The sequence below is a fragment of the Mustelus asterias genome, chromosome 13 (assembly GCF_964213995.1).
Source record: "Mustelus asterias chromosome 13, sMusAst1.hap1.1, whole genome shotgun sequence".
NCBI lineage: Eukaryota > Metazoa > Chordata > Chondrichthyes > Carcharhiniformes > Triakidae > Mustelus > Mustelus asterias.
In genome coordinates, this window is record NC_135813.1 from 61,012,056 (window position 1) to 61,083,852 (window position 71,797).

The following is a 71,797-nucleotide window of genomic DNA, read 5'->3' on the forward strand; positions in this document are numbered from 1 at the left end:
CAGTGTGAAAACCTAAATCCAGCACTCCAGATGTGATCTGATCAAGGCTGTAGACAACAGAAAGCATTACTTCCCCACTTTTTAGTTTCAATGACCTTGTGATAAAGGCAGGCATTCGGTTTGATTTCTAATTTAACTTGTGTCCATGAAGTTTTTAGTGACTTATGTCCAGGAACACCTAAATCCCTTTGTTCATTCAAAGCATCTCGCCGCGTAGCTTTAGGTAAATATTTCGAGCTACTCGCTATCATATTTTGGTCACAGAATCACAGAATTCACTGGTCCATTCACTTAGTTTATCTATGAAGAGTCAGCCAACTTGCGATACCTCCTTATCTTAAGCTGATCTACCGATGTGTTTATGAAACTCTCTAACCCTCAATTTGAACGAAACTGCATTTGTCACATCCAGCCAATGAAGGAACAAATCCTTGATTGGCACTTTCTCTCTCCTACCCATAACCAATTCCCTACCAATATGTTCAAATAAATTATTTATTCCTTCTGCCACTGGATCTATTTTATGTCTCCCCGTTTCGGACTCACTCACGGTGGAAAATCTTTCTCTGTGTTCCCGTATCACACCTTTTCCGAACATTAAAGCCGCCTATTACTCCTCCGCATCCTCTCCTCAGAGAAAAGAGCCCAACATATTCATTTTCCTGATAGGCACATCGTCCCAATCCCAGTAAATATCTGGCAAATAATTTCTGCACATTCTCATGTCCTACAAGATCATTTTTGAGGTATGTAGACTATAGATGAGGAAAACTCCATAAAACGCTAATAAATCCCCGGGTGTTTTGTTTTGTTCTTCTGGAAGTGCACCAGCACCTTGTTTGCACTTTTTATCAACTGCGCAACTTCTTGCTACATATAGCAATTTATGTCTTGCAAGCCCAAATCTAACTGAAGAAATAAAACAATAACGTATCAAAGGGATGTCCTGTCGACTTTGTGATTCGTGTGACGATGAAGTTTAAAAAAACAGACTTTGTTCGGAGCTGGTTTGAGTCAATGCCTCACTGAAAATGCATCTGGGGAAGTTGACATGTTAGTAAAGCGCCTGCTTCAGTATGATCATTATTGGCCAATAAAAGCAATCGTATAGTTTGTTTAAAAAATGATTTGCAGTACCAGAACCTGCATTGTATCGGGTGTATTAAAAAATGTGGCAGTGACGGAGTTTGCCCTGAATATTGGTAATCAGGTGGTGTAGAAATGACTGCCCGTTTAATGTATTTTTGTAAATCTCGAGACGCAGTTCAGCCCTTTCAGTATAATGGCAGAGTGTAACGAGGTCCATTTTAAAAAAAAATGTTGCAATATTACTTCATGGTGCTAATTTAATGTCACCGATCGTTTCCTTGTTGCGCCTGGATGTCATTGGCTTGAAATAAAATGTGCAGAGTATCACAATGATAGAATCTCACTATTTAATTCCCCTTGGAATGCTGCCATTAATTGTTTATGAGGGAAAGAGAGAGAATAACAGAACGTCGGTCGAGATAACGCTATAATGATTTTATTACACAGCTGTATCAATGACATTACAGTGAAGCTTTGATCCATTCAGGGTGAACACAGTTAATTTGAAACTAAGGGAGTCAGCCGATCTGCTACAAACTGTGATGAAATGTTTGAAATGTTCCACTATTTGCGGAATTTATTTTGAAATGACACTTTACCAACGGCAGAATACAAGAATGCATTAGATGCGTGAATCAGATACAGTTGGATCTGGAGATGCTTGTTTGAAGTGGGTTTGCTTGAGTCTCGTGTTTAACCACACAGGCGTAAAGCTCGTGTGAGTTCCACTCTGAGGCTAACAGAGTCAGATAACTGCTCACACTGAACGTGTTGTCCGCCTCTTGCTGGATCCGACTGGTCTCAACCCCATTCCTTCTGACGCTGCCATCTACAGTCCATTCAATCTCCGCAGCTCCTGGGTTAAAACCGCTCACCAAACACACCAGGGTCGCCATGTTCTTCGCTGTGATTTGATCTGCTGAAGGCGGAAGGACAGACACAATGGGGCTCCGTGGATCTGGAAAGTAGAGACAAATGATTGTACATCCATTAAGAATCGGCATAAATGACTGAATCGTTGTTTCACCTTCTTCAAATTGTTTTTTAAAATCGGTATTATTCTACGGAATGTATAGATTTTACATTGTGGAGTCATATTGTTGCCAAATGCAAAAAGGCCATGACTCTCGTTTCTGGAACACATACAACGTGAGAAGGTTTTCCTTTTTTCCCTGATTGGACAGGAACATGCAAACAAAATCTGATCTAAAGGAAATAGTGGAGTTTGAAATATTAAAGAGAAAAATAAGACGGGAGGTTTATTGCATCCAGATGTGATCTGAGGCAAAGCTGTCCGACCAAAGAGAATTTCAGAACAACGTCAATCACTCAGAATTTGGGCTCAATGTTGGAACTTATGCTGACCGCAACATTTCTATATTTTGGAACTCAAAAAACTCGATTCAAAACAATGAAATCGATTGTTTGCTTTTGTCACCATTTACACTTCTCTGACGCAAGTCCGACATACTGGACTGATGTTTGGATTTGTGTACATTCTTGCCACGGCTTCACACGGTGTCGCGCCCAGACCAACAGTGACGATGTAGCGTAAATCTTAACAAATAACTCCCTGTCGCAATGGAAATGTTTGGAGACATTTTTTGCGAGTGGAGTGTCACAAAAGATTTGTTACAGCAAAGAGGAAGAGTTTTTAACAAATATTGTAAACAATTCTAGTATATTAGAACATAACGTAACGACACCCTCAAAAGGCCATTAATAAACCAAACATGTCCTCATAATTATTCATCTCTCACACCTTTTCGCCGAAGCAGAAGGACTGTGAGATCTTACTGTGCTTAGATAGGGAGCCATGATTCTGACATTTGAAGAATGATTCTACTTCACAAGCACATAATTGTGAGGATGTTCTGAGGTCGTGGTCGGCGCCAAATGAATGCAGGTTTGCATTTTCTTTCCTTTGTCATGAGTAGATATTCGCAAAGCTGAAAGGGCGTTGTCTCAGAATCTTGTCTCTTTAAGTCACCATTTATCACTTAAGTTACCATCTATCACAGTCAATGGAGAAACGCTCAGTAAATAGGTTGAGGCGTCGTAAGGCATCGAAGAAAGGGTTCAAATATGAAAAGCCATTACTAACTAAAAGGATAAGGCTGACGTTTTACAATTCTCCCTGACATTGAGGTATTATGTCGGCTACAACAACAGTATGAGGTTTGTCGCTGTCGGTGTAAAAATCGATTGTCTTTGGAGCTGCAAATTCGTCTTGTTTTTTTTTGGAATGTAATTTGAATGTTGAAACTGAGTCGGCAGACAAATGCCGCCAGCCCTTATTTCAATGTCGGTATCGTCTTCCTGCGCAACTGAGAGTTTCGCTGAATAATCTCAAATGTCTGCACCGATGAGCAGGTGTGACGATCAACTTCTATTTAAACGGAAGCGTACTTAAGTGAATTATTTTTACACCGGCATTTTCTCCAGATATGATTTCTCAAAGTAACAACTAAAATATTCAAGAGCATTTTTCTCCTTTTTGCCTCATGCTGGTCCATTTCACCGTAACATAGTCCAATAAACATATGACTTGAAGAAGAAAATAAAAAATAAAGGAAAGGAAGATTGAGAAGGGAAGAGACCCTGACCATAATTTTCCAATCGTGCCTGGAGCAGGCTTGGCTCTCAGAGACAGGAGGACAGATGAAATTGTGAAAGGGCGAAAGGGGGGTAACATAGTTTTAGACCAGTGAACCAAACCTCACTAAAGGGAGAACAATTGGAATAAGCGCGGTTTAATCAAATACAGCAGTCACGGCTTTGCTGGCGGAATATCTTACCTCACAGCGTGAATTGGTATTTTTGAGCAGGTAGCATGAGCGGTGAATGACGGCAATATTTTTAGTATCGTCTACATGGATTTTAGCAAGGCTCTTGTTAAGTTCACACATAGGTATGAACAGGTTGGATGCGAAATTGGTTCAGAGGCAGGAAGTAAAGGGTCCGTATATCAATGAGTGCCTCTATGATTGTTGTCAGATAATACAAATTTGACAATGTGTTTGCTAACGAAGAAAGCTGGATAATGCAGGAAGACAACAATGGACTAGTCAGATAAGTTCAACAGCGGCAAATGGAATTAAATGCGGAAAAGTATGAGGAACTATATTTTTCAGGAAGGCCAATAAAACAAGCGAGTACACTTTATAAATGGGACAATGCCGAGAAATGTAGAGAAACTGAGTGAACTGAAAATGCATTTCCGCAGATCCCGAAGGCGGCTGAGCAAGTGGATATGGTAGCAAAGAAGGCATGTGAGGCAGTTACATTTATAAGCCGAGGTATAGATTGTTAGAACTTGAAGGTTATGCTGAAACTGCTGGAAAGGTGCGTAGGAAACATGTAATTGTATGAGAGCGAGTACAGGGGAGATCGAGAGGGATGTCGGCTGAAATGGAATATTTAGTTATAAGTGTTGAATTGGCCAGCGTTCATTTCTTTGGAACAGACGAGGCTGAAGGGAGATCTAATGGAAGGCATTATATTCAGAGGTGTCTGGACAGAATGGATAGGAAAACAGTTTTGCCAATGTTTGACGGGTCGATAAGAACGGCACTTGGATTTAGCGTTAGAAGTAGAAGGTTTAGCGGAGATTCGAAGGGAATAGTTTCACCCAGAGGGTTTTGGGGGATGTGGAACCTACTGCCGGGAAGGCTGTTAGTGGCAAATTAATGGACACTTAAACGCACATACAATGTGTAATCGAAAGGCTCATGAATAAATGTTAGATTGTTCCTTGTGAACCAGTGCAGACGCGATTGACCAAGTAGGTTGTAACAATGTTGCAAAGATGTATCATTCTATGATTCTGCGAATATATTATATTGCTTTCCTCCCTCACTGACGCACAGGGGCTACAGTGTGCATATTTCTGAGGCACCCTGCCGCAACTCCGACAAGAGCTTCCAAACCAGCCATGTTTTCCACTGGACGAACACACGGGCAGCAGATGCACGGTAGCACCACCAGTTGGTAAATTCCCATCAATCCACACAGCATACCAAAGTAGAACTGTACCGCCTTTCCTTCACTGTCGCTTGGCCAAAAACTCTTAACCCTCTCCCTAAGAGCTCTGCGATGCATCTCTGACACATGGACGACATCGGTTTGAGAATGCGGCTCACTATCACTTTATCCATGGATATTAGGCGGGGTGCAATGAATGTTAGCTTTCTGGTCACATCCCATGAATCAATGAAAATGGCAGTAATCCCCATGTTTTGTTGTATTACTACTCACTGACAATCACAGAACCAGCAGCAGAGCTGAACGAGTCCACAACAATACTCAAAAACCTGACAACCTATTCCGAGACATTCCAAAGCAACCGATTGGATAGGAAGAAAATGGAACGTAATTTCCGAGTGAAGCAAACATTCTGCGCATCGATTATGTTTCTTACTACGTTATCCAGTAACACTCAGGATCGATTAGTACTGGCGGAATTCTCGCAACAATATGGTTATTTTGGTCACCTGTGATTAATGCGAAATGTTTGGCTGAGAATCTTGTACCGAACTGTTTTCGGTGAGTTTGGGGACCAGTGGGAATGGGTCCCACCCAGGTACCACACTATCCTTCCGCAGGCTGAATGCAAGAAAGATCTTAAAACACAATGTTGCTTCAAGTGGAACAAAGCAGCCTGATGTGAACGTTTTGAATGTAATTCCAGCGTTTTAAACCAGACTACAAGGGCAGCATGTGAAACAGCCTGAACCACTATATTGCTTTCATACAATCATGGAATTATAGAGCACACAACGGGGCCCATCGGAGCTTGTAAAAAACCTGCCCACTCAGATCATTTTCATGCCTGTTTTCTTCACTTTTGAAATGTTTATCGTCTTGCTAATTATAGTTCCGCTCGCGGTGTTCATATAGCGAGGGTACTCCACTCCTAACACTGGCTGAGCGAATAAAAACATCCCATCCTTCCAGCGATTGCATTCAAATAATGTCCTCGCACTGCCGACTGGATCAGATGGCTCAAACGTCTGGAGAGCCGCAGCAGATCAGACCGTAAGCTTCCAGTGAAATGAATTTCACTCGAAATTAAATTGCCCCTTTACCCGATCCCATAATTGGACACAATCTAGAAAATCACCAAAGTTCTGAGCCCAGCTATCACTGCAATGTCTTGGCTGCTGACTCAAGGATCCCCCATAAAAATATTTTCGCAGCAACCATTTTGATTTGAACTCATTCAATCCACCGATCCGACCGTTTCGAAGTACATTTTGTTATTTAGATAGCGTCACAAATGCTAGAGGACATTTAAGTGATTTACTTACTGTTCAGATTCAACTTCGTTCCTCTCCCGAAAATGAATCTATATGGACTGCTGAGCTGAGCAGCACAGTAATAATCTGCCGCGTCCTCCGATTGCACGTTGGTGATGGTTAAATGCATCTTGTTACTCGATGAGTCCACAGACCCGGTGAATCGATCTGGAATACCCGAAGCTGTATCAAAGCTCTCATCCCAAACAAGCACAGGGGCGCTGCCGGGTTTCTGCCAGTACCAGCTCGTGTAGTAGCTGCTAATGCTGCCTCCGGACATGGTGCAAGTGATGGTGACGGTCTCTCCCGTCGAGGACGAAATGGATCCTGGTTGGGTCAGGACAGGATCCGCAATTGTACCTGGTGAAATGCAAAGTATTGTCAGTCACACACTGTGAAATGTTGAATATAGCTTACAATTCAGATTCGTTAAATCACAAGCGCAAAAGCAGATAATGTGAAAAAAATGAGCGTTACTTCAGGTTGACGCCCGTACTTACTGTGGAAACAGAGTATCAGTGCGGCGAGAACTCCAATCGATTGTGTCATGGTGAAGGTTTGGGGAGAGGAAGAAGGAGAATAAATCCTGACACGAATGTGCTTCTGAGTCCATTCCAAACTCCTTAAAAAGATTCAGACACCGCAGGGCGAATGAATATTAATTACGTATGCAAATTGCCTGTCACGTGATATTAGGCCAAAGATCTCCATTTCGGTATTGTCTGATATTTGGAGAATGCGCACGTCAGCCATTTTGGAACAGAAGAAAAATAAATCTCCCAAGCCACAGAATAGCATGCAAAATGGCTCAATAACCTCCCCCCAAAAAATAAACGGTGCGGTGAAACACAAAGAGATTAAATGGATCGTGTCTTGATCTCTGGAAGCCTGCCGATTACAATAAATAAATATTGCGGACAGAAAGCTGTTTAATAGGTGCATCGTTTTTGGTGAATAAATTAGAGACGAAACGTGCGAGTTGAGATTTCATGTGCACACAGAGAGGTGTAAGGGAATTGACCACCGTCCGTATTGGCTTCTCGGGATAGATAGATAGACAGACAGATAGATCAATAGGTAGATAGATAGATAGATAGATAGATAGATAGATAGATAGATAGATAGATAGATAGATAGATAGATAGATAGAGACAGCGGTGGATCGATCGATCGATAGATAGATAGATAGATAGATAGATAGATAGATAGATAGATAGATAGATAGATAGATAGATAGATAGATAGATATCTGAAGTGAGTAAATGATCGCCAAGCCCCGAGGAACATTTTATTACCTACCTGGAATGTGATTGAGGTCCCAAAACTCTCCACTCAGCACTATTCAAGTGTTGGAAACCCACGGCATTCACAGTGAGTTAAGCCTTGGCAAAATGAAATGCTCCAGGAAACAGAGCTTTTCGCATGATTTTCGTTATTGGATTTGAGGGGTACATTTGCTGTCATTTGAAAGGATGAGTTTGAGAATGTCAATGCACTGGCCGACGTCGGAATGAGCTGAAAGTAGCAATTTTTTCAAATCAGATTTCTGATGGCAGGTGACCCTACCCCCAACACTACCCTCGCTTCCCGCCGCACAACAGTATTGCAGAAGTCATCGTACAATGTTCCATTGCTCACTCATTTGAAAAGTTAAACAAAATCAGGCAAGCCAATTAAATGCTGATAACGTTAGCTTATCACACACCTTCACCCCATGTGTCCTTGAACAATTGTGAGAAGTAACCTTTTGATTATGCAGCTGAGGCGCACAGAGGAGAACGAGAAGAAATGAATTAATTACTTCGCCTGGAGAGCTGACGATCGCGGCTACAGGTGCAGTTGCGTCAGTGTAAAGAATTCGAGAAGCTTCATCGCAGAAGGAGAGCAATCAGTCAATCGCATCCATGTCGGTTCTGTAAAGGAGCGATCGAAGTGGAATTTCTGTCTTGATCTTACTCCAATTTTCGACACATTTTCCACCTTTTTGAGAGTGATTGTTGAATCTTCTTCCGCCAGCCTTTGATCCAATTGACTCCAGATCATTAAGAGTCGGAACACATTTAACCACCACCACCCCTGTTCCCGGGTTATTTCAAATGTTTGCCTTCTGGTGATCAAACATCCCGACATTTGAATCAGCTTCTACTTTCTTTATCCAACACCTTTAAGAACATCTTTATCAAATCTACTGTGCGGCTTTAAGGAGAACAACCCCAGGGTTCTCTCGTCTTTACATCTAACTGAGGGCCTTTATCGCTGAAAACATGCGAATACACCTTCTTGCACTCTCTCCACGGCCTTGAAAGACATTCGAAGAATATTGTCAAGAACTGGACTCAATATTCTAGCTAGGGTCTAACAAAGATAAAAGGGTTAACATATTTGCTTGCATTTGTACCCGGTTGTTGGAATTTTACTGACTCCCGTGCCGACAGAATGAAGGGTGGGGAAGGAATATTAAAATTTCTCCACCACTGGGAAAATTTCCAACCGGCGGTCAGGTAGAGGGATCAGGAACAGATAATTAAAGTTGTTCGGCTGAAAGATATCGCAGGATATTTACTGAAAGATATGTCTCAGGTCCACGTCATGCAGTGCAGTCAGTACCCGGGGAGTGAGAGGCTTAAGGCCTTGCCTGTGGGTGGAATGTACAGAGTTGACATCTGCAGTGTAGAGAGAGGGAGAGAGACAGATACTAGTTCAGTTTAATGCAACAAGACAGCAGGAGCGAGAGAAGAACCACCCTGATGGCGTGCCAGCGGAATCGGAAAACGATTCGCATCGGGCCAGGAATGCAGGTTAAATTTGACTGAAGACGGTACGCAGCTGAAATAACAGACAGAAAGTGGGCCTACTTCATGGAGATGTTGAAGTCCCAATAGAACCAATGATTGCGTCCGATTGGAAGCAAAAGAGTAAAACTCTGCGAATCGTGGCAGAGCTGAAGATTGGGAAGATTATAATAACCGAGAGGGAATGGCTAATAAAGTAATGACGAAGGAGAATTTAGAGTATGAGAGAATGTTAGCTAGACATATTAAAATAATGTAGGAATTTCTATATGCTTTTAAAAAAGAAAATGCTCACTAAAATAAGTGTGGTTCCTCTGGAGAAGGAGTATCGGAAATTCATAATACGAAATGAGGAAATGGCGACAGACTTGATACATTTTCAGTGCCTCGCTGTGGAATACATAAATAATATCCCAGAAATACTTGCAGGTGAAGAGGTGGAAGGGAGCGAGGAACATAAAGCAATTACAACCACCAGATCAATGCTACTGAGAAAACGATCAGAACTAAAGGCTGTCAAGTCGTTAGGGCATCATGGAGCTTGGTAAGATACCCTTAAGGAGAGTGGATGCAGAGGCGATGGGCCAATTGGCCTCACTCTGCATTGTAGTGATTTTATAATTCCATGAGATTGGGAAATAGCACATCTAACTCCTGTATTCAAGAAAGGAAAGAGACAGAATACATGTAACTACAAGCCAATTAGCCTAACATCTGTCAAAAGTTAAATGTTAGAATCTATTATTAGAAGGTTATCGCAGGGCACTTGCAATTATGAAGAGCCAACATGGTTTTGTATAATTGAAGCGATACTTTACTACTTTGTTATCCTTACTTGAGCAACTTATTAGTGACGTGCATAAAGAGGAACCTGTGGAGTTGGATTTCCAAAACGTATTTCATAAGATGCCGCTTCAAAGATACATTATGAAAAGCCAAATAGGAGCTCATCATGCATGGGGTAATATTTATCACGAATCGAGGGCTGATTGGCTTACAGAAACAGAGAGGTGGGATAACTGAGCCATTTTGGGGGGGGGGGGGGTCGGGGGGGGGGGGGGGGGTGGTGGTGGTGGGGCGGGGGGGGGGGGGTAAACTGCAGCCGATGGTGTATCACACGGATTACATCTCGGGCCTCAACTATTTTCAATTTACAGTAATGACATGGATGATGGGACGGACTGATTGCAATTTTTTTCTCACGACATTAATACGGGGAGAAAAGTAAATTGTGAGGTGCGCATAAATAGCATATAAAGGTATTGAGATAGACTACGTGAGTGGTAAAAAGAAACAGGTGGAGTGCAATGTGGTGAAATGCGAACTCGTCCACTTTGGCAGGAAGAACGGAAAGCAGCAAATTATTCACACGGGGATGAGAGTGCAAAGGCCCGCAGCGCTGGGGCATCTGGCTGCCTGGAATGTGATTCACAAAACTTTAGCATGAAGCTGCAAGTGATTAGGAAAGCAACTGCAATGTTGTCACTTATTGCAAGTGGGATGGAATGTAAGAGTAGAGAAGATTCGCTACAAAGAGCTCATCTGAAGTACTTTCCTGTTGGCACGTGTACCTCAGAACGGATACAATAGCACCAGCGACAGTTCGGAGAAAGGTTCACCCATCAGATGAAAGGGATATCATATAGGGAAAGGTTGGACAGGTTGGACCTGTAGCCATTAGAGTTTAGAAGAACTCGAGGTGATCCTGCTGAAACGCCTACGATCCGGAGGGGAATTGAGATGGTGAACGCTGAGGAAGTGCCTTCCCTCGAAAGAGACGAGAAGGAGGGGACATGAATTAAAATAAGAGGTTTTCCACTTGAGATGGAGATAAAGAGCATTTCATTCTCTGTGAGAACCATTAGCCTATGGAACTCTCTTTACCAGAGATATCCCATCGTGAATGGTGGTGGATAATTAAACAACTGACTGGAGGAGAAGACATCACAAATTTCTCCATCCTCAATGAGCAGTGAAAAAGATAAGGCTAAAGCATTCGCAAAAATCGTCTGTCACATGTGCCAAGTGGATGATCCATCTTGGGCTTCTACAAAAATGGTCAGTATCACGGATCTCAATCTTCAGTCAATTCAATTCGCTCCACGTGATATCAAGAAGTGCCCGAATGCGTTGGATACTGCAAAGGCTTTGGGCTCCAACAATATTCTATCGACAGTCCTGAAGACTTGTGCTCCAAACGATGCGGCCCCGCCAGTCAAGTTGTTTCAGTACATCTACAACACTGGCATCTACCCGGCATTGTAGAAAATTGCCCATTTATGTCCTCTACGCAAAAAGAAAGGTAACACCAACTTTATTCGTTCGCCATCAGGCCACTCCAGATCATCAGTAAATTGATGGAAGAGTTCATTAACAGCGCAATGAAACGGCAGGAACATAGCAGGAACCTACTCTCTGGCACATAGTTTGGATTCCGCTAGTCACTCAGCGCCTCACTTCATTACAGCCTTGGGTCAAACATGGACAAGAGTAGTTGAATGCCAGATGTGAAGTGACTGCGTTTGACGTCAAGGCAGCACATGTGGAATTAAGGAGCCCGAGCAAGACTGGGGTCAATTAGAATCAGAGGGAAAACTACGCTGGTTGGAGTCATACCTGGCACAGAGGAAGAGTGTTGTGGTGGTTAGAGTTCAATCATCTAATTTGCAAACTTCACTGCAGGAGTTTCTCAAGATGGTGTCCAAGGCCCAACCATCTTCAGCTGCTCTATCAATGACCTTCCTTGCATCATAATGTCAGCAATGATCGCACAGTGCACAGTACCATACCCGCATCCTCAGAGGCTGAAGCCGTCCGTGTCCAAGTGCAGTAAGCCCTGGACAATATCCAAGTTTGTGTTGACAAGTGGCAAGTAGTGCCAGGAAATGACCATCTCCAACAACAGAGAATCTAACCATTGTCCCTTGACATTCAATGGTATTGCCATCAATGTCGACATCCTGAGGGCGACCATTGACCAGAAACTGAAGTGGTCTTGACATTTAAATATGGTGGCTACAACAGCAGGTCAGAGGTTATGAATCCTGTAGCAAGTATCTCACTTCCTGACTAGCCAAACCTATCCACCATCTGCGAGGCACAAGTCAAGAGTGTGATGGAATACTTTGCACGAGCCAGGAGAATGCAGCTTCTATAACTTTCAGGAAGCTCACACCATCCAGGACAACACTTGACTGGCACCGCTTCCACAAACTCCCTCCGCCACGATGAACAGTGGCAGCAGTGTGCACCATCTGCAAGATGCACTGCATAAACCCATCCAGGCTCCATTGGCAGCATCTTACAAAGTCACATCGCAACCGTCCAGAAGGACAAAGGCAGCAGACACATGGGGACACAACTACCTTCGCGCTTTCCTCCAAGTCATTCGCAATCTGACATGGGGAAGTATTGCTTTCCTAGACCACAGGGACTGCGCTGATTCAGCAAAGCAGTTCACCACCATCATCTCGAGGGCAATTAGCGGTGAGGAATAAATGCTGGTCTAGTCAGCGATGCCCACATCACGTAACAAAATGCAGAATTCGATAGATTCCTGATTGAAAAGGGATCCAAAGAGTATAGGGGTGAACAAGAATGTCGGGCCGAGCCCACGATCACATCAGCCACGACCTTAGGCCTAATCTTCGTTCCAATTCATATGATCGTATGATTCGTATTTGCGCCCTTTTTGACTCCTTTTATCCTATTAAATTTCTGAACCTTCGGATCCATTAATGTGGCACTGGCAGCATTATCTTTAGTGAATGAGGCAGGAAAGGAAGTGATAGTAAAACATTTTGTGACACTGGGTTCTTACTGCTTCTAATCATTCGGATTCCCTGATATTATGGACATTCACCACTGAAAAGGGGAACTCATTAAACATCCGAATTAATTGACAATACCTGAAGAGAATATTCTGAAAACGACTTTCATGTCCGAATGCCTATTTTCCAAGTGTCCACGTATTTTGCCAGGAATTGATATTTTGAGATATTTTAACCGCAAATACACTTCATGTAATAACACGGTCCTTGGTATACCAAGTCCAATATTGCCATCTGCTGGTTCAGCCGCAAAAAGCGCGCAGTTTCATTGGGATGCGTTCTGGACTTTTTTCATCTATTGTACGTCGTCCAATAGAAAGCAGGGGGAATGAAATGACAATTATAAAATAAAATTCTGGATAAAGTCAGGAGATCTGGTCGCACTTGTGAGGAGCGAAACACAATTTCTGTATAAGGGTAATTCGCACTGCCGTGTTCGGTGAAACAGTGTTCAGTCTCTAATAAATTAAGCGTAAATCTCATCAGTACTTTTATCATGCATTTCAAACGTTTCGAAGACAGGTGCAGGCGCAGCCTCAAACTAGGGAGCAGGAACCTACACTGTAAAGCATGGCGGACGCTGTAGTCCGGCGACGAATGATCGAATTAGCATTGCAGAGTCCTGGAACAAGCAATGATTCTAAATCCCACCATGGTATCTGGCAATAAGCCTTGAACAAATTAGTTGTCTTAATGTTAACCACGAAACTACTGAATTGCTGAAAAAAAACATTCGCTTCATTAACATCATTCCGGGCAGGAAATCTGCCATCTTTACTGAGTACATACGTGACTCCACGTTTTCCGTCGCGAAATAGATACAGAAGTCTGAGGACACGTACCAACCAACTTAAGAACAGCTTCTTCACTGCTGCCCTCAGACTTTTGAATGGACCTGCCTCGCATTAAGTTGATGTTGCTCTGCACCCGAGCTATGACTGCAACACTACATTCTGCACTCTCTCCTTTCCTTCTCTGTGAACGGTACGCTTTGTCGGTATAGCATGTAAGAAACAACACTTGTCACTGTATACGAATATACAAGACAATAATAAATCAAATCAAATAAAATCAAATCAAAAACATTTGTGCTATTAGGGAAACATTTGCACAATACATGGCCAGCCATGCTGGTAACACGCTGTTAGCAGTGGTGTTGATGATGAACCTCCTGATCAGATTGCTTTACCTGTTACAGAAAGAGCCCGTTCACCTGAGATGATTCTAAAAATAACAGCAAAGGCCAAAGCGGCAGTGGCGCAAAGTTTGTTTTCAATTATGGAGGTAGTTACAGATGAAAATTAGAAGCCAGGAGTGAATGAGTTTGGGGGAGGGAGAGGCGAACATCAGAGCGCATGTACAACCTAGCAGAAAGCAAGAACACAATTGGTGCCATGCTGAAAACATACTATTATTTATATAAATTGGAACGAGTTGAGGCCACAGCACTGATCATTGTGGCACACCACCCCTTACATCTTGCCAATCACAAAATTGTCCCTTTTGCCCACCCTCTGTCTCCTGTTCGCTCGCAGATTTTCTGTCCATGACCCCACACGATAAACTCTCCTTTTCCGCAATACCCTTTGCTTTGACATCTTATTAAATGCTTACTGAAAATTACAGTACATCCACCTGCTCACCTTTATCCACAGCACGCTACTTCTTCAAATCACTCCAGTAAATTGGCTGAACATGAATTCCCTTTCACAAAACTGTGTTGGCTCTATCTGATGACCGTGATTTTACTTCTGTGCCCTGCTATCAAATCTTTAATAACCGCTGCTACCATTTTCCTTATATGTCATACGGTGAGCTAACTGGCGTTGTTCAGCTGACATGTATTGTTCCCTGCTATAGGTCTCTTTTTCCTATTGCATTAAAGTGCGACATTCGCTGTTTTCCAATCTAATGCACACTTCCCAGAAACTGGGGAATTTTGGAAAATTAAAACCAACCCATCAATTGTCCCTTTAGAGACCTTCGGGTGAAATCCATCGGGACCTGAGGACTCATCAGCCCACATCTTCAACAACTTCTGAATGTCGTTTCCCTGACGATTCTAATTTTCTTGAGTCCTTCTCTTCCATTTCCTGCTCTACAGCTATTTCTGTGATAGAACTTGTATCCGCTACAGTGAAGACTGAAAGCAAAATGCCTGTTCTAGTCATCTGCAATCTTTTTGTTTGCGACAAATTCCCCAGACTCAATTTCTATCGAACTGTCGCCCACTCTATGAACGGTTTTCTTTTTTTTATCGTTTACCTTCACAATTTTAAGTTGATTTATTAGTGTCACGAGCAGGCGTACATTAACATTGCAATAATTGACTATGAAATCCCCCAATCGCCACACTCCGGCACCTGTTCGGGTACACTGAGGGAGAATTAGCAATGCTAAGCACGTGCCACAGTGCCAAAGGCAAGAAATAACTGACAAAACCCCAGAGTATTCGGGAAATAAATGAACTGGTTTGGAAGCATCTATGGAGACAGAAACAGAGGGAAAATTGCGCCTCCAAATGTGCCAGATGTAAATACATAAAATTCATGTGATGAGTTTTGTTGATCTGAAATTCACTTAAAGAGTACAGGAAACCGATCCAATTAAAACTTCAAGATGAAAATTGGATAGATTCATGAAACCGATGTCTGCATGAAATGCCCATCGTGCACTGGAGTGCGATTACTTGGATAGCTCTTTCAAAGAGTACAGTGGGTCAATGGCATTTTTGTGTTGTACTCTTCAGTGAAATGGTTGGGAACTGAGCTCAATATAAGGGTACTAAGTCATTTTTCAGTTGTGTTTCCCTTTGGAGGGAACCAGATGTTTATCCATTCTATGTACACGTACTTTTCGTTAGCTGGTGACATAAAGTTGCATAGCCAGTTGTAATGATCAGGAATGCAAGAACTTAAATGATGACGGAGCAGATTCCGAAGTCTCTTGTAAAAGTCAATAGAACTTACATGTGAAACGAATAACAATTGAAAGATTATGGCGAGAGAATGTCTTGGATTAACTGGCCATCGTCACTTCTCTTTGCTCCTATTCTAAACAATGGTCCACTGATCCTGAGTCTAAGCCCCCATGTTCTGGATTTCACAGCCAGGGCAAACATCCGGCTGTACTCTTCAGTTGCAAGGACAGGGTCTTCGGATAGTCGGTTTGCCTGCGCCGCCAACTCACCTCCCCGCTCATGCTGTCCGCTTTGCAGCCATTGGACATGTGGTGGAGACAGAAATCGGGCAAAGGCAAGACATGCACATCCTTCTGCGGAGGAGTTACCACCTGAGAGGACTGATGGCCAACCGTTTGTGCAGCAACTCTGTAGGTTCGAGTACTGGCGACAGTTCGGATTACAACCGGTCTCCAATGACGAAATCTAATGTCGGCCAAATGAGGAAGATCCTTGGAGCTTTGGTGGGGCCGAGGGAAGTGAGGGGAGGGGGGTGTTCCCCTTGCCAACACCAACACTCAGCTCCGGCTGTTAGATTAGTGTCTTGACATAGTCCGGTCCCAGCCAGGGGAATAATTGTAGTGCGGACAGGATGAAGCCCCTGAGTGACTCTTAATAGGTCACTTAAGGGCCTCAATAGGCTCAAAGATGCGCGTGCCACAGAACGAATTTGTTCTTCCCAATAGTTGGAGGAGATTTCCAATCATTACTGTAGAACAGTTCAGTGAGGCGATGGTGAGATAGAGCTTCGTGCTTTTCGAGTGCATAAAGAGCCTGATGTGCTTTCAGATGATGCCTACAAGGGGGAGCATGCGGATGGGAAAAAGAATGGGGGCCAGGGACATATTGTTGAGTTGCTAGCATGGGAGCAGGAAGAGAAGCCATTGCAGACAAATCTGTGGATATTATTTGATAAATAATGATGGAGCCAGATCACGAGAATAGGCCCAAGCAACTGACAAACGGTGGAGATTTTTTGGATCGTGTGTTGAATCGTGTCAAAGACCGACGCCAGTCCGAAAACAGCGAGCCGTCGGGCGGCACGGTGGCACAGTGGTTAGCACTGCTCCCTGACAGCGCCAGGGACCCGGTTTCACTTTGCAGCTTGAGCCACTGTCTGAGCGGAGTCTGCACGTTCTCCCCGTGTCTGCGTGGGCTTTCTCCGCGTACTTCGGTTTTCACCCGAAGTCCGAAAGTCGTAATGATTAGGTGCATTGGTCATGCTAAATTTTCTCTCAGTGTACCCGTACAGGCGCCGGAGTGTGGCGACTAGAAGATTTTCACAGTAACTTCATTGCAGTATTTGCAGTTTGGATTACATCCGGTAATTGTAAGCCTGCTTGTGACTAAAAATAAAGAAATTGTAAAAAACTTAAAAACTTTAAAAAACAGGAATAGTTTGCTATCGTTATAATTGAATAGAATGTAACTTTGATAAGGGTCGTATCAGTATTGTGGCAGAAGCAGAAACGCGATTCTGGGAATTCAATGCTGGAGTTGTTGGAACGATTGTATGGATTTGGGGTTGGCAATTTCTTCAAGTGGTTTAGAGAGGAAATGTTAACTGAAGATCGGCAGTAGTTCACAAGGACAGAGGAACAAGGCTGTTTGCAAAGAGAAGTTTGATGGTAATCGGTGTGAAAATATAACAGTACCTGAGGAGAGATAGCAACTAATGACATCAACGAAAGTGGAGACAAGAAAAGAAAGTTGGATGGTCAGTAATTTAGCTGAAACATGGTCAACATGGGTCTAATGGAAAAACTGAGTTGCGAAAGCGAATGAGGGGATATATGAGAAAAAAAATCCGATTCAACTATGATGCATGCGAAGTAGTGCTTCCTCATTTCACTCCTAAATAGCTTCGCTCTAATGAAAGAGTGTGCCCTATTTTGCTGGATTGTGTTATTCGTGGAAATGATTTCTCTGGACTCGCTGATCATTTTAAATACGTCGATTAGGTATAGAGTGCAGGGGAAGACAGACAGTGAGTTGCCTTGAGTGATTTAGCACAAAAATCTTGCTATTCCAATCTACATACGCATTAAGGGTTTTAACTCTCTTCACTATAAGCACTTGGTTTAGCAAAGCCACACAAATTGTTGCTTCAGCCACAGCCTCATATCAATCAAGAAACAAGAGATCCTGAAACATTTTCAACCACTTTTGTGCAAAATACCAGTGTTGGAAAGTCATGCCTTCTCAAATAGAAAGTGCCTCTGGCCGTCTGTATATAAGGCAGTTCCAAGTAAGGATAAAGTTCAACATTTCTTGCTGAGCCAGTGTTCCCGCACGTTATATTGGTGTTCAGTATGCTTCCATGATGCAGCATGGTCCAAATTGTCAAAACATGCTCTTGACTGCATCTATTCTTAGGTGCACTATTTTAAGATACTGCTTCCGCAACCCTTGCTGATATAAAAGTGTTTATCTTTTTATTACTGGATTGTAACTCTGGAAATATCTGAGTCTCTTTTAGTGTCTGAGGTGAGGCACTCTCACAGGAGATTCCCCTGAATGCTGTCTGGGCTGTGGTTATTTTTCGTAGAACAGAGTAAGCTGAGGTGTTAACTCATCAAGGTGCAAATAATTATGAACGATACAGATAGGAAGAAACCTTTCACCTCAGTAGAGAGGTCAATAATCGGGGGGCATAGATTTAAGGTCAGGAGCAGGAGATTTAGAGGAAATTTGAAGAAATTCTTCTTCAGCCAGAGGGTGCTGGGAATCTGGAACTCAGTGTCTGCAAGAGTGGTGGAGGAAGGAACCCTCACGACATTTAAGAAGCATTTTGATGAGCAATTGAAAAGTCACTGCATACAGGGTTACGGGCCAAGTGCTGGTAATTGAATAGATTAGATAAGTTTTTTGGTGGTCGGCACAGACGCGAAGGGCCTCATTCTGAGCTGGATTCCCCCCTCCAGCTTTAAAGGGTAATACATAGTACGTTTCAGCAATCGGTCTTAAAAATTGAACCCTTCAGCAATTACTTCACCCTGACGAATCAGTCCTGTACCCATTCATCATACCAATATATCCGCGGCAATTGTACCGCCCCGCCCACCACGGAATCAGAGCGGACGAGGGTGGACAACGGAAATGTCCCTTGACCTCTGGCGCGAATTTCGGGTCTCGATCGAGCGAGGACGTAAAAGTCCCGTAGCTCAGTGTGAAAACCTAAATCCAGCACTCCAGATGTGATCTGATCAAGGCTGTAGACAACAGAAAGCATTACTTCCCCACTTTTTAGTTTCAATGCCCTTGTGATGAAGGCAGGCATTCGGTTTGATTTCTAATTTACCTTGTGTTCATGAAGTTTTTAATGACTTATGTCCAGGAACACCTAAATCCCTTTGTTCACTCAAAGCATCTCGCCGCGTAGCTTTAGGTAAATATTTCGAGCTACTCGCTATCATATTTTGGTCACAGAATCACAGAATTCACTGGTCCATTCACTTAGTTTATCTATGAAGAGTCAGCCAACTTGCGATACCTCCTTATCTTAAGCTGATCTACCGATGTGTTTATGAAACTCTCTAACCCTCAATTTGAACGGCAAAATGATCTCGTTCCAGAAATGATCCTCAGGAAACTGCATTTGTCACATCCAGCCAATGAAGGAACAAATCCTTGATTGGCACTTTCTCTCTCCTACCCATAAACAATTCCCTACCTATATGTTCAAATAAATTATTTATTCCTTCTGCCACTGGGTCTATTTTATGTTTCCCTGTTTCGGACTCACTCACGGTGGAAAATCTTTCTCTGCGTTCCCGTATCACACCTTTTCCGAACATTAAAGCCGCCTATTACTCCTCCGCATCCTCTCCTCAGAGAAAAGAGCCCAACATATTCATTTTCCTGATAGGTACATTGTCCCAATCGCAGTAAATATCTGGCAAATAATTTTTGCACATTCTCATGTCCTACAAGATCATTTTTGAGGTATGTAGACTATAGATGAGGAAAACTCTATAAAACGCTAATAAATCCCCGGGTGTTTTGTTTTGTTCTTCTGGAAGTGCACCAGCACCTTGTTTGCACTTTTTATCAACTGCGCAACTTCTTGCTACATATAGCAATTTATGTCTTGCAAGCCCAAATCTAACTGAAGAAATAAAACAATAACGTATCAAAGGGATGTCCTGTCGACTTTGTGATTCGTGTGAAGATGAAGTTTAAAAAACAGACTTTGTTCGGAGCTGGTTTGAGTCAATGCCTCACTGAAAATGCATCTGGGGAAGTTGACAGTTAGTAAAGCGCCTGCTTCAGTATGATCATTATTGGCCAATTAAAGCAATCGGATAGTTTATTTAAAAAATGATTTGCAGTCCCAGATCCTGCATTGTATCGGGTGTATTAAAAAATGAGGCAGTGACAGAGTTTGCCCTGAATATTGGTAATCAGGTGGTATAGAAATGTCTGCCCGTTTAATGTATTTTTGTAAATCTCGAGACGCAGTTCAGCCCTTTCATTATAATGGCAGAATGTAACGAGGTCCATTAAAAAAAAAAGTTGCAATATTACTTCATGGTGCTAATTTAATGTCACCGATCGTCTCCTTGTTGCGCCTGGATATCATTGGCTTTAAATAAAATGTGCAGAATATCACAATGATAGAATCTCACTATTTAATTCCCCTTGGAATGCTGCCATTAATTGTTTTTAAGGGAAAGAGAGAGAATAACAGAACGTCGGTCGAGATAACGCTATAATGATTTTATTACACAGCTGTATCAATGACATTACAGTGAAGCTTTGATCCATTCAGGGTGAACACAGTTAATTTGAAACTAAGGGAGTCAGCCGATCTGCTACAAACTGTGATGAAATGTTTGAAATGTTCCACTATTGCGGAATTTATATTGAAATGACACTTTACCAACGGCAGAATACAAGAATGCATTAGATGCGTGAATCAGATACAGTTGGATCTGGAGATGCTTGTTTGAAGTGGGATTGCTTGAGTCTCGTGTTTAACCACACAGGCGTAAAGCTCGTGTGAGTTCCACTCTGAGGCTAACAGAGTCAGATAACTGCTCACACTAAACGTGTTGTCCGCCTCTTGCTGGATCCGACTGGTCTCAACCCCATTCCTTCTGACGCTGCCATCTACAGTCCATTCAATCTCCGCAGCTCCTGGGTTAAAACCGCTCACCAAACACACCAGGGTCGCCATGTTCTTCGCTGTGATTTGATCCGCTGAAGGCGGAAGGAGAGAAACAATGGGGCTCCGTGGATCTGGAAAGTAGAGACAAATGATTGCACATCCATTAAGAATCGGCATAAATCACTGAATCGTTGTTTCACCTTCTTCAAATTGTTTTTTAAAATCGGTATTATTCTACAAGAATGTATAGATTTTACATTGTGGAGTCTTATTGTTGCCAAATGCAAAAAGGCCATGACTCTCGTTTCTGGAACACATACAACCTGAGAAGGTTTTCCTTTTTTCCCTGCATGGACAGGAACATGCAAACAAAATCTGATCTAAAGGAAATAGTGGAGTTTGAAATATTAAAGAGAAAAATAAGACGGGAGGTTTATTGCATCCAGATGTGTTCTGAGGCAACGCTGTCCGAACCAGCGTCACGACCAAAGAGAATTTCAGAACAACGTCAATCACTCAGAATTTGGGGTCAATATTGGAACTTATGCTGACCGCAACATTCCTATATTTTGCAACTCAAAAAACTCGATTCTGAAAAATGAAATCGATTGTTTGCTTTTGTCACCATTTACACTTCTCTGACGCAAGTCCTACATACTGAGACTGATGTTGGGATTTGTGTACATTCTTTGCCACGGCCTCACACGGTGTCCCGCCCAGACCAACAGTGACGATGCAGCGTAAATCTTAACAAATAACTCCCTTTTGCAATGGAAATGTTTGGAGACATTTTTTGCGAGTGGAGTGTCACAAAAGATTTGTTACAGCAAAGAGGAAGAGTTTCGAACAAATATTGTAAACAATTCTAGTATATTAGAACATAACGTGACGACACCCTCAAAAGGCCAGTAATAAACCAAACATGTCCTCATAATTATTTATCTCTCACACCTTTTCGCCGAAGCAGACGGACTGTGAGATCTTACTGTGCTTAGATAGGGAGCCATGATTCTGACATTTGAAGAATGATTCTACTTCACAAGCACTTAATTGTGAGGATGTTCTGAGGCCGTGGTCGGCGCTAAATCAGTGCAGGTTTGCATTTTCTTTCCTTTGTCATTAGTAGATATTCGCAAAGCTGAAAGGGCGTTGTCTCAGAACCTTGTCTCTTTAAGTCACCATTTACCACTTAAGTTACCATCTATCACAGTCAATGGAGAAACGCTCAGTAAATAGGTTGAGGTGTTGTAAGGCATCGAAGAAAGGGTTCAAATATGAATATCCATTTCTAACTAAAAGGATAAGTCTGACCTTTTACAGTTCGCCCTGACATTGAGGTATTATGTCGGCTACAACAACAATATGAGGGTTGTCGCTGTCGGTGTAAAAATCGAGTGTCTTTGGAGCTACAAATTCGTCTTGTTTTTTTTTGGAATGTAATTTGGATGCTGAAACTGAGTCGGCAGACAAATGCCGCCAGCCCTTATTTCAATGTTGGTATCGTCTTCCTGCGCCACCGAGAGTTTCGCTGAATAATCTCAAATGTCTGCACCGATGAGCAGGTGTGACGATCAACTTCTATTTAAACGGAAGCGTACTTAAGTGAATTATTTTTACACCGGCATTTTCTCCAGATATGATTTCTCAAAGTATCAACTAAAACATTCAAGAGCATTTTTCTCCTTTTTGCCTCATGCTGGTCCATTTCACCGTAACATAGTCCAATAAACATATGACTTGAAGAAGAAAATAAAAAATAAAGAAAAGGAAGATTGAGAAGGGAAGAGACCCTGACCATAATTTTCCAATCGTGTCTGGAGCAGGCTTGGCTCTCAGAGACAGGAGGACAGATGAAATTGTGAAAGGGCGAAAGGGGGGTAACATAGTTTTAGACCAGTGAACCAAACCTCACTAAAGGGAGAACAATTGAAATAAGCGCGGTTTAATCAAATGCAGCAGTCACGGCTTTGCTGGCGGAATATCTTACCTCACAGCGTGAATTGGTATTTTTGAGCAGGTAGCATGAGCGGTGAATGACGGCAATATTTTTAGTATCGTCTACATGGATTTTAGCAAGGCTCTTGTTAAGTTCACACATAGGTATGAACAGGTTGGATGCGAAATTGGTTCAGAGGCAGGAAGTAAAGGGTCCGTATATCAATGAGTGCCTCTATGATTGTTGTCAGATAATACAAATTTGACAATGTGTTTGCTAACGAAGAAAGCTGGATAATGCAGGAAGACAACAATGGACTAGTCAGATAAGTTCAACAGCGGCAAATGGAATTAAATGCGGAAAAGTATGAGGAACTGTATTTTTCAGGAAGGCCAATAAAACAAGCGAGTACACTATATAAATGGGACAATGCCGAGAAATGAAGAGAAACTGAGTGAACTGAAAATGCATTTCCGCAGATCTCGAAGGCGGCTGAGCAAGTGGGTATGGTAGCAAAGAAGGCATGTGAGGCAGTTACATTTATAAGCCGAGGTATAGATTGTTAGAACTTGATGGTTATGCTGAAACTGCTGGAAAGGTGCGTAGGAAACATGTAATTGTATGAGAGCGAGTACAGGGGAGATCGAGAGGGATGTCGGCTGCAATGGAATATTTAGTTATAAGTGTTGAATTGGCCAGCGTTCTTTCCTTTGGAACAGACGAGGCTGGAAGGAGATCTAATGGAAGGCATTATATTCAGAGGTGTCTGGACAGAATGGATAGGAAAACAGTATTGCCAATGGTTGACGGGTCGATAAGAACGGCACTTGGATTTAGCGTCAGAAGTAGAAGGTTTAGCGGAGATTCGAAGGGAATAGTTTCACCCAGAGGGTTTTGGGGGATGTGGAACCTACTGCCGGGAAGGCTGTTAGTGGCAAATTAATGGACACTTAAACGCACATACAATGTGTAATCGAAAGGCTCATGAATAAATGTTAGATTGTTCCTTGTGAACCAGTGCAGACACGATTGACCAAGCAGGTTGTAACAATGTTGCAAAGATATATCATTCTATGATTCTGCGAATATATTATATTGCTTTCCTCCCTCACTGACGCACAGTGTGCATATTTATGAGGTACCCTGCCGCAACGCCGACAAGAGCTTCCAAACCAGCCATGTTTTCGACTGGACGAACACACGGGCAGCAGATGCACGGTAGCACCACCAGTTGGTAAATCCCCATCAATCCACACAGCATACCAAAGTAGAACTGTACCGCCTTTCCTTCACTGTCGCTTGGCCAAAAACTCTTAACCCCCTCCCTAAGAGCTCTGCGATGCATCTCTGACACATGGACGACATCGGTTTGAGAATGCGGCTCACTATCACTTTATCCATGGATATCAGGCGGGGGACAATGAATGTTAGCTTTCTGGTCACATCCCATGAATCAATGAAACTGGCAGTAATCCCCATGTTTTGTTGTATTACTACTCACTGACAATCACAGAACCAGCAGCAGAGCTGAACGAGTCCACAACAATACTCAAAAACCTGACAACCTATTCCGAGACATTCCAAAGCAACTGATTGGATAGGAAGAAAATGAACCGTAATTTCCGAGGGAAGCAAACATTCTGCGCATCGATTATGTTTGTTACAACGTTATGATGTGGAGATGCCGGCGTTGGACTGGGGTAAACACAGTAAGAAGTTTAACAACACCAGGTTAAAGATTTAACCTGGTGTTGTTAAACTTCTTACTGTGTTTACCCCAGTCCAACGCCGGCATCTCCACATCATGACTACCATCGACACCGCAAACTGCCGGCTCCAAGTGGAGAGGATCGCCAAGAAGATCGCGCATATCGACACAGACATCAAGTGAAGGGGCTTAGAGCTCCGAAAGCTTGTGTGGCTTTTGCTACCAAATAAACCTGTTGGACTTTAACCTGGTGTTGTTAAACTTCTTACTGTGTTACTACGTTATCCAGTAACACTCAGGATCGATTAGTACTGGCGGAATTCTCGCACCAATATGGTTATTTTGGTCACCTGTGATTAATGCGAAATGTTAGGCTGAGAATCTTGTACCGAACTGTTTTCGGTGAGTTTGGGGACCAGTGGGAATGGGTCCCACCCAGGTACCACACTATCCTTCCGCAGGCTGAATGCAAGAAAGATCTTAAAACACAATGTTGCTTCAAGTGGAACAAAGCAGCCTGATGTGAACGTTTTGAATGTAATTCCAGCGTTTTAAACCAGACTACAAGGGCAGCATGTGAAACAGCCTGAACCACTATATTGCTTTCATACAATCATGGAATTATAGAGCACACAACGGGGCCCATCGTAGCTTGTAAAAACCCTGCCCACTCAGATCATTTTCATGCCTGTTTTCTTCACTTTTGAAATGTTTATCGTCTTGCTAATTATAGTTCCGCTCGCGGTGTTCATATAGCGAGGGTACTCCACTCCTAACACTGGCTGAGCGAATAAAAACATCCCATCCTTCCAGCGATTGCATTCAAATAATGTCCTCGCACTGCCGACTGGATCAGATGGCTCAAACGTCTGGAGAGCCGCAGCAGATCAGACCGTAAGCTTCCAGTGAAATGAATTTCACTCGAAATTAAATTGCCCCTTTACCCGATCCCATAATTGGACACAATCTAGAAAATCACCAAAGTTCTGAGCCCAGCTATCACTGCAATGTCTTTGGCTGCTGACTCAAGGATCCCCCATAAAAATATTTTCGCAGCAACCATTTTGATTTGCACTCATTCAATCCACCGATCCGACCGTTTCGAAGTACATTTTGTTATTTAGATAGCGTCACAAATGCTAGAGGACATTTAAGTGATTTACTTACTGTTCAGATTCAACTTCGTTCCTCTCCCGAAAATGAATCTATCTGGACTGCTGAGCTCAGTGCCACAGTAATAATCTGCAGCGTCCTCCGATTGCACGTTGGTGATGGTTAAATGCATCTTGTTACTCGATGAGTCCACAGACCCGGTGAATCGATCTGGAATACCCGAAGCTGTATCAGCGCTCTCATCCCAAACAAGCACAGGGGCGCTGCCGGGTTTCTGCCAGTACCAGCTCGTGTAGTAGCTGCTAATGCTGCCTCCGGACATGGTGCAAGTGATGCTGACGGTCTCTCCCGTTGAGGCCGAAATGGATCCTGGTTGGGTCAGGACAGGATCCGCAATTGTACCTGGTGAAATGCAAAGTATTGTCAGTCACACACTGTGAAATGTTGAATATAGCTTACAATTCAGATTCGTTAAATCACAAGCGCAAAAGCAGATAATGTGAAAAAAATGAGCGTTACTTCAGGTTGACGCCCGTACTTACTGTGGAAACAGAGTATCAGTGCGGCGAGAACTCCAATCGATTGTGTCATGGTGAAGGTTTGGGGAGAGGAAGAAGGAAAATAAATCCTGACACGAATGTGCTTCTGAGTCCATTCCAAACTCTCCTTAAAAAGATTCAGACACCGCAGGGCGAATGAATATTAATTACGTATGCAAATTGCCTGTCACGTGATATTAGGCCAAAGATCTCCATTTCGGTATTGTCTGATATTTGGAGAATGCGCACGTCAGCCATTTTGGAACAGAAGAAAAATAAATCTCCCAAGCCACAGAATAGCATGCAAAATGGCTCAATAACCTCCCCCCCAAAAAATAAACGGTGCGGTGAAACACAAAGAGATTAAATGGATCGTGTCTTGATCTCTGGAAGCCTGCCGATTACAATCAATAAATATTGCGGACAGAAAGCTGTTTAATAGGTGCATCGTTTTTGGTGAATAAATTAGAGACGAAACGTGCGAGTTGAGATTTCATGTGCACACAGAGAGGTGTAAGGGAATTGACCACCGTCCTTATTGGCTTCTCGGGATAGATAGATAGACAGACAGACAGATAGATAGATAGATAGATAGATAGATAGATAGATAGATAGATAGATAGATAGATAGATAGATAGATAGATAGATAGATAGATAGATAGATAGAGACAGTGGTGGATAAATAGATAGATAGATAGATAGATAGATAGATAGATAGATAGATAGATAGATAGATAGATAGATAGATAGATAGATAGATATCTGAAGTGAGTGAATGATCGCCAAGCCCCGAGGAACATTATATTACCTACCTGGAATGTGATTGAGGTCCCAAAACTCTCCACTCAGCACTATTCAAGTGTTGGAAACCCACGGCATTCACAGTGAATTAAGCCTTGGCAAAATGAAATGCTCTCGGAAACAGAGCTTTTCGCATGATTTTCGTTCTTGGATTTGAGGGGTACATTTGCTGTCATTTGAAAGGATGAGTTTGAGAATGTCAATGCACTGGCCGACGTCGGAATGAGCTGAAAGTAGCAGTTTTTTCAAATCAGATTTCTGATGGCAGGTGACCCTACCCCCAACACTACCCTCGCTTCCCGCCGCACAACAGTATTGCAGAAGTCATAGTACAATGTTCCATTGGTCACTCATTTGAAAAGTTAAACAAAATCAGGCAAGCCAATTAAATGCTGATAACGTTAGCTTATCACACACCTTCACCCCATGTGTCCTTGAACAATTGTGAGAAGTAACCTTTTGATTATGCAGCTGAGGCGCACAGAGGAGAACGAGAAGAAATGAATTAATTACTTCGCCTGGAGAGCTGACGATCGCGGCTACAGGTGCAGTTGCGTCAGTGTAAAGAATTCGAGAAGCTTCATCGCAGAAGGAGAGCAATCAGTCAATCGCATCCATGTCGGTTCTGTAAAGGAGCGATCGAAGTGGAATTTCTGTCTTGATCTTACTCCAATTTTCGACACATTTTCCACCTTTTTGAGAGTGATTGTTGAATCTTCTTCCGCCAGTCTTTGATCCAATTGACTCCAGCTCATTAAGAGTCGGAACATATTTAACCACCACCACCCCTGTTCCCGGGTTATTTCAAATGTTTGCCTTCTGGTGATCAAACATCCCGACATTTGAATCAGCTTCTACTTTCTTTATCCAACACCTTTAAGAACATCTTTATCAAATCTACTGTGCGGCATTAAGGAGAACAACCCCAGGTTCTCTCGTCTTTACATCTAACTGAGCGCCTTTATCGCTGAAAACATGCGAATACACCTTCTTGCACCCTCTCCACGGCCTTGAAAGACATTCGAAGAATATTGTCCAGAACTGGACTCAATATTCTAGCTAGGGTCTAACAAAGATAAAAGGGTTAACATATTTGCTTGCATTTGTACCCGGTTGTTGGAATTTTACTGACTCCCGTGTCGACAGAATGAAGGGTGGGGAAGGAATATTAAAATTTCTCCACCACTGGGAAAATTTCCAACCGGCGGTCAGGTAGAGGGATCAGGAACAGATAATTAAAGTTGTTCGGCTGAAAGATATCGCAGGATATTTACTGAAAGATATGTCTCAGGTCCACGTCATGCAGTGCAGTCAGTACCCGGGGAGTGAGAGGCTTAAGGCCTTGCTTCTGGGTGGAATGTACAGAGTTGACATCTGCAGTGTGGAGAGAGGGAGAGAGACAGATACTAGTTCAGTTTAATGCAACAAGACAGCAGGAGCGAGAGAAGAACCACCCTCATGGCGTGCCAGCGGAATCGGAAAACGATTCGCATCGGGCCAGGAATGCAGGTTAAATTTGACTGAAGACGGTACGCAGCTGAAATAACAGACAGAAAGTGGGCCTACTTCATGGAGATGTTGAAGTCCCAATAGAACCAATGATTGCGTCCGATTGGAAGCAAAAGAGTTAAACTCTGCGATTCGTGGCAGAGCTGAAGATTGGGAAGATTAGAATAACCGAGAGGCAATGGCGAATAAAGTAATGACGAAGGAGAATTTAGAGTATGAGAGAATGTTAGCTAGACATATTAAAATAATGTAGGAATTTCTATATGCTTTTAAAAAAGAAAATGCTCACTAAAATATGTGTGGTTACTCTGGAGAAGGAGTATCGGAAATTCATAATACGAAATGAGGAAATGGCGACAGACTTGATACATGTTCACTGCCACGCTGTGGAATACATAAATAATATCCCAGAAATACTTGCAGGTGAAGAGGTGGAAGGGAGCGAGGAACATAAAGCAATTACAACCACCAGATCAATGCTACTGAGAAAACGATCAGAACTAAAGGCTGTCAAGTCGTTAGGGCATCATGGAGCTGTGTAAGATACCCTGACGGAGAGTGGATGCAGAGGCGATGGGCCGATTGGCCTCATTCTGCATTGTAGTGATTTTATAATTCCATGAGATCGGGAAATAGCACATCTAACTCCTGTATTCAAGAAAGGAAAGAGACAGAAAACATGTAACTCCAAGCCAATTAGCCTAACATCTGTCAAAAGTTAAATGTTAGAATCCATTATTAGAAGGTTATCTCAGGGCACTTGCAATTATGCAGAGCCAACATGGTTTTATATAATTGAAGCGATACTTTACTACTTTGTTATCCTTACTTGAGCAACTTATTAGTGACGTACATAAAGGGAACCTGTAGAGTTGGATTTCCAAAACGTATTTCATAAGATGCCGCTTCAAAGATACATTATGAAAAGCCAAATAGGAGCTCATTATGCATGGGGTAATATTTATCACGAATCGAGGACTGAATGGCTTACAGAAACAGAAGAGGTGGGATAACTGAGCCATTTTGGGGGGGGGGGGGTCGGGGGGTGGGGATGGTGGTGGTGGTGGTGGGGGGGGGGGGGGGGGTAAACTGCAGCCGGTGGTGTATCACACGGATTACATCTCGGGCCTCAACTATTTTCAATTTACAGTAATGACATGGATGATGGGACGGACTGATTGCAATTTTTTCTCACGACATTAATACGGGGAGAAAAGTAAATTGTGAGGTGCGCATAAATAGCATACAAATGTATTGAGATAGACTACGTGAGTGGTAAAAAGAAACAGGTGGAGTGCAATGTGGTGAAGTCCACTTTGGCAGGAAGAACGGAAAGCAGCAAATTATTCACACGGGGATGAGAGTGCAAAGGCCCGCAGCGCTGGGGCATCTGGCTGCCTGGAATGTGATTCACAAAACTTTAGCATGAAGCTGCAAGTGATAAGGAAAGCAACTGCAATGTTGTCACTTATTGCAAGTGGGATGGAATGTAAGAGTAGAGAAGATTCGCTACAAAGAGCTCATCTGAAGTACTTTCCTGTTGGCCCGTGTACCTCAGAACGGATACAATAGCACCAGCGACAGTTCGGAGAAAGGTTCACCCATCAGATGAAAGGGATATCACATAGGGAAAGGTTGGACAGGTTGGACCTGTAGCCATTAGAGTTTAGAAGCACTAGAGGTGATCCTGCTGAAACGCCTACGATCCGGAGGGGAATTGAGATGGTGAACGCTGAGGAAGTGCCTTCCCTCGAAAGAGACTAGAAGGAGGGGACATGAATTAGAATAAGAGGTTTTCCACTTGAGATGGAGATAAAGAGCATTTCATTCTCTGTGAGAACCATTAGCCTATGGAACTCTCTTTACCAGAGATATCCCATCGTGAATGGTGGTGGATAATTAAACAACTGACTGGAGGAGAAGACATCACAAATTTCTCCATCCTCAATAAGCAGTGAAAAAGATAAGGCTAAAGCATTCGCAAAAATCGTCTGTCACATGTGCCAAGTGGATGATCCATCTTGGGCTTCTACAAAAATGGTCAGTATCACGGATCTCAATCTTCAGTCAATTCAATTCGCTCCACGTGATATCAAGAAGTGCCCGAATACGTTGGATACTGCAAAGGCTTTGGGCTCCAACAATATTCTATCGACAGTCCTGAAGACTTGTGTTCCAAACGATGCGACCCCGCCAGTCAAGTTGTTTCAGTACATCTACAACACTGGCATCTACCCGGCATTGTAGAAAATTGCCCATTCATGTCCTCTACGCAAAAAGAAAGGCAACACCAACTTTATTCGTTAGCCATCAGGCCACCCCAGATCATCAGTAAATTGATGGAAGAGTTCATTAACAGCGCAATGAAACGGCAGGAACTTAGCAGGAACCTACTCTCTGGCACATAGTTTGGATTCCGCTAGTCACTCAGCGCCTCACTTCATTACAGCCTTGGGTCAAACATGGACAAGAGTAGTTGAATGCCAGATGTGAAATGACTGCGTTTGACGTCAAGGCAGCACATGTGGAATTAAGGAGCCCGAGCAAGACTGGGGTCAATTAGAATCAGAGGGAAAACTACGCTGGTTGGAGTCATACCTGGCACAGAGGAAGAGTGTTGCGGTGGTTGGAGTTCAATCATCTAATTTGCAAACTTCACTGCAGGAGTTTCTCAAGATGGTGTCCAAGGCCCAACCATCTTCAGCTGCTCTATCAATGACCTTCCTTGCATCATAATGTCAGCAATGATCGCACAGTGCACAGTACCATACCCGCATCCTCAGAGGCTGAAGCCGTCCGTGTCCAAGTGCAGTAAGCCCTGGACAATATCCAAGTTTGTGTTGACAAGTGGCAAGTAGTGCCAGGAAATGACCATCTCCAACAACAGAGAATCTAACCATTGTCCCTTGACATTCAATGGTATTGCCATCAATGTCGACATCCTGAGGGCGACCATTGACCAGAAACTGAAGTGGTCTTGACATTTAAATATGGTGGCTACAACAGCAGGTCAGAGGTTATGAATCCTGTAGCAAGTATCTCACTTCCTGACTAGCCAAACCTATCCACCATCTGCGAGGCACAAGTCAAGAGTGTGATGGAATACTTTGCACGAGCCAGGAGAATGCAGCTTCTATAACTTTCAGGAAGCTCACACCATCCAGGACAACACTTGACTGGCACCGCTTCCACAAACTCCCTCCGCCACGATGAACAGTGGCAGCAGTGTGCACCATCTGCAAGATGCACTGCATAAACCCATCCAGGCTCCATTGGCAGCATCTTACAAAGTCACATCGCAACCGTCCAGAAGGACAAAGGCAGCAGACAAATGGGGACACAACTACCTTCGCGCTTTCCTCCAAGTCATTCGCAATCTGACATGGGGATGTATTGCTTACCTAGACCACAGGGACTGCGCTGATTCAGCAAAGCAGTTCACCACCATCATCTCGAGGGCAATTAGCGGTGAGGAATAAATGCTGGTCTAGTCAGCGATGCCCACATCACGTAACAAAATGCAGAATTCGATAGATTCCTGATTGAAAAGGGATCCAAAGAGTATAGGGGTGGACAAGAATGTGGGGTCGAGCCCACGATCACATCAGCCACGACCTTAGGCCTAATCTTCGTTCCAATTCATATGATCGTATGATTCGTATTTGCGCCCTTTTTGACTCCTTTTATCCTATTAAATTTCTGAACCTTCGTATCCATTAATGTGGCACTGACAGCATTATCTTTAGTGAATGAGGCAGGAAAGGAAGTGATAGTGAAACATTTTGTGACACTGGGTTCTTACTGCTTCGAATCATTCGGATTCCCTGATATTATGGACATTCAGCACTGAAAAGGGGAACTCATTAAACATCCGAATTAATTGACAATACCTGAAGAGAATATTCTGAAAACGACTTTCATGTCCGAATGCCTATTTTCCAAGTGTCCACGTATTTTGCCAGGAATTGATATTTTGAGATATTTTAACCACAAATACACTTCATGTAATAACACGGTCCTTGGTATACCAAGTCCAATATTGCCATCTGCTGGTTCAGCCGCAAAAAGCGCGCAGTTTCATTGGGATGCGTTCTGGACTTTTTTCATCTATTGTGCGTAGTGCAATAGAAAGCAGGGGGAATGAAATGACAATTATAAAATAAAATTCTGGATAAAGTCAGGAGATCTGGTCGCACTTGTGAGGAGCGAAACACAATTTCTGTATAAGGGTAATTCGCACTGCCGTGTTCGGTGAAACAGTGTTCAGTCTCTAATAAATTAAGCGTAAATCTCATCAGTACTTTTATCATGCATTTCAAACGTTTCGAAGACAGGTGCAGGCGCAGCCTCAAACTAGGGAGCAGGAACCTACACTGTAAAGCATGGCGGACGCTGTAGTCCGGCGACGAATGATCGAATTAGCATTGCAGAGTCCTGGAACAAGCAATGATTCTAAATCCCACCATGGTATCTGGCAATAAGCCTTGAACAAATTAGTTGTCTTAATGTTAACCACGAAACTACTGAATTGCTGAAAAAAAACATTCGCTTCATTAACATCATTCCGGGCAGGAAATCTGCCATCTTTACTGAGTACATACGTGACTCCACGTTTTCCGTCGCGAAATAGATACAGAAGTCTGAGGACACGTACCAACCAACTTCAGAACAGCTTCTTCACTGCTGCCCTCAGACTTTTGAATGGACCTGCCTCGCATTAAGTTGATGTTGCTCTGCACCCTAGCTATGACTGCAACACTACATTCTGCACTCTCTCCTTTCCTTCTCTGTGAACGGTACGCTTTGTCGGTATAGCATGTAAGAAACAACACTTGTCACTGTATACGAATATACAAGACAATAATAAATCAAATCAAATAAAATCAAATCAAAAACATTTGTGCTATTAGGGAAACATTTGCACAATACATGGCCAGCCATGTTGGTAACACGCTGTTAGCAGTGGTGTTGATGATGAACCTCCTGATCAGATTGCTTTACCTGTTACAGAAAGAGCCCGTTCACCTGAGATGATTCTAAAAATAACAGCAAAGGCCAAAGCGGCAGTGGCGCAAGGTTTGTTTTCAATTATGGAGGTAGTTACAGATGAAAATTAGAGGCCAGGAGTGAATGAGTTTGGGGGAGGGAGAGGCGAACATCAGAGCGCATGTACAACCTAGCAGAAAGCAAGAACACAATTGGTGCCATGCTGAAAACATACTATTATTTATATAAATTGGAACGAGTTGAGGCCACAGCACTGATCATTGTGGCACACCACCCCTTATACCTTGCCAATCACAAAATTGTCCCTTTTGCCCACCCTCTGTCTCCTGTTCGCTCGCAGATTTTCTGTCCATGACCCCACACGATAAACTCTCCTTTTCCGCAATACCCTTTGCTTTGACATCTTATTAAATGCTTATTGAAAATCACAGTACATCCACCTGCTCATCTTTATCCACAGCACGCTACTTCTTCAAATCACTCCAGTAAATTGGCTGAACATGAATTCCCTTTCACAAAACTGTGTTGGCTCTATCTGATGACCGTGATTTTACTTCTGTGCCCTGCTATCAAATTTTTAATAACCGCTGCTACCATTTTCCTTATATGTCATACGGTGAGCTAACTGGTGTTGTTCAGCTGACATGTGTTGTTCCCTGCTATAGGTCTCTTTTTCCTATTGCATTAAAGTGCGACATTCGCTGTTTTCCAATCTAATGCACACTTCCCAGAAACTGGGGAATTTTGGAAAATTGAAACCAACCCATCAATTGTCCCTTTAGAGACCTTCGGGTGAAATCCATCAGGACCTGAGGACTCATCAGCCCACATCTTCAACAACTTCTTAATGTCATTTCCCTGACGATTCTAATTTTCTTGAGTCCTTCTCTTCCATTTCCTGCTCTACAGCTATTTCTGTGATAGAACTTGTATCCGCGACAGTGAAGACTGAAAGCAAAATGCCTGTTCTAGTCATCTGCAATCTTTTTGTTTGCGATAAATTCGCCAGACTCAATTTCTATAGAACTGTCGCCCACTATATGAACGGTTTTCTTTTTTTTATCGTTTACCTTCATAATGTTAAGTTGATTTATTAGTGTCACGAGCAGGCGTACATGAACATTGCAATAATTGACTATGAAATCCCCCAATCGCCACACTCCGGCACCTGTTCGGGTACACTGAGGGAGAATTAGCAATGCTAAGCACGTGCCACAGTGCCAAAGGCAAGAAATAACTGACAAAACCCCAGAGTATTCGGGAAATAAATGAACTGGTTTGGAAGCATCTATGGAGACAGAAACAGAGGGAAAATTGCGCCTCCAAATGTGCCAGATGTAAATACATAAAATTCATGTGATGAGTTTTGTTGATCTGAAATTCACTTAAAGAGTACAGGAAACCGATCCAATTAAAACTTCAAGATGAAAATTGGATAGATTCATGAAACCGATGTCTGCATGAAATGCCCATCGTGCACTGGAGTGCGATTACTTGGATAGCTCTTTCAAAGAGTACAGTGTGTCAATGGCATTTTTGTGTTGTACTCTTCAGTGAAATGGTTGGGAACTGAGCTCAATATAAGGGTACTAAGTCATTTTTCAGTTGTGTTTCCCTTTGGAGGGAACCAGATGTTTATCCATTCTATGTACACGTATTTTTCGTTAGCTGGTGACATAAAGTTGCATAGCCAGTTGTAATGATCAGGAATGCAAGAACTTAAATGATGACGGAGCAGATTCCGAAGTCTCTTGTAAAAGTCAATAGAACTTCCATGTGAAACGAATAACAATTGAAAGATTATGGCGAGAGAATGTCTTGGATTAACTGGCCATCGTCACTTCTCTTTGCTTCTATTCTAAACAATGGTCCACTGATCCTGAGTCTAAGCCCCCATGTTCTGGATTTCACAGCCAGGGCAAACATCCGGCTGTACTCTTCAGTTGCAAGGACAGGGTCTTCGGATAGTCAGTTTGCCTGCGCCGCCAACTCACCTCCCCGCTCATGCTGTCCGCTTTGCAGCCATTGGACATGTGGTGGAGACAGAAATCGGGCAAATGCAAGACATGCACATCCTTCTGCGGAGGAGTTACCACCTGAGAGGACTGACGGCCAACCGTTTGTGCAGCAACTCTGTAGGTTCGAGTACTGGCGACAGTTCGGATTACAACCGGTCTCCAATGACGATATCTAATGTCGGCCAAATGAGGAAGATCCTTGGAGCTTTGGTGGGGCCGAGGGAAGTGAGGGGAGGGGGGTGTTCCCCTTGCCAACACCAACACTCAGCTCCGGCTGTTAGATTAGTGTCTTGACATAGTCCGGTCCCAGCCAGGGGAATAATTGTAGTGCGGACAGGATGAAGCCCCTGAGTGACTCTTAATAGGTCACTTAAGGGCCTCAATAGGCTCAAAGGTGCGCGTGCCACAGAACGAATTTGTTCTTCCCAATAGTTGGAGGAGATTTCCAATCATCACTGTAGAACAGTTCAGTGAGGCGATGTGAGATAGAGCTTCGTGCTTTTCGAGTGCATAAAGAGCCTGATGTGCTTTCAGATGATGCCTACAAGGGGGAGCATGCGGATGGGAAAAAGAATGGGGGCCAGGGACATATTGTTGAGTTGCTAGCATGGGAGCAGGAAGAGAAGCCATTGCAGACAAATCTGTGGATATTATTTGATAAATAATGATGGAGCCAGATCACGAGAATAGGCCCAAGCAACTGACAAACGGTGGAGATTTTTTGGATCGTGTGTTGAATCGTGTCAAAGACCGACGCCAGTCCGAAAACAATGAGCCGTCGGGCGGCACGGTGGCACAGTGGTTAGCGCTGCTCCCTGACAGCGCCAGGGACCCGGTTTCACTTTGCAGCTTGAGCCACTGTCTGAGCGGAGTCTGCACGTTCTCCCCGTGTCTGCGTGGGCTTTCTCCGCGTGTTTCGGTTTTCACTCGAAGTCCGAAAGTCGTAATGATTAGGTGCATTGGTCATGCTAAATTTTCTCTCAGTGTACCCGTACAGGCGCCGGAGTGTGGCGACTAGAAGATTTTCACAGTAACTTCATTGCAGTATTTGCAGTTTGGATTACATCCGGTAATTGTAAGCCTGCTTGTGACTAAAAATAAATAAATTGTAAAAAACTTTAAAACTTTAAAAAACAGGAATAGTTTGCTATCGTTATAATTGAATAGAATGTAACTTCGATAAGGGTCGTATCAGTATTGTGGCAGAAGCAGAAACGCGATTCTGGGAATTCAATGCTGGAGTTGTTGGAACGATTGTATAGATTTGGGGTTGGCAATTTCTTCAAGTGGTTTAGAGAGGAAATGTTAACTGAAGATCGGCAGTAGTTCACAAGGACAGAGGAACAAGGCTGTTTGCAAAGAGAAGTTTGATGGTAATCGGTGTGAAAATATAACAGTACCTGAGGAGAGATAGCAACTAATGATATCAACGAAAGTGGAGACAAGAAAAGAAAGTTGGATGGTCAGTAATTTAGCGGAAACATGGTCAACATGGGCCTAATGGAAAAACTGAGTTGCGAAAGCGAATGAGGGGATATATGGGGAAAAAAATCCGATTCAACTATGATGCATGCGAAGTAGTGCTTCCTCATTTCACTCCTAAATAGCTTCGCTCTAATGAAAGAGTGTGCCCTATTTTGCTGGATTGTGTTATTAGTGGAAATGATTTCTCTGGACCTATCCTTTCACACCCGCTGACCATTTTAAATACGTCGAATACGTATAGAGTGCAGGGGAGGACAGACAGTGAGTTGCCTTGAGTGATTTAGCACAAAAATCTTGCTATTCCAATCTATATACTCATTAAGGGTTTTAACTCTCTTCACTATAAGCACTTGGTTTAGCAAAGCCACACAAATTGTTGCTTCAGCGATAGCCTCATATCAATCAAGAAACAAGACTTCCTGAAACATTTTCAACCACTTTTGTGCAAAATACCAGTGTTGGAAAGTCATGCCTTCTCAAATAGAAAGTGCCTCTGGCTGTCTGTATATAAGGCAGTTCCAAGTAAGGATAAAGTTCAACATTTCTTGCTGAGCCAGTGTTCCCGCACGTTATATTGGTGTTCAGTATGCTTCCATGATGCAGCATGGTCCAAATTGTCAAAACATGCTCTTGACTGCATCTATTCTTAGGTGCACTATTTTAAGATACTGCTTCTGCAATCCTTGCTGATATAAAAGTGTTTATCTTTTTATTACTGGATTGTAACTCTGGAAATATCTGAGTCTCTTTTAGTGTCTGAGGTGAGGCACTCTCACAGGAGATTCCCCTGGATGCTGTCTGGGCTGTGGTTATTTTTCGTAGAACAGAGTAAGCTGAGGTGTAACTCATCAAGGTGCAAATAATTATGAACGATACAGATAGGAAGAAACCTTTCACCTCAGTCGAGGGGTCAATAATCGGGGGGCATAGATTTAAGGTCAGGAGCAGGAGATTTAGAGGAGGTTTGAAGAAATTCTTCTTCAGCCAGAGGGTGCTGGGAATCTGGAACTCAATGTCTGCAAGAGTGGCGGAGGAAGGAACCCTCACGACACTTAAGAAACATTTTGATGAGCAATTGAAAAGTCATTGCATACACCGATACGGGCCGAGTGCTGGTAATTGAATTAGAATAGATAAGTTTTTTGGTGGTCGGCACAGACGCGAAGGGCCTCATTCTGAGCTGGATTCCCACCTCCAGCTTTAAAGGGTAATACATAGTACGTTTCAGCAATCGGTCTTAAAAATCAGCAATTACTTCACCCTGACGAATCAGTCCTGTACCCATTCATCATACCAATATATCCGCGGCAATTGTACCGCCCCGCCCACCACGGAATCAGAGCGGACGAGGGCGGACAACGGAAATGTCCCTTGACCTCTGGCGGGAATTTCGGGTCTCGATCGAGCGAGGACGTACAAATCCCGTAGCTCAGTGTGAAAACCTAAGTCCAGCGCTCCAGATGTGATCTGATCAAGGCTGTAGACAACAGAAAGCATTACTTCCCCACTTTTTAGTTTCAATGCCCTTGTGATGAAGGCAGGCATTCGGTTTGATTTCTAATTTACCTTGTGTTCATGAAGTTTTTAATGACTTATGTCCAGGAACACCTAAATCCCTTTGTTCATTCAAAGCATCTCGCCGCGTAGCTTTAGGTAAATATTTCGAGCTACTCGCTATCATGTTTTGGTCACAGAATCACAGAATTCACTGGTCCATTCACTTAGTTTATCTATGAAGAGTCAGCCAACTTGCGATACCTCCTTATCTTAAGCTGATCTACCGATGTGTTTATGAAACTCTCTAACCCTCAATTTGAACGGCAAAATGATCTCGTTCCAGAAATGATCCTCAGGAAACTGCATTTGTCACATCCAGCCAATGAAGGAACAAATCCTTGATTGGCACTTTCTCTCTCCTACCCATAAACAATTCCCTACCTATATGTTCAAATAAATTATTTATTCCTTCTGCCACTGGGTCTATTTTATGTTTCCCTGTTTCGGACTCACTCACGGTGGAAAATCTTTCTCTGTGTTCCCGTATCACACCTTTTCCGAACATTAAAGCCGCCTATTACTCCTCCGCATCCTCTCCTCAGAGGAAAGAGCCCAACATATTCATTTTCCTGATAGGTACATTGTCCCAATCGCAGTAAATATCTGGCAAATAATTTTTGCACATTCTCGTGCCCTACAAGATCATTTTTGAGGTATGTAGACCATAGATGAGGAAAACTCTATAAAACGCTAATAAATCCCCGGGTGTTTTGTTTTGTTCTTCTGGAAGTGCACCAGCACCTTGTTTGCACTTTTTATCAACTGCACAACTTCTTGCTACATATAGCAATTTATGTCTTGCAAGCCCAAATCTAACTGAAGAAATAAAACAATAACGTATCAAAGGGATGTCCTGTCGACTTTGTGATTCGTGTGAAGATGAAGTTTAAAAAAACAGACTATGTTCGGAGCTGGTTTGAGTCAATGCCTCACTGAAAATGCATCTGGGGAAGTTGACATGTTAGTAAAGCGCCTGCTTCAGTATGATCATTATTGGCCAATTAAAGCAATCGGATAGTTTATTTAAAAAATGATTTGCAGTCCCAGATCCTGCATTGTATCGGGTGTATTAAAAAATGAGGCAGTGACAGAGTTTGCCCTGAATATTGGTAATCAGGTGGTGTAGAAATGTCTGCCCGTTTAATGTATTTTTGTAAATCTCGAGACGCAGTTCAGCCCTTTCAGTATAATGGCAGAATGTAACGAGGTCCATTAAAAAAAAAAGTTGCAATATTACTTCATGGTGCTAATTTAATGTCACCGATCGTCTCCTTGTTGCGCCTGGATATCATTGGCTTTAAATAAAATGTGCAGAATATCACAATGATAGAATCTCACTATTTAATTCCCCTTGGAATGCTGCCATTAATTGTTTTTAAGGGAAAGAGAGAGAATAACAGAACGTCGGTCGAGATAACGCTATAATGATTTTATTACACAGCTGTATCAATGACATTACAGTGAAGCTTTGATCCATTCAGGGTGAACACAGTTAATTTGAAACTAAGGGAGTCAGCCGATCTGCTACAAACTGTGATGAAATGTTTGAAATGTTCCACTATTGCGGAATTTATTTTGAAATGACACTTTACCAACGGCAGAATACAAGAATGCATTAGATGCGTGAATCAGATACAGTTGGATCTGGAGATGCTTGTTTGAAGTGGGTTTGCTTGAGTCTCGTGTTTAACCACACAGGCGTAAAGCTCGTGTGAGTTCCACTCTGAGGCTAACAGAGTCAGATAACTGCTCACACTGAACGTGTTGTCCGCCTCTTGCTGGATCCGACTGGTCTCAACCCCATTCCTTCTGACGCTGCCATCTACAGTCCATTCAATCTCCGCAGCTCCTGGGTTAAAACCGCTCACCAAACACACCAGGGTCGCCATGTTCTTCGCTGTGATTTGATCCGCTGAAGGCGGAAGGAGAGACACAATGGGGCTCCGTGGATCTGGAAAGTAGAGACAAATGATTGCACATCCATTAAGAATCGGCATAAATCACTGAATCGTTGTTTCACCTTCAAATTGTTTTTTAAAATCGGTATTATTCTACAAGAATGTATATATTTTACATTGCGGAGTCTTATTGTTGCCAAATGCAAGAAGGCCATGACTCTCGTTTCTGGAACACATACAACCTGAGAAGGTTTTCCTTTTTTCCCTGCATGGACAGGAACATGCAAACAAAATCTGATCTAAAGGAAATAGTGGAGTTTGAAATATTAAAGAGAAAAATAAGACGGGAGGTTTATTGCATCCAGATGTGATCTGAGGCAACGCTGTCCGAACCAGCGTCACGACCAAAGAGAATTTCAGAACAACGCCAATCACTCAGAATTTGGGGTCAATATCGGAACTTCTGCTGACCGCAACATTTCTATATTTTGCAACTCAAAAATCTCGATTCTAAACAATGAAATTGATTGTTTGCTTTTGTCACCATTTACACTTCTCTGACGCAAGTCCTACATACTGAGACTGATGTTGGGATTTGTGTACATTCTTTGCCACGGCCTCACAAGGTGTCCCGCCCAGACCAACAGTGACGACGGAGCGTAAATCTTAACAAATAACTCCCTTTTGCAATGGAAATGTTTGGAGACATTTTTGCGGGTGGAGTGTCACAAAAGATTTGTTACAGCAAAGAGGAAGAGATTCGAACAAATATTGTAAACAATTCTAGTATATTAGAACATAACGTAACGACACCCTCAAAAGGCCAGTAATAAACCAAACATGTCCTCATAATTATTTATCTCTCACACCTTTTCGCCAAAGCAGACGGACTGTGAGATCTTACTGTGCTTAGATAGGGAGTCATGATTCTGACATTTGAAGAATGATTCTACTTCACAAGCACTTAATTGTGAGGATGTTCTGAGGCCGTGGTCGGCGCCAAATCAATGCAGGTTTGCATTTTCTTTCCTTTGTCATTAGTAGATATTCGCAAAGCTGAAAGGGCGTTGTCTCAGAATCTTGTCTCTTTAAGTCACCATTTACCATTTAAGTTACCATCTATCACAGTCAATGGAGAAACGCTCAGTAAATAGGTTGAGGCGTTGTAAGGCATCGAAGAAAGGGTTCAAATATGAATATCCATTTCTAACTAAAAGGATAAGTCTGACCTTTTACAGTTCGCCCTGACATTGAGGTATTATGTCGGCTACAACAACAATATGAGGGTTGTCGCTGTCGGTGTAAAAATCGAGTGTCTTTGGAGCTACAAATTCGTCTTGTTTTTTTTTGGAATGTAATTTGGATGTTGAAACTGAGTCGGCAGACAAATGCCGCCAGCCCTTATTTCAATGTTGGTATCGTCTTCCTGCGCCACCGAGAGTTTCGCTGAATAATCTCAAATGTCTGCACCGATGGGCAGGTGTGACGATCAACTTCTATTTAAACGGAAGCGTACTTAAGTGAATTATTTTTACACCGGCATTTTCTCCAGATATGATTTCTCAAAGTAACAACTAAAATATTCAAGAGCATTTTTCTCCTTTTTGCCTCATGCTGGTCCATTTCACCGTAAAATAGTCCAATAAACATATGACTTGAAGAAGAAAATAAAAAATAAAGAAAAGGAAGATTGAGAAGGGAAGAGACCCTGACCATAATTTTCCAATCGTGTCTGGAGCAGGCTTGGCTCTCAGAGACAGCAGGACAGATGAAATTGTGAAAGGGCGAAAAGGGGGTAACATAGTTTTAGACCAGTGAACCAAACCTCACTAAAGGGAGAACAATTGGAAGAAGCGCTGTTTAATCAAATGCAGCAGACACGGCTTTGCTGGCGGAATATCTTACCTCACAGCGTGAATTGGTATTTTTGAGCAGGTAGCATGAGCGGTGAATGACGGCAATATTTTTAGTATCGTCTACATGGATTTTAGCAAGGCTCTTGTTAAGTTCACACATAGGTATGAACAGGTTGGATGCGAAATTGGTTCAGAGGCAGGAAGTAAAGGGTCCGTATATCAATGAGTGCCTCTATGATTGTTGTCAGATAATACAAATTTGACAATGTGTTTGCTAACGAAGAAAGCTGGATAATGCAGGAAGACAACAATGGACTAGTCAGATAAGTTCAACAGCGGCAAATGGAATTAAATGCGGAAAAGTATGAGGAACTGTATTTTTCAGGAAGGCCAATAAAACAAGCGAGTACACTATATAAATGGGACAATGCCGAGAAATGTAGAGAAACTGAGTGAACTGAAAATGCATTTCCGCAGATCCCGAAGGCGGCTGAGCAAGTGGATATGGTAGCAAAGAAGGCATGTGAGGCAGTTACATTTATAAGCCGAGGTATAGATTGTTAGAACTTGATGGTTATGCTGAAACTGCTGGAAAGGTGCGTAGGAAACATGTAATTGTATGAGAGCGAGTACAGGGGAGATCGAGAGGGATGTCGGCTGAAATGGAATATTTAGTTATAAGTGTTGAATTGGCCAGCGTTCTTTTCTTTGGAACAGACGAGGCTGGAAGGAGATCTAATGGAAGGCATCATATTCAGAGGTGTCTGGACAGAATGGATAGGAAAACAGTATTGCCAATATTTGACGGGTCGATAAGAACGGCACTTGGATTTAGCGTTAGAAGTAGAAGGTTTAGCGGAGATTCGAAGGGAATAGTTTCACCCAGAGGGTTTTGGGGGATGTGGAACCTACTGCCGGGAAGGCTGTTAGTGGCAAATTAATGGACACTTAAACGCACATACAATGTGTAATCGAAAGGCTCATGAATAAATGTTAGATTGTTCCTTGTGAACCAGTGCAGACACGATTGACCAAGCAGGTTGTAACAATGTTGCAAAGATATATCATTCTATGATTCTGCGAATATATTATATTGCTTTCCTCCCTCACTGACGCACAGTGTGCATATTTATGAGGTACCCTGCCGCAACGCCGACAAGAGCTTCCAAACCAGCCATGTTTTCGACTGGACGAACACACGGGCAGCAGATGCACGGTAGCACCACCAGTTGGTAAATCCCCATCAATCCACACAGCATACCAAAGTAGAACTGTACCGCCTTTCCTTCACCGTCGCTTGGCCAAAAACTCTTAACCCCCTCCCTAAGAGCTCTGCGATGCATCTCTGACACATGGACGACATCGGTTTGAGAATGCGGCTCACTATCACTTTATCCATGGATATCAGGCGGGGAACAATGAATGTTAGCTTTCTGGTCACATCCCATGAATCAATGAAACTGGCAGTAATCCCCATGTTTTGTTGTATTACTACTCACTGACAATCACAGAACCAGCAGCAGAGCTGAACGAGTCCACAACAATACTCAAAAACCTGACAACCTATTCCGAGACATTCCAAAGCAACTGATTGGATAGGAAGAAAATGAACCGTAATTTCCGAGGGAAGCAAACATTCTGCGCATCGATTATGTTTGTTACAACGTTATGATGTGGAGATGCCGGCGTTGGACTGGGGTAAACACAGTAAGAAGTTTAACAACACCAGGTTAAAGATTTAACCTGGTGTTGTTAAACTTCTTACTGTGTTTACCCCAGTCCAACGCCGGCATCTCCACATCATGACTCCCATCGACACCGCAAACTGCCGGCTCCAAGTGGAGAGGATCGCCAAGAAGATCGCGCATATCGACACAGACATCAAGTGAAGGGGCTTAGAGCTCCGAAAGCTTGTGTGGCTTTTGCTACCAAATAAACCTGTTGGACTTTAACCTGGTGTTGTTAAACTTCTTACTGTGTTACTACGTTATCCAGTAACACTCAGGATCGATTAGTACTGGCGGAATTCTCGCAACAATATGGTTATTTTGGTCACCTGTGATTAATGCGAAATGTTAGGCTGAGAATCTTGTACCGAACTGTTTTCGGTGAGTTTGGGGACCAGTGGGAATGGGTCCCACCCAGGTACCACACTATCCTTCCGCAGGCTGAATGCAAGTAAGGTCTTAAAACACAATGTTGCTTCAAGTGGAACAAAGCAGCCTGATGTGAACGTTTTGAATGTAATTCCAGCGTTTTAAACCAGACTACAAGGGCAGCATGTGAAACAGCCTGAACCACTATATTGCTTTCATACAATCATGGAATTATAGAGCACACAACGGGGCCCATCGTAGCTTGTAAAAAACCTGCCCACTCAGATCATTTTCTTGCCTGTTTTCTTCACTTTTGAAATGTTTATCGTCTTGCGAATTATAGTTCCGCTCGCGGTGTTCATATAGCGAGGGTACTCCACTCCTAACACTGGCTGAGCGAATAAAAACATCCCATCCTTCCAGCGATTGCATTCAAATAATGTCCTCGCACTGCCGACTGGATCAGATGGCTCAAACGTCTGGAGAGCCGCAGCAGATCAGACCGTAAGCTTCCAGTGAAATGAATTTCACTCGAAATTAAATTGCCCCTTTACCCGATCCCATAATTGGACACAATCTAGAAAATCACCAAAGTTCTGAGCCCAGCTATCACTGCAATGTCTTTGGCTGCTGACTCAAGGATCCCCCATAAAAATATTTTCGCAGCAACCATTTTGATTTGCACTCATTCAATCCACCTATCCGACCGTTTCGAAGTACATTTTGTTATTTAGATAGCGTCACAAATGTTAGAGGACATTTAAGTGATTTACTTACTGTTCAGATTCAACTTCGTTCCTCTCCCGAAAATGAATCTATCTGGACTGCTGAGCTCAGTGCCACAGTAATAATCTGCAGCGTCCTCCGATTGCACGTTGGTGATGGTTAAATGCATCTTGTTACTCGATGAGTCCACAGACCCGGTGAATCGATCTGGAATACCCGAAGCTGGATCAGCGCTCTCATCCCAAACAAGCACAGGGGCGCTGCCGGGTTTCTGCCAGTACCAGCTCGTGTAGTAGCTGCTAATGCTGCCTCCGGACATGGTGCAAGTGATGCTGACGGTCTCTCCCGTTGAGGCCGAAATGGATCCTGGTTGGGTAAGGACAGGATCCGCAATTGTACCTGGTGAAATGCAAAGTATTGTCAGTCACACACTGTGAAATGTTGAATATAGCTTACAATTCAGGTTCGTTAAATCACAAGCGCAAAAGCAGATAATGTGAAAAAAATGAGCGTTACTTCAGGTTGACGCCCGTACTTACTGTGGAAACAGAGTATCAGTGCGGCGAGAACTCCAATCGATTGTGCCATGGTGAAGGTTTGGGGAGAGGAAGAAGGAAAATAAATCCTGACACGAATGTGCTTCTGAGTCCATTCCAAACTCTCCTTAAAAAGATTCAGACACCGCAGGGCGAATGAATATTAATTACGTATGCAAATTGCCTGTCACGTGGTATTAGGCCAAAGATCTCCATTTCGGTATTGTCTGATATTTGGAGAATGCGCACGTCAGCCATTTTGGAACAGAAGAAAAATAAATCTCCCAAGCCACAGAATAGCATGCAAAATGGCTCAATAACCTCCCCCCCAAAAAATAAACGGTGCGGTGAAACACAAAGAGATTAAATGGATCGTGTCTTGATCTCTGGAAGCCTGCCGATTACAATCAATAAATATTGCGGACAGAAAGCTGTTTAATAGGTGCATCGTTTTTGGTGAATAAATTAGAGACGAAACGTGCGAGTTGAGCTTTCATGTGCACACAGAGAGGTGTAAGGGAATTGACCACCGTCCGTATTGGCTTCTCGGGATAGATAGATGGACAGACAGATAGATCGATAGGTAGATAGATAGATAGATAGATAGATAGATAGATAGATAGATAGATAGATAGATAGATAGATAGATAGAGACAGTGGTGGATAGATAGATAGATAGATAGATAGATAGATAGATAGATAGATAGATAGATAGATAGATAGATAGATAGATAGATAGATAGATAGATAGATAGATATCTGAAGTGAGTGAATGATCGCCAAGCCCCGAGGAACATTATATTACCAACCTGGAATGTGATTGAGGTCCCAAAACTCTCCACTCAGCACTATTCAAGTGTTGGAAACCCACGGCATTCACAGTGAATTAAGCCTTGGCAAAATGAAATGCTCTCGGAAACAGAGCTTTTCGCATGATTTTCGTTCTTGGATTTGAGGGGTACATTTGCTGTCATTTGAAAGGATGAGTTTGAGAATGTCAATGCACTGGCCGACGTCGGAATGAGCTGAAAGTAGCAGTTTTTTCAAATCAGATTTCTGATGGCAGGTGACCCTACCCCCAACACTACCCTCGCTTCCCGCCGCACAACAGTATTGCAGAAGTCATAGTACAATGTTCCATTGGTCACTCATTTGAAAAGTTAAACAAAATCAGGCAAGCCAATTAAATGCTGATAACGTTAGCTTATCACACACCTTCACCCCATGTGTCCTTGAACAATTGTGAGAAGTAACCTTTTGATTATGCAGCTGAGGCGCACAGAGGAGAACGAGAAGAAATGAATTAATTACTTCGCCTGGAGAGCTGACGATCGCGGCTACAGGTGCAGTTGCGTCAGTGTAAAGAATTCGAGAAGCTTCATCGCAGAAGGAGAGCAATCAGTCAATCGCATCCATGTCGGTTCTGTAAAGGAGCGATCGAAGTGGAATTTCTGTCTTGATCTTACTCCAATTTTCGACACATTTTCCACCTTTTTGAGAGTGATTGTTGAATCTTCTTCCGCCAGTCTTTGATCCAATTGACTCCAGCTCATTAAGAGTCGGAACATATTTAACCACCACCACCCCTGTTCCCGGGTTATTTCAAATGTTTGCCTTCTGGTGATCAAACATCCCGACATTTGAATCAGCTTCTACTTTCTTTATCCAACACCTTTAAGAACATCTTTATCAAATCTACTGTGCGGCATTAAGGAGAACAACCCCAGGTTCTCTCGTCTTTACATCTAACTGAGCGCCTTTATCGCTGAAAACATGCGAATACACCTTCTTGCACCCTCTCCACGGCCTTGAAAGACATTCGAAGAATATTGTCCAGAACTGGACTCAATATTCTAGCTAGGGTCTAACAAAGATAAAAGGGTTAACATATTTGCTTGCATTTGTACCCGGTTGTTGGAATTTTACTGACTCCCGTGTCGACAGAATGAAGGGTGGAGAAGGAATATTAAAATTTCTCCACCACTGGGAAAATTTCCAACCGGCGGTCAGGTAGAGGGATCAGGAACAGATAATTAAAGTTGTTCGGCTGAAAGATATCGCAGGATATTTACTGAAAGATATGTCTCAGGTCCACGTCATGCAGTGCAGTCAGTACCCGGGGAGTGAGAGGCTTAAGGCCTTGCTTCTGGGTGGAATGTACAGAGTTGACATCTGCAGTGTGGAGAGAGGGAGAGAGACAGATACTAGTTCAGTTTAATGCAACAAGACAGCAGGAGCGAGAGAAGAACCACCCTCATGGCGTGCCAGCGGAATCGGAAAACGATTCGCATCGGGCCAGGAATGCAGGTTAAATTTGACTGAAGACGGTACGCAGCTGAAATAACAGACAGAAAGTGGGCCTACTTCATGGAGATGTTGAAGTCCCAATAGAACCAATGATTGCGTCCGATTGGAAGCAAAAGAGTTAAACTCTGCGATTCGTGGCAGAGCTGAAGATTGGGAAGATTAGAATAACCGAGAGGCAATGGCGAATAAAGTAATGACGAAGGAGAATTTAGAGTATGAGAGAATGTTAGCTAGACATATTAAAATAATGTAGGAATTTCTATATGCTTTTAAAAAAGAAAATGCTCACTAAAATATGTGTGGTTACTCTGGAGAAGGAGTATCGGAAATTCATAATACGAAATGAGGAAATGGCGACAGACTTGATACATGTTCACTGCCACGCTGTGGAATACATAAATAATATCCCAGAAATACTTGCAGGTGAAGAGGTGGAAGGGAGCGAGGAACATAAAGCAATTACAACCACCAGATCAATGCTACTGAGAAAACGATCAGAACTAAAGGCTGTCAAGTCGTTAGGGCATCATGGAGCTGTGTAAGATACCCTGACGGAGAGTGGATGCAGAGGCGATGGGCCGATTGGCCTCATTCTGCATTGTAGTGATTTTATAATTCCATGAGATCGGGAAATAGCACATCTAACTCCTGTATTCAAGAAAGGAAAGAGACAGAAAACATGTAACTCCAAGCCAATTAGCCTAACATCTGTCAAAAGTTAAATGTTAGAATCCATTATTAGAAGGTTATCTCAGGGCACTTGCAATTATGCAGAGCCAACATGGTTTTATATAATTGAAGCGATACTTTACTACTTTGTTATCCTTACTTGAGCAACTTATTAGTGACGTGCATAAAGGGAACCTGTAGAGTTGGATTTCCAAAACGTATTTCATAAGATGCCGCTTCAAAGATACATTATGAAAAGCCAAATAGGAGCTCATTATGCATGGGGTAATATTTATCACGAATCGAGGACTGATTGGCTTACAGAAACAGAGAGGTGGGATAACTGAGCCATTTGGGGGGGGGGGGGGGGTCGGGGGGTGGGGATGGTGGTGGTGGTGGTGGTGGTGGTGGGGGGGGGGGGGGGGGGTAAACTGCAGCCGGTGGTGTATCACACGGATTACATCTCGGGCCTCAACTATTTTCAATTTACAGTAATGACATGGGTGATGGGACGGACTGATTGCAATTTTTTCTCACGGCATTAATACGGGGAGAAAAGTAAATTGTGAGGTGCGCATAAATAGCATATAAAGGTATTGAGATGGACTACGTGAGTGGTAAAAAGAAACAGGTGGAGTGCAATGTGGTGAAGTCCACTTTGGCAGGAAGAACGGAAAGCAGCAAATTATTCACACGGGGATGAGAGTGCAAAGGCCCGCAGCGCTGGGGCATCTGGCTGCCTGGAATGTGATTCACAAAACTTTAGCATGAAGCTGCAAGTGATTAGGAAAACAACTGCAATGTTGTCACTTATTGCAAGTGGGATGGAATGTAAGAGTAGAGAAGATTCGCTACAAAGAGCTCATCTGAAGTACTTTCCTGTTGGCACGTGTACCTCAGAACGGATACAATAGCACCAGCGACAGTTCGGAGAAAGGTTCACCCATCAGATGAAAGGGATATCATATAGGGAAAGGTTGGACAGGTTGGACCTGTAGCCATTAGAGTTTAGAAGAACTCGAGGTGATCCTGCTGAAACGCCTCCGATCCGGAGGGGAATTGAGATGGTGAACGCTGAGGAAGTGCCTTCCCTCGAAAGAGACTAGAAGGAGGGGACATGAATTAAAATAAGAGGTTTTCCACTTGAGATGGAGATAAAGAGCATTTCATTCTCTGTGAGAACCATTAGCCTATGGAACTCTCTTTACCAGAGATATCCCATCGTGAATGGTGGTGGATAATTAAACAACTGACTGGAGGAGAAGACATCACAAATTTCTCCATCCTCAATAAGCAGTGAAAAAGATAAGGCTAAAGCATTCGCAAAAATCGTCTGTCACATGTGCCAAGTGGATGATCCATCTTGGGCTTCTACAAAAATGGTCAGTATCACGGATCTCAATCTTCAGTCAATTCAATTCGCTCCACGTGATATCAAGAAGTGCCCGAATACGTTGGATACTGCAAAGGCTTTGGGCTCCAACAATATTCTATCGACAGTCCTGAAGACTTGTGCTCCAAACGATGCGACCCCGCCAGTCAAGTTGTTTCAGTACATCTACAACACTGGCATCTACCCGGCATTGTAGAAAATTGCCCATTCATGTCCTCTACGCAAAAAGAAAGGCAACACCAACTTTATTCGTTAGCCATCAGGCCACCCCAGATCATCAGTAAATTGATGGAAGAGCTCATTAACAGCGCAATGAAACGGCAGGAACTTAGCAGGAACCTACTCTCTGGCACATAGTTTGGATTCCGCTAGTCACTCAGCGCCTCACTTCATTACAGCCTTGGGTCAAACATGGACAAGAGTAGTTGAATGCCAGATGTGAAGTGACTGCGTTTGACGTCAAGGCAGCACATGTGGAATTAAGGAGCCCGAGCAAGACTGGGGTCAATTAGAATCAGAGGGAAAACTACGCTGGTTGGAGTCATACCTGGCACAGAGGAAGAGTGTTGCGGTGGTTGGAGTTCAATCATCTAATTTGCAAACTTCACTGCAGGAGTTTCTCAAGATGGTGTCCAAGGCCCAACCATCTTCAGCTGCTCTATCAATGACCTTCCTTGCATCATAATGTCAGCAATGATCGCACAGTGCACAGTACCATACCCGCATCCTCAGAGGCTGAAGCCGTCCGTGTCCAAGTGCAGTAAGCCCTGGACAATATCCAAGTTTGTGTTGACAAGTGGCAAGTAGTGCCAGGAAATGACCATCTCCAACAACAGAGAATCTAACCATTGTCCCTTGACATTCAATGGTATTGCCATCAATGTCGACATCCTGAGGGCGACCATTGACCAGAAACTGAAGTGGTCTTGACATTTAAATATGGTGGCTACAACAGCAGGTCAGAGGTTATGAATCCTGTAGCAAGTATCTCACTTCCTGACTAGCCAAACCTATCCACCATCTGCGAGGCACAAGTCAAGAGTGTGATGGAATACTTTGCACGAGCCAGGAGAATGCAGCTTCTATAACTTTCAGGAAGTTCACACCATCCAGGACAACACTTGACTGGCACCGCTTCCACAAACTCCCTCCGCCACGATGAACAGTGGCAGCAGTGTGCACCATCTGCAAGATGCACTGCATAAACCCATCCAGGCTCCATTGGCAGCATCTTACAAAGTCACATCGCAACCGTCCAGAAGGACAAAGGCAGCAGACACATGGGGACACAACTACCTTCGCGCTTTCCTCCAAGTCATTCGCAATCTGACATGGGGATGTATTGCTTACCTAGACCACAGGGACTGCGCTGATTCAGCAAAGCAGTTCACCACCATCATCTCGAGGGCAATTAGCGGTGAGGAATAAATGCTGGTCTAGTCAGCGATGCCCACATCACGTAACAAAATGCAGAATTCGATAGATTCCTGATTGAAAAGGGATCCAAAGAGTATAGGGGTGGACAAGAATGTGGGGTCGAGCCCACGATCACATCAGCCACGACCTTAGGCCTAATCTTCGTTCCAATTCATATGATCGTATGATTCGTATTTGCGCCCTTTTTGACTCCTTTTATCCTATTAAATTTCTGAACCTTCGTATCCATTAATGTGGCACTGACAGCATTATCTTTAGTGAATGAGGCAGGAAAGGAAGTGATAGTGAAACATTTTGTGACACTGGGTTCTTACTGCTTCGAATCATTCGGATTCCCTGATATTATGGACATTCACCACTGAAAAGGGGAACTCATTAAACATCCGAATTAACTGACAATACCTGAAGAGAATATTCTGAAAACGACTTTCATGTCCGAATGCCTATTTTCCAAGTGTCCACGTATTTTGCCAGGAATTGATATTTTGAGATATTTTAACCGCAAATACACTTCATGTAATAACACGGTCCTTGGTATACCAAGTCCAATATTGCCATCTGCTGGTTCAGCCGCAAAAAGCGCGCAGTTTCATTGGGATGCGTTCTGGACTTTTTTCATCTATTGTGCGTAGTGCAATAGAAAGCAGGGGGAATGAAATGACAATTATAAAATAAAATTCTGGATAAAGTCAGGAGATCTGGTCGCACTTGTGAGGAGCGAAACACAATTTCTGTATAAGGGTAATTCGCACTGCCGTGTTCGATGAAACAGTGTTCAGTCTCTAATAAATTAAGCGTAAATCTCATCAGTACTTTTATCATGCATTTCAAACGTTTCGAAGACAGGTGCAGGCGCAGCCTCAAACTAGGGAGCAGGAACCTACACTGTAAAGCATGGCGGACGCTGTCGTCCGGCGACGAATGATCGAATTAGCATTGCAGAGTCCTGGAACAAGCAATGATTCTAAATCCCACCATGGTATCTGGCAATAAGCCTTGAACAAATTAGTTGTCTTAATGTTAACCACGAAACTACTGAATTGCTGAAAAAAAACATTCGCTTCATTAACATCATTCCGGGCAGGAAATCTGCCATCTTTACTGAGTACATACGTGACTCCACGTTTTCCGTCGCGAAATAGATACAGAAGTCTGAGGACACGTACCAACCAACTTCAGAACAGCTTCTTCACTGCTGCCCTCAGACTTTTGAATGGACCTGCCTCGCATTAAGTTGATGTTTCTCTGCACCCGAGCTATGACTGCAACACTACATTCTGCACTCTCTCCTTTCCTTCTCTGTGAACGGTACGCTTTGTCGGTATAGCATGTAAGAAACAACACTTGTCACTGTATACGAATATACAAGACAATAATAAATCAAATCAAATCAAATCAAAAACATTTGTGCTATTAGGGAAACATTTGCACAATACATGGCCAGCCATGTTGGTAACACGCTGTTAGCAGTGGTGTTGATGATGAACCTCCTGATCAGATTGCTTTACCTGTTACAGAAAGAGCCCGATCACCTGAGATGATTCTAAAAATAACAGCAAAGGCCAAAGCGGCAGTGGCGCAAGGTTTGTTTTCAATTATGGAGGTAGTTACAGATGAAAATTAGAAGCCAGGAGTGAATGAGTTTGGGGGAGGGAGAGGCGAACATCAGAGCGCATGTACAACCTAGCAGAAAGCAAGAACACAATTGGTGCCATGCTGAAAACATACTATTATTTATATAAATTGGAACGAGTTGAGGCCACAGCACTGATCATTGTGGCACACCACCCCTTACATCTTGCCAATCACAAAATTGTCCCTTTTGCCCACCCTCTGTCTCCTGTTCGCTCGCAGATTTTCTGTCCATGACCCCACACGATAAACTCTCCTTTTCCGCAATACCCTTTGCTTTGACATCTTATTAAATGCTGACTGAAAATCACAGTACATCCACCTGCTCACCTTTATCCACAGCACGCTACTTCTTCAAATCACTCCAGTAAATTGGCTGAACATGAATTCCCTTTCACAAAACTGTGTTGGCTCTATCTGATGACCGTGATTTGACTTCTGTGCCCTGCTATCAAATCTTTAATAACCGCTGCTACCATTTTCCTTATATGTCATACGGTGAGCTAACTGGTGTTGTTCAGCTGACATGTGTTGTTCCCTGCTATAGGTCTCTTTTTCCTATTGCATTAAAGTGCGACATTCGCTGTTTTCCAATCTAATGCACACTTCCCAGAAACTGGGGAATTTTGGAAAATTGAAACCAACCCATCAATTGTCCCTTTAGAGACCTTCGGGTGAAATCCATCAGGACCTGAGGACTCATCAGCCCACATCTTCAACAACTTCTTAATGTCATTTCCCTGACGATTCTAATTTTCTTGAGTCCTTCTCTTCCATTTCCTGCTCTATAGCTATTTCTGTGATAGAACTTGTATCCGCTACAGTGAAGACTGAAAGCAAAATGCCTGTTCTAGTCATCTGCAATCTTTTTGTTTGCGATAAATTCGCCAGACTCAATTTCTATCGAACTGTCGCCCACTCTATGAACGGTTTTCTTTTTTTTATCGTTTACCTTCACAATTTTAAGTTGATTTATTAGTGTCACGAGCAGGCGTACATTAACATTGCAATAATTGACTATGAAATCCCCCAATCGCCACACTCCGGCACCTGTTCGGGTACACTGAGGGAGAATTAGCAATGCTAAGCACGTGCCACAGTGCCAAAGGCAAGAAATAACTGACAAAACCCCAGAGTATTCGGGAAATAAATGAACTGGTTTGGAAGCATCTATGGAGACAGAAACAGAGGGAAAATTGCGCCTCCAAATGTGCCAGATGTAAATACATAAAATACATGTGATGAGTTTTGTTGATCTGAAATTCACTTAAAGAGTACAGGAAACCGATCCAATTAAAACTTCAAGATGAAAATTGGATAGATTCATGAAACCGATGTCTGCATGAAATGCCCATCGTGCACTGGAGTGCGATTACTTGGATAGCTCTTTCAAAGAGTACAGTGGGTCAATGGCATTTTTGTGTTGTACTCTTCAGTGAAATGGTTGGGAACTGAGCTCAATATAAGGGTACTAAGTCATTTTTCAGTTGTGTTTCCCTTTGCAGGGAACCAGATGTTTATCCATTCTATGTACAAGTATTTTTCTTTAGCTGGTGACATAAAGTTGCATAGCCAGTTGTAATGATCAGGAATGCAAGAACTTAAATGATGACGGAGCAGATTCCGAAGTCTCTTGTAAAAGTCAATAGAACTTACATGTGAAACGAATAACAATTGAAAGATTATGGCGAGAGAATGTCTTGGATTAACTGGCCATCGTCACTTCTCTTTGCTTCTATTCTAAACAATGGTCCACTGATCCTGAGTCTAAGCCCCCATGTTCTGGATTTCACAGCCAGGGCAAACATCCGGCTGTACTCTTCAGTTGCAAGGACAGGGTCTTCGGATAGTCGGTTTGCCTGCGCCGCCAACTCACCTCCCCGCTTATGCTGTCCGCTTTGCAGCCATTGGACATATGGTGGAGACAGAAATCGGGCAAAGGCAAGACATGCACATCCTTCTGCGGAGGAGTTACCACCTGAGAGGACTGATGGCCAACCGTTTGTGCAGCAACTCTGTAGGTTCGAGTCCTGGCGACAGTTCGGATTACAACCGGTCTCCAATGACGATATCTAATGTCGGCCAAATGAGGAAGACCCTTGGAGCTTTGGTGGGGCCGAGGGAAGTGAGGGGAGGGGGGTGTTCCCCTTGCCAACACCAACACTCAGCTCCGGCTGTTAGATTAGTGTCTTGACATAGTCCGGTCCCAGCCAGGGGAATAATTGTAGTGCGGACAGGATGAAGCCCCTGAGTGACTCTTAATAGGTCACTTAAGGGCCTCAATAGGCTCAAAGGTGCGCGTGCCACAGAACGAATTTGTTCTTCCCAATAGTTGGAGGAGATTTCCAATCATCACTGTAGAACAGTTCAGTGAGGCGATGTGAGATAGAGCGTCGTGCTTTTCGAGTGCATAAAGAGCCTGATGTGCTTTCAGATGATGCCTACAATGGGGAGCATGCGGATGGGAAAAAGAATGGGGGCCAGAGACATATTGTTGAGTTGCTAGCATGGGAGCAGGAAGAGAAGCCATTGCAGACAAATCTGTGGATATTATTTGATAAATAATGATGGAGCCAGATCACGAGAATAGGCCCAAGCAACTGACAAACGGTGGAGATTTTTTGGATCGTGTGTTGAATCGTGTCAAAGACCGACGCCAGTCCGAAAACAATGAGCCGTCGGGCGGCACGGTGGCACAGTGGTTAGCGCTGCTCCCTGACAGCGCCAGGGACCCGGTTTCACTTTGCAGCTTGAGCCACTGTCTGAGCGGAGTCTGCACGTTCTCCCCGTGTCTGCGTGGGCTTTCTCCGCGTGCTTCGGTTTTCACCCGAAGTCCGAAAGTCGTAATGATTAGGTGCATTGGTCATGCTAAATTTTCTCTCAGTGTACCCGTACAGGCGCCGGAGTGTGGCGACTAGAAGATTTTCACAGTAACTTCATTGCAGTATTTGCAGTTTGGATTACAACCGGTAATTGTAAGCCTGCTTGTGACTAAAAATAAATAAATTGTAAAAAACTTTAAAACTTTAAAAAACAGGAATAGTTTGCTATCTTTATAATTGAATAGAATGTAACTTTGATAAGGGTCGTATCAGTATTGTGGCAGAAGCAGAAACGCGATTCTGGGAATTCAATGCTGGAGTTGTTGGAACGATAGTATGGATTTGGGGTTGGCAATTTCTTCAAGTGGTTTAGAGAGGAAATGTTAACTGAAGATCGGCAGTAGTTCACAAGGACAGAGGAACAAGGCTGTTTGCAAAGAGAAGTTTGATGGTAATCGGTGTGAAAATATAACAGTACCTGAGGAGAGATAGCAACTAATGATATCAACAAAAGTGGAGACAAGAAAAGAAAGTTGGATGGTCAGTAATTTAGCGGAAACATGGTCAACATGGGCCTAATGGAAAAACTGAGTTGCGAAAGCGAATGAGGGGATATATGGGAAAAAAAATCCGATTCAACTATGATGCATGCGAAGTAGTGCTTCCTCATTTCACTCCTAAATAGCTTCGCTCTAATGAAAGAGTGTGCCCTATTTTGCTGGATTGTGTTATTAGTGGAAATGATTTCTCTGGACCTATCCTTTCACACCCGCTGACCATTTTAAATACGTCGAATACGTATAGAGTGCAGGGGAAGACAGACAGTGAGTTGCCTTGAGTGATTTAGCACAAAAATCTTGCTATTCCAATCTATATACTCATTAAGGGTTTTAACTCTCTTCACTATAAGCACTTGGTTTAGCAAAGCCACACAAATTGTTGCTTCAGCCATAGCCTCATATCAATCAAGAAACAAGAGTTCCTGAAACATTTTCAACCACTTTTGTGCAAAATACCAGTGTTTGAAAGTCATGCCTTCTCAAATAGAAAGTGCCTCTGGCCGTCTGTATATAAGGCAGTTCCAAGTAAGGATAAAGTTCAACATTTCTTGCTGAGCCAGTGTTCCCGCACGTTATATTGGTGTTCAGTATGCTTCCATGATGCAGCATGGTCCAAATTGTCAAAACATGCTCTTGACTGCATCTATTCTTAGGTGCACTATTTTAAGATACTGCTTCTGCAATCCTTGCTGATATAAAAGTGTTTATCTTTTTATTACTGGATTGTAACTCTGGAAATATCTGAGTCTCTTTTAGTGTCTGAGGTGAGGCACTCTCACAGGAGATTCACCTGGATGCTGTCTGGGCTGTGGTTATTTTTCGTAGAACAGAGTAAGCTGAGGTGTTAACTCATCAAGGTGCAAATAATTATGAACGATACAGATAGGAAGAAACCTTTCACCTCAGTAGAGGGGTCAATAATCGGGGGGCATAGATTTAAGGTCAGGAGCAGGAGATTTAGAGGAGATTTGAAGAAATTCTTCTTCAGCCAGAGGGTGCTGGGAATCTGGAACTCAGTGTCTGCAAGAGTGGTGGAGGAAGGAACCCTCACGACACTTAAGAAACATTTTGATGAGCAATTGAAAAGTCATTGCATACACCGATACGGGCCGAGTGTTGGTAATTGAATTAGAATAGATACGTTTTTTGGTGGTCGGCACAGACGCGAAGGGCCTCATTCTGAGCTGGATTCCCCCCTCCAGCTTTAAAGGGTAATACATAGTACGTTTCAGCAATCGGTCTTAAAAATTGAACCCTTCAGCAATTACTTCACCCTGACGAATCAGTCCTGTACCCATTCATCATACCAATATATCCGCGGCAATTGTACCGCCCCGCCCACCACGGAATCAGAGCGGACGAGGGCGGACAACGGAAATGTCCCTTGACCTCTGGTGGGAATTTCGGGTCTCGATCGAGCGAGGACGTAAAAATCCCGTAGCTCAGTGTGAAAACCTAAATCCAGCACTCCAGATGTGATCTGATCAAGGCTGTAGACAACAGAAAGCATTACTTCCCCACTTTTTAGTTTCAATGCCCTTGTGATAAAGGCAGGCATTCGGTTTGATTTCTAATTTACCCTGTGTCCCTGAAGTTTTTAGTGACTTATGTCCAGGAACACCTAAATCCCTTTGTTCATTCAAAGCATCTCGCCGCGTAGCTTTAGGTAAATATTTCGAGCTACTCGCTATCATATTTTGGTCACAGAATCACAGAATTCACTGGTCCATTCACTTAGTTTATCTATGAAGAGTCAGCCAACTTGCGATACCTCCTTATCTTAAGCTGATCTACCGATGTGTTTATGAAACTCTCGAACCCTCAATTTGAACGGCAAAATGATCTCGTTCCAGAAATGATCCTCAGGAAACTGCATTTGTCACATCCAGCCAATGAAGGAACAAATCCTTGATTGGCACTTTCTCTCTCCTACCCATAAACAATTCCCTACCTATATGTTCAAATAAATTATTTATTCCTTCTGCCACTGGATCTATTTCATGTCTCCCCGTTTCGGACTCACTCACGGTGGAAAATCTTTCTCTGTGTTCCCGTATCACACCTTTTCCGAACATTAAAGCCGCCTATTACTCCTCCGCATCCTCTCCTCAGAGAAAAGAGCCCAACATATTCATTTTCCTGATAGGCACATCGTCCCAATCCCAGTAAATATCTGGCAAATAATTTTTGCACATTCTCATGTCCTACAAGATCATTTTTGAGGTATGTAGACCATAGATGAGGAAAACTCTATAAAACGCTAATAAATCCCCGGGTGTTTTGTTTTGTTCTTCTGGAAGTGCACCAGCACCTTGTTTGCACTTTTTATCAACTGCGCAACTTCTTGCTACATATAGCAATTTATGTCTTGCAAGCCCAAATCTAACTGAAGAAATAAAACAATAACGTATCAAAGGGATGTCCTGTCGACTTTGTGATTCGTGTGACGATGAAGTTTAAAAAAACAGACGTTGTTCGGAGCTGGTTTGAGTCAATGCCTCATTGAAAATGCATCTGGGGAAGTTGACATGTTAGTAAAGCGCCTGCTTCAGTATGATCATTATTGGCCAATAAAAGCAATCGTATAGTTTGTTTAAGAAATGATTTGCAGTACCAGAACCTGCATTGTATCGGGTGTATTAAAAAATGTGGCAGTGACGGAGTTTGCCCTGAATATTGGTAATCAGGTGGTGTAGAAATGTCTGCCCGTTTAATGTATTTTTGTAAATCTCGAGACGCAGTTCAGCCCTTTCAGTATAATGGCAGAGTGTAACGAGGTCCATTTTTTAAAAAAATGTTGCAATATTACTTCATGGTGCTAATTTAATGTCACCGATCGTTTCCTTGTTGCGCCTGGATGTCATTGGCTTGAAATAAAATGTGCAGAGTATCACAATGATAGAATCTCACTATTTAATTCCCCTTGGAATGCTGCCATTAATTGTTTATGAGGGAAAGAGAGAGAATAACAGAACGTCGGTCGAGATAACGCTATAATGATTTTATTACACAGCTGTATCAATGACATTACAGTGAAGCTTTGATCCATTCAGGGTGAACACAGTTAATTTGAAACTAAGGGAGTCAGCCGATCTGCTACAAACTGTGATGAAATGTTTGAAATGTTCCACTATTTGCGGAATTTATTTTGAAATGACACTTTACCAACGGCAGAATACAAGAATGCATTAGATGCGTGAATCAGATACAGTTGGATCTGGAGATGCTTGTTTGAAGTGGGTTTGCTTGAGTCTCGTGTTTAACCACACAGGCGTAAAGCTCGTGTGAGTTCCACTCTGAGGCTAACAGAGTCAGATAACTGCTCACACTGAACGTGTTGTCCGCCTCTTGCTGGATCCGACTGGTCTCAACCCCATTCCTTCTGACGCTGCCATCTACAGTCCATTCAATCTCCGCAGCTCCTGGGTTAAAACCGCTCACCAAACACACCAGGGTCGCCATGTTCTTCGCTGTGATTTGATCTGCTGAAGGCGGAAGGACAGACACAATGGGGCTCCGTGGATCTGGAAAGTAGAGACAAATGATTGTACATCCATTAAGAATCGGCATAAATGACTGAATCGTTGTTTCACCTTCTTCAAATTGTTTTTTAAAATCGGTATTATTCTACGGAATGTATAGATTTTACATTGTGGAGTCATATTGTTGCCAAATGCAAAAAAGGCCATGACTCTCGTTTCTGGAACACATACAACGTGAGAAGGTTTTCCTTTTTTCCCTGATTGGACAGGAACATGCAAACAAAATCTGATCTAAAGGAAATAGTGGAGTTTGAAATATTAAAGAGAAAAATAAGACGGGAGGTTTATTGCATCCAGATGTGATCTGAGGCAAAGCTGTCCGACCAAAGAGAATTTCAGAACAACGTCAATCACTCAGAATTTGGGCTCAATGTTGGAACTTATGCTGACCGCAACATTTCTATATTTTGCAACTCAAAAAACTCGATTCTAAACAATGAAATTGATTGTTTGCTTTTGTCACCATTTACACTTCTCTGACGCAAGTCCGACATACTGGACTGATGTTTGGATTTGTGTACATTCTTGCCACGGCTTCACACGGTGTCGCGCCCAGACCAACAGTGACGATGTAGCGTAAATCTTAACAAATAACTCCCTGTCGCAATGGAAATGTTTGGAGACATTTTTTGCGAGTGGAGTGTCACAAAAGATTTGTTACAGCAAAGAGGAAGAGTTTTTAACAAATATTGTAAACAATTCTAGTATATTAGAACATAACGTAACGACACCCTCAAAAGGCCATTAATAAACCAAACATGTCCTCATAATTATTCATCTCTCACACCTTTTCGCCGAAGCAGAAGGACTGTGAGATCTTACTGTGCTTAGATAGGGAGCCATGATTCTGACATTTGAAGAATGATTCTACTTCACAAGCACATAATTGTGAGGATGTTCTGAGGTCGTGGTCGGCGCCAAATGAATGCAGGTTTGCATTTTCTTTCCTTTGTCATTAGTGGATATTCGCAAAGCTGAAAGGGCGTTGTCTCAGAATCTTGTCTCTTTAAGTCACCATTTATCACTTAAGTTACCATCTATCACAGTCAATGGAGAAACGCTCAGTAAATAGGTTGAGGCGTCGTAAGGCATCGAAGAAAGGGTTCAAATATGAATATCCATTACCAACTAAAAGGATAAGGCTGACGTTTTACAATTCTCCCTGACATTGAGGTATTATGTCGGCTACTACAACAGTATGAGGTTTGTCGCTACAATTCTCCCTGACATTGAGGTATTATGTCGGCTACTACAACAGTATGAGGTTTGTCGCTGTCGGTGTAAAAATCGATTGTCTTTGGAGCTACAAATTCGTCTTGTTTTTTTTTGGAATGTAATTTGAATGTTGAAACTGAGTCGGCAGACAAATGCCGCCAGCCCTTATTTCAATGTCGGTATCGTCTTCCTGCGCAACCGAGAGTTTCGCTGAATAATCTCAAATGTCTGCACCGATGAGCAGGTGTGACGATCAACTTCTATTTAAACGGAAGCGTACTTAAGTGAATTATTTTTACACCGGCATTTTCTCCAGATATGATTTCTCAAAGTAACAACTAAAATATTCAAGAGCATTTTTCTCCTTTTTGCCTCATGCTGGTCCATTTCACCGTAACATAGTCCAATAAACATATGACTTGAAGAAGAAAATAAAAAATAAAGGAAAGGAAGATTGAGAAGGGAAGAGACCCTGACCATAATTTTCCAATCGTGTCTGGAGCAGGCTTGGCTCTCAGAGACAGGAGGACAGATGAAATTGTGAAAGGGCGAAAGGGGGGTAACATAGTTTTAGACCAGTGAACCAAACCTCACTAAAGGGAGAACAATTGGAATAAGCGCGGTTTAATCAAATACAGCAGTCACGGCTTTGCTGGCGGAATATCTTACCCCACAGCGTGAATTGGTATTTTTGAGCAGGTAGCATGAGCGGTGAATGACGGCAATATTTTTAGTATCGTCTACATGGATTTTAGCAAGGCTCTTGTTAAGTTCACACATAGGTATGAACAGGTTGGATGCGAAATTGGTTCAGAGGCAGGAAGTAAAGGGTCCGTATATCAATGAGTGCCTCTATGATTGTTGTCAGATAATACAAATTTGACAATGTGTTTGCTAACGAAGAAAGCTGGATAATGCAGGAAGACAACAATGGACTAGTCAGATAAGTTCAACAGCGGCAAATGGAATTAAATGCGGAAAAGTATGAGGAACTATATTTTTCAGGAAGGCCAATAAAACAAGCGAGTACACTTTATAAATGGGACAATGCCGAGAAATGTAGAGAAACTGAGTGAACTGAAAATACATTTCCGCAGATCCCGAAGGCGGCTGAGCAAGTGGATATGGTAGCAAAGAAGGCATGTGAGGCAGTTACATTTATAAGCCGAGGTATAGATTGTTAGAACTTGAAGGTTATGCTGAAACTGCTGGAAAGGTGCGTAGGAAACATGTAATTGTATGAGAGCGAGTACAGGGGAGATCGAGAGGGATGTCGGCTGCAATGGAATATTTAGTTATAAGTGTTGAATTGGCCAGCGTTCTTTTCTTTGGAACAGACGAGGCTGAAGGGAGATCTAATGGAAGGCATTATATTCAGAGGTGTCTGGACAGAATGGATAGGAAAACAGTTTTGCCAATGTTTGACGGGTCGATAAGAACGGCACTTGGATTTAGCGTTAGAAGTAGAAGGTTTAGCAGAGATTCGAAGGGAATAGTTTCACCCAGAGGGTTTTGGGGGATGTGGAACCTACTGCCGGGAAGGCTGTTAGTGGCAAATTAATGGACACTTAAACGCACATACAATGTGTAATCGAAAGGCTCATGAATAAATGTTAGATTGTTCCTTGTGAACCAGTGCAGACGCGATTGACCAAGTAGGTTGTAACAATGTTGCAAAGATGTATCATTCTATGATTCTACGAATATATTATATTGCTTTCCTCCCTCACTGACGCACAGGGGCTACAGTGTGCATATTTCTGAGGCACCCTGCCGCAACTCCGACAAGAGCTTCCAAACCAGCCATGTTTTCCACTGGACGAACACACGGGCAGCAGATGCACGGTAGCACCACCAGTTGGTAAATTCCCATCAATCCACACAGCATACCAAAGTAGAACTGTACCGCCTTTCCTTCACTGTCGCTTGGCCAAAAACTCTTAACCCCCTCCCTAAGAGCTCTGCGATGCATCTCTGACACATGGACGACATCGGTTTGAGAATGCGGCTCACTATCACTTTATCCATGGATATTAGGCGGGGTGCAATGAATGTTAGCTTTCTGGTCACATCCCATGAATCAATGAAAATGGCAGTAATCCCCATGTTTTGTTGTATTACTACTCACTGACAATCACAGAACCAGCAGCAGAGCTGAACGAGTCCACAACAATACTCAAAAACCTGACAACCTATTCCGAGACATTCCAAAGCAACCGATTGGATAGGAAGAAAATGAAACGTAATTTCCGAGTGAAGCAAACATTCTGCGCATCGATTATGTTTGTTACTACGTTATCCAGTAACACTCAGGATCGATTAGTACTGGCGGAATTCTCGCAACAATATGGTTATTTTGGTCACCTGTGATTAATGCGAAATGTTAGGCTGGGAATCTTGTACCGAACTGTTTTCGGTGAGTTTGGGGACCAGTGGGAATGGGTCCCACCCAGGTACCACACTATCCTTCCGCAGGCTGAAGGCAAGAAAGATCTTAAAACACAATGTTGCTTCAAGTGGAACAAAGCAGCCTGATGTGAACGTTTTGAATGTAATTCCAGCGTTTTAAACCAGACTACAAGGGCAGCATGTGAAACAGCCTGAACCACTATATTGCTTTCATACAATCATGGAATTATAAAGCACACAACGGGGCCCATCGGAGCTTGTAAAAAACCTGCCCACTCAGATCATTTTCATGCCTGTTTTCTTCACTTTTGAAATGTTTATCGTCTTGCTAATTATAGTTCCGCTCGCGGTGTTCATATAGCGAGGGTACTCCACTCCTCACACTGGCTGAGCGAATAAAAACATCCCATCCTTCCAGCGATTGCATTCAAATAATGTCCTCGCACTGCCGACTGGATCAGATGGCTCAAACGTCTGGAGAGCCGCAGCAGATCAGACCGTAAGCTTCCAGTGAAATGAATTTCACTCGAAATTAAATTGCCCCTTTACCCGATCCCATAATTGGACACAATCTAGAAAATCACCAAAGTTCTGAGCCCAGCTATCACTGCAATGACTTGGCTGCTGACTCAAGGATCCCCCATAAAAATATTTCCGCAGCAACCATTTTGATTTGAACTCATTCAATCCACCTATCCGACCGTTTCGAAGTACATTTTGTTATTTAGATAGCGTCACAAATGCTAGAGGACATTTAAGTGATTTACTTACTGTTCAGATTCAACTTCGTTCCTCTCCCGAAAATGAATCTATATGGACTGCTGAGCGTAGCAGCACAGTAATAATCTGCCGCGTCCTCCGATTGCACGTTGGTGATGGTTAAATGCATCTTGTTACTCGATGAGTCCACAGACCCGGTGAATCGATCTGGAATACCCGAAGCTGTATCAAAGCTCTCATCCCAAACAAGTACAGGGGCGCTGCCGGGTTTCTGCCAGTACCAGCTCGTGGAGGAGCTGCTAATGCTGCCTCCGGACATGGTGCAAGTGATGCTGACGGTCTCTCCCGTCGAGGCCGAAATGGATCCTGGTTGGGTCAGGACAGGATCCGCAATTGTACCTGGTGAAATGCAAAGTATTGTCAGTCACACACTGTGAAATGTTGAATATAGCTTACAATTCAGATTCGTTAAATCACAAGCGCAAAAGCAGATAATGTGAAAAAAATGAGCGTTACTTCAGGTTGACGCCCGTACTTACTGTGGAAACAGAGTATCAGTGCGGCGAGAACTCCAATCGATTGTGTCATGGTGAAGGTTTGGGGAGAGGAAGAAGGAGAATAAATCCTGACACGAATGTGCTTCTGAGTCCATTCCAAACTCCTTAAAAAGATTCAGACACCGCAGGGCGAATGAATATTAATTACGTATGCAAATTGCCTGTCACGTGGTATTAGGCCAAAGATCTCCATTTCGGTATTGTCTGATATTTGGAGAATGCGCACGTCAGCCATTTTGGAACAGAAGAAAAATAAATCTCCCAAGCCACAGAATAGCATGCAAAATGGCTCAATAACCTCCCCCCCAAAAAATAAACGGTGCGGTGAAACAGAAAGAGATTAAATGGATCGTGTCTTGATCTCTGGAAGCCTGCCGATTACAATCAATAAATATTGCGGACAGAAAGCTGTTTAATAGGTGCATCGTTTTTGGTGAATAAATTAGAGACGAAACGTGCGAGTTGAGATTTCATGTGCACACAGAGAGGTGTAAGGGAATTGACCACCGTCCGTATTGGCTTCTCGGGATAGATAGATAGACAGACAGATAGATCGATAGGTAGATAGATAGATAGATAGATAGATAGATAGATAGATAGATAGATAGATAGATAGATAGAGACAGCGGTGGATCGATCGATAGATAGATAGATAGATAGATAGATAGATAGATAGATAGATAGATAGATAGATAGATAGATAGATAGATAGATAGATAGATAGATATCTGAAGTGAGTGAATGATCGCCAAGCCCCGAGGAACATTTTATGACCTACCTGGAATGTGATTGAGGTCCCAAAACTCTCCACTCAGCACTATTCAAGTGTTGGAAACCCACGGCATTCACAGTGAGTTAAGCCTTGGCAAAATGAAATGCTCCAGGAAACAGAGCTTTTCGCATGATTTTCGTTATTGGATTTGAGGGGTACATTTGCTGTCATTTGAAAGGATGAGTTTGAGAATGTCAATGCACTGGCCGACGTCGGAATGAGCTGAAAGTAGCAGTTTTTTCAAATCAGATTTCTGATGGCAGGTGACCCTACCCCCAACACCACCCTCGCTTCCCGCCGCACAACAGTATTGCAGAAGTCATCGTACAATGTTCCATTGCTCACTCATTTGAAAAGTTAAACAAAATCAGGCAAGCAAATTAAATGCTGATAACGTTAGCTTATCACACACCTTCACCCCATGTGTCCTTGAACAATTGTGAGAAGTAACCTTTTGATTATGCAGCTGAGGCGCACAGAGGAGAACGAGAAGAAATGAATTAATTACTTCGCCTGGAGAGCTGACGATCGCGGCTACAGGTGCAGTTGCGTCAGTGTAAAGAATTCGAGAAGCTTCATCGCAGAAGGAGGGCAATCAGTCAATCGCATCCATGTCGGTTCTGTAAAGGAGCGATCGAAGTGGAATTTCTGTCTTGATCTTACTCCAATTTTCGACACATTTTCCACCTTTTTGAGAGTGATTGTTGAATCTTCTTCCGCCAGCCTTTGATCCAATTGACTCCAGATCATTAAGAGTCGGAACATATTTAACCACCACCACCCCTGTTCCCGGGTTATTTCAAATGTTTGCCTTCTGGTGATCAAACATCCCGACATTTGAATCAGCTTCTACTTTCTTTATCCAATACCTTTAAGAACATCTTTATCAAATCTACTGTGCGGCTTTAAGGAGAACAACCCCAGGTTCTCTCGTCTTTACATCTAACTGAGGGCCTTTATCGCTGAAAACATGCGAATACACCTTCTTGCACTCTCTCCACGGCCTTGAAAGACATTCGAAGAATATTGTCAAGAACTGGACTCAATATTCTAGCCAGGGTCTAACAAAGATAAAAGGGTTAACATATTTGCTTGCATTTGTACCCGGTGGTTGGAATTTTACTGACTCCCGTGCCGACAGAATGAAGGGTGGGGAAGGAATATTAAAATTTCTCCACCACTGGGAAAATTTCCAACCGGCGGTCAGGTAGAGGGATCAGGAACAGATAATTAAAGTTGTTCGGCTGAAAGATATCGCAGGATATTTACTGAAAGATATGTCTCAGGTCCACGTCATGCAGTGCAGTCAGTACCCGGGGAGTGAGAGGCTTAAGGCCTTGCCTGTGGGTGGAATGTACAGAGTTGACATCTGCAGTGTAGAGAGAGGGAGAGAGACAGATACTAGTTCAGTTTAATGCAACAAGACAGCAGGAGCGAGAGAAGAACCACCCTGATGGCGTGCCAGCGGAATCGGAAAACGATTCGCATCGGGCCAGGAATGCAGGTTAAATTTGACTGAAGACGGTACGCAGCTGAAATAACAGACAGAAAGTGGGCCTACTTCATGGAGATGTTGAAGTCCCAATAGAACCAATGATTGCGTCCGATTGGAAGCAAAAGAGTTAAACTCTGCGATTCGTGGCAGAGCTGAAGATTGGGAAGATTATAATAACCGAGAGGGAATGGCTAATAAAGTAATGACGAAGGAGAATTTAGAGTATGAGAGAATGTTAGCTAGACATATTAAAATAATGTAGGAATTTCTATATGCTTTTAAAAAAGAAAATGCTCACTAAAATAAGTGTGGTTCCTCTGGAGAAGGAGTATCGGAAATTCATAATACGAAATGAGGAAATGGCGACAGACTTGATACATTTTCACTGCCTCGCTGTGGAATACATAAATAATATCCCAGAAATACTTGCAGGTGAAGAGGTAGAAGGGAGCGAGGAACATAAAGCAATTACAACCACCAGATCAATGCTACTGAGAAAACGATCAGAACTAAAGGCTGTCAAGTCGTTAGGGCATCATGGAGCTTGGTAAGATACCCTTAAGGAGAGTGGATGCAGAGGCGATGGGCCAATTGGCCTCACTCTGCATTGTAGTGATTTTATAATTCCATGAGATTGGGAAATAGCACATCTAACTCCTGTATTCAAGAAAGGAAAGAGACAGAATACATGTAACTACAATCCAATTGGCCTAACATCTGTCAAAAGTTAAATGTTAGAATCTATTATTAGAAGGTTATCGCAGGGCACTTGCAATTATGAAGAGCCAACATGGTTTTGTATAATTGAAGCGATACTTTACTACTTTGTTATCCTTACTTGAGCAACTTATTAGTGACGTGCATAAAGAGGAACCTGTAGAGTTGGATTTCCAAAACGTATTTCATAAGATGCCGCTTCAAAGATACATTATGAAAAGCCAAATAGGAGCTCATCATGCATGGGGTAATATTTATCACGAATCGAGGACTGATTGGCTTACAGAAACAGAGAGGTGGGATAACTGAGCCATTTTGGGGGGGGGGGGGGGGTCGGGGGGCGGGGGGGCGGTGGTGGTGGTGGTGGTGGGGGGGGGGGGGGGTAAACTGCAGCCGGTGGTGTATCACACGGATTACATCTCGGGCCTCAACTATTTTCAATTTACAGTAATGACATGGATGATGGGACGGACTGATTGCAATTTTTTTCTCACGACATTAATGCGGGGAGAAAAGTAAATTGTGAGGTGCGCATAAATAGCATATAAAGGTATTGAGATAGACTACGTGAGTGGTAAAAAGAAACAGGTGGAGTGCAATGTGGTGAAATGCGAACTCGTCCACTTTGGCAGGAAGAACGGAAAGCAGCAAATTATTCACACGGGGATGAGAGTGCAAAGGCCCGCAGCGCTGGGGCATCTGGCTGCCTGGAATGTGATTCACAAAACTTTAGCATGAAGCTGCAAGTGATTAGGAAAGCAACTGCAATGTTGTCACTTATTGCAAGTGGGATGGAATGTAAGAGTAGAGAAGATCCGCTACAAAGAGCTCATCTGAAGTACTTTCCTGTTGGCACGTGTACCTCAGAACGGATACAATAGCACCAGCGACAGTTCGGAGAAAGGTTCACCCATCAGATGAAAGGGATATCATATAGGGAAAGGTTGGACAGGTTGGACCTGTAGCCATTAGAGTTTAGAAGAACTAGAGGTGATCCTGCTGAAACGCCTACGATCCGGAGGGGAATTGAGATGGTGAACGCTGAGGAAGTGCCTTCCCTCGAAAGAGACTAGAAGGAGGGGACATGAATTAAAATAAGAGGTTTTCCACTTGAGATGGAGATAAAGAGCATTTCATTCTCTGTGAGAACCATTAGCCTATGGAACTCTCTTTACCAGAGATATCCCATCGTGAATGGTGGTGGATAATTAAACAACTGACTGGAGGAGAGGACATCACAAATTTCTCCATCCTCAATGAGCAGTGAAAAAGATAAGGCTAAAGCATTCGCAAAAATCGTCTGTCACATGTGCCAAGTGGATGATCCATCTTGGGCTTCTACAAAAATGGTCAGTATCACGGATCTCAATCTTCAGTCAATTCAATTCGCTCCACGTGATATCAAGAAGTGCCCGAATGTGTTGGATACTGCAAAGGCTTTGGGCTCCAACAATATTCTATCGACAGTCCTGAAGACTTGTGCTCCAAACGATGCGACCCCGCCAGTCAAGTTGTTTCAGTACACGTACAACACTGGCATCTACCCGGCATTGTAGAAAATTGCCCATTTACGTCCTCTACGCAAAAAGAAAGGTAACACCAACTTTATTCGTTCGCCATCAGGCCACTCCAGATCATCGGTAAATTGATGGAAGAGTTCATTAACAGCGCAATGAAACGGCAGGAACTTAGCAGGAACCTACTCTCTGGCACATAGTTTGGATTCCGCTAGTCACTCAGCGCCTCACTTCATTACAGCCTTGGGTCAAACATGGACAAGAGTAGTTGAATGCCAGATGTGAAGTGACTGCGTTTGACGTCAAGGCAGCACATGTGGAATTAAGGAGCCCGAGAAAGACTGGGGTCAATTAGAATCAGAGGGAAAACTACGCTGGTTGGAGTCATACCTAGCACAGAGGAAGAGTGTTGCGGTGGTTGGAGTTCAATCATCTAATTTGCAAACTTCACTGCAGGAGTTTCTCAAGATGGTGTCCAAGGCCCAACCATCTTCAGCTGCTCTATCAATGACCTTCCGTGCATCATAATGTCAGCAATGATCGCACAGTGTACAGTACCATACCGGCATCCTCAGAGGCTGAAGCCGTCCGTGTCCAAATGCAGTAAGCCCTGGACAATATCCAAGTTTGTGTTGACAAGTGGCAAGTAGTGCCAGAAAATGACCATCTCCAACAACAGAGAATCTAACCATTGTCCCTTGACATTCAATGGTATTGCCATCAATGTCGACATCCTGAGGGCGACCATTGACCAGAAACTGAAGTGGTCTTGACATTTAAATATGGTGGCTACAACAGCAGGTCAGAGGTTATGAATCCTGTAGCAAGTATCTCACTTCCTGACTAGCCAAACCTATCCACCATCTGCGAGGCACAAGTCAAGAGTGTGATGGAATACTTTGCACTAGCCAGGAGAATGCAGCTTCTATAACTTTCAGGAAGCTCACACCATCCAGGACAACACTTGACTGGCACCGCTTCCACAAACTCCCTCCGCCACGATGAACAGTGGCAGCAGTGTGCACCATCTGCAAGATGCACTGCATAAACCCATCCAGGCTCCATTGGCAGCATCTTACAAAGTCACATCGCAACCGTCCAGAAGGACAAAGGCAGCAGACACATGGGGCCACAACTACCTTCGCGCTTTCCTCCAAGTCATTCGCAATCTGACATGGGGATGTATTGCTTTCCTAGACCACAGGGACTGCGCTGATTCAGCAAAGCAGTTCACCACCATCATCTCGAGGGCAATTAGCGGTGAGGAATAAATGCTGGTCTAGTCAGCGATGCCCACATCACGTAACAAAATGCAGAATTCGATAGATTCCTGATTGAAAAGGGATCCAAAGAGTATAGGGGTGGACAAGAATGTGGGGTCGAGCCCACGATCACATCAGCCACGACCTTAGGCCTAATCTTCGTTCCAATTCATATGATCGTCTGATTCGTATTTGCGCCCTTTTTGACTCCTTTTATCCTATTAAATTTCTGAACCTTCGGATCCATTAATGTGGCACTGACAGCATTATCTTTAGTGAATGAGGCAGGAAAGGAAGTGATAGTAAAACATTTTGTGACACTGGGTTCTTACTGCTTCTAATCATTCGGATTCCCTGATATTATGGACATTCAGCACTGAAAAGGGGAACTCATTAAACATCCGAATTAATTGACAATACCTGAAGAGAATATTCTGAAAACGACTTTCATGTCCGAATGCCTATTTTCCAAGTGTCCACGTATTTTGCCAGGAATTGATATTTTGAGATATTTTAACCGCAAATACACTTCATGTAATAACACGGTCCTTGGTATACCAAGTCCAATATTGCCATCTGCTGGTTCAGCCGCAAAAAGCGCGCAGTTTCATTGGGATTCGTTCTGGACTTTTTTCATCTATTGTACGTAGTCCAATAGAAAGCAGGGGGAATGAAATGACAATTATAAAATAAAATTCTGGATAAAGTCAGGAGATCTGGTCGCACTTGTGAGGAGCGAAACACAATTTCTGTATAAGGGTAATTCGCACTGCCGTGTTCGGTGAAACAGTGTTCAGTCTCTAATAAATTAAGTGTAAATCTCATCAGTACTTTTATCATGCATTTCAAACGTTTCGAAGACAGGTGCGGGCGCAGCCTCAAACTAGGGAGCAGGAACCTACACTGTA

The 71,797-nt window shown here is 43.1% G+C and overlaps 4 protein-coding genes across 4 annotated transcripts; all 4 read right to left on the reverse strand.

Annotated features, from left to right (window-relative positions):
• Window positions 1-1,487: 1,487 nt before the first annotated feature.
• LOC144502676 (immunoglobulin lambda-1 light chain-like) lies at window positions 1,488-7,010 on the reverse strand. Its single transcript, XM_078226863.1, has 3 exons — window positions 6,887-7,010; window positions 6,399-6,746; window positions 1,488-2,047 (listed from the first exon to the last, which is right to left on the reverse strand). The coding sequence occupies exons 1-3, from the start codon at window positions 6,933-6,935 to the stop codon at window positions 1,725-1,727; spliced, it is 720 nt and encodes a 239-aa protein (XP_078082989.1). The 5' UTR covers window positions 6,936-7,010; the 3' UTR covers window positions 1,488-1,724.
• A 13,660-nt stretch (window positions 7,011-20,670) lies between these two features.
• LOC144502677 (immunoglobulin lambda-1 light chain-like) lies at window positions 20,671-26,472 on the reverse strand. The gene is made up of 3 exons (XM_078226864.1): window positions 26,377-26,472; window positions 25,889-26,236; window positions 20,671-21,208 (listed from the first exon to the last, which is right to left on the reverse strand). Exons 1-3 carry the CDS (start codon window positions 26,423-26,425, stop codon window positions 20,886-20,888), a joined length of 720 nt encoding a protein of 239 aa, XP_078082990.1. The 5' UTR covers window positions 26,426-26,472; the 3' UTR covers window positions 20,671-20,885.
• Window positions 26,473-40,166: 13,694 nt separating this feature from the next.
• On the reverse strand, window positions 40,167-45,962 carry LOC144503130 (immunoglobulin lambda-1 light chain-like). Its single transcript, XM_078227641.1, has 3 exons — window positions 45,867-45,962; window positions 45,379-45,726; window positions 40,167-40,702 (listed from the first exon to the last, which is right to left on the reverse strand). The coding sequence occupies exons 1-3, from the start codon at window positions 45,913-45,915 to the stop codon at window positions 40,380-40,382; spliced, it is 720 nt and encodes a 239-aa protein (XP_078083767.1). The 5' UTR covers window positions 45,916-45,962; the 3' UTR covers window positions 40,167-40,379.
• Window positions 45,963-59,670: 13,708 nt separating this feature from the next.
• Window positions 59,671-65,203, reverse strand: LOC144502680 (immunoglobulin lambda-1 light chain-like). Its single transcript, XM_078226866.1, has 3 exons — window positions 65,109-65,203; window positions 64,621-64,968; window positions 59,671-60,207 (listed from the first exon to the last, which is right to left on the reverse strand). Exons 1-3 carry the CDS (start codon window positions 65,155-65,157, stop codon window positions 59,885-59,887), a joined length of 720 nt encoding a protein of 239 aa, XP_078082992.1. The 5' UTR covers window positions 65,158-65,203; the 3' UTR covers window positions 59,671-59,884.
• Between the last annotated feature and the right edge of the window lie 6,594 nt (window positions 65,204-71,797).

What these genes read in the sequence shown, in the direction of transcription:
- LOC144502676 (XM_078226863.1), bottom strand. Translation starts at nt 6,935, where the DNA reads ATGACACAATCGATTGGAGTTCTCGCCGCACTGATACTCTGTTTCCAC. An exon ending in ACTGATACTCTGTTTCCACA is followed by an intron (nt 6,747 to 6,886) that starts GTAAGTACGGGC and finishes GCATTTCACCAG; the next exon opens with GTACAATTGCGGATCCTGTC. An exon ending in AACGAAGTTGAATCTGAACA is followed by an intron (nt 2,048 to 6,398) that starts GTAAGTAAATCA and finishes TCTACTTTCCAG; the next exon opens with ATCCACGGAGCCCCATTGTG.
- LOC144502677 (XM_078226864.1), bottom strand. Translation starts at nt 26,425, where the DNA reads ATGACACAATCGATTGGAGTTCTCGCCGCACTGATACTCTGTTTCCAC. An exon ending in ACTGATACTCTGTTTCCACA is followed by an intron (nt 26,237 to 26,376) that starts GTAAGTACGGGC and finishes GCATTTCACCAG; the next exon opens with GTACAATTGCGGATCCTGTC. An exon ending in AACGAAGTTGAATCTGAACA is followed by an intron (nt 21,209 to 25,888) that starts GTAAGTAAATCA and finishes TCTACTTTCCAG; the next exon opens with ATCCACGGAGCCCCATTGTT.
- LOC144503130 (XM_078227641.1), bottom strand. Translation starts at nt 45,915, where the DNA reads ATGGCACAATCGATTGGAGTTCTCGCCGCACTGATACTCTGTTTCCAC. An exon ending in ACTGATACTCTGTTTCCACA is followed by an intron (nt 45,727 to 45,866) that starts GTAAGTACGGGC and finishes GCATTTCACCAG; the next exon opens with GTACAATTGCGGATCCTGTC. An exon ending in AACGAAGTTGAATCTGAACA is followed by an intron (nt 40,703 to 45,378) that starts GTAAGTAAATCA and finishes TCTACTTTCCAG; the next exon opens with ATCCACGGAGCCCCATTGTG.
- LOC144502680 (XM_078226866.1), bottom strand. Translation starts at nt 65,157, where the DNA reads ATGACACAATCGATTGGAGTTCTCGCCGCACTGATACTCTGTTTCCAC. An exon ending in ACTGATACTCTGTTTCCACA is followed by an intron (nt 64,969 to 65,108) that starts GTAAGTACGGGC and finishes GCATTTCACCAG; the next exon opens with GTACAATTGCGGATCCTGTC. An exon ending in AACGAAGTTGAATCTGAACA is followed by an intron (nt 60,208 to 64,620) that starts GTAAGTAAATCA and finishes TCTACTTTCCAG; the next exon opens with ATCCACGGAGCCCCATTGTG.